General features: G+C 34.4%; 9 protein-coding genes, 1 long non-coding RNA gene and 1 other non-coding gene across 16 annotated transcripts in view; 6 read left to right on the top strand and 5 right to left on the bottom strand.

Annotated features, from left to right (window-relative positions):
- Positions 1-244: 244 nt before the first annotated feature.
- On the top strand, positions 245-5,844 carry LOC118036688 (QWRF motif-containing protein 2). Of its 2 annotated transcripts, XM_035042477.2 has the most exons (6): positions 246-2,047; positions 3,495-3,614; positions 4,073-4,189; positions 4,284-4,373; positions 5,217-5,324; positions 5,500-5,844. In XM_035042477.2, the coding sequence occupies exons 1-6, from the start codon at positions 566-568 to the stop codon at positions 5,542-5,544; spliced, it is 1,962 nt and encodes a 653-aa protein (XP_034898368.1). In that variant the 5' UTR covers positions 246-565; the 3' UTR covers positions 5,545-5,844. The 2 variants fall into 2 exon arrangements, with proteins under 2 accessions (XP_034898377.1, XP_034898368.1); XM_035042486.2 differs by lacking the exon at positions 3,495-3,614 and having other exon boundaries at positions 245-2,047.
- Positions 5,845-9,288: 3,444 nt separating this feature from the next.
- Positions 9,289-10,109, bottom strand: LOC118036701 (LOB domain-containing protein 38). The gene is made up of 2 exons (XM_035042497.2): positions 9,926-10,109; positions 9,289-9,835 (listed from the first exon to the last, which is right to left on the bottom strand). The coding sequence occupies exons 1-2, from the start codon at positions 10,107-10,109 to the stop codon at positions 9,393-9,395; spliced, it is 627 nt and encodes a 208-aa protein (XP_034898388.1). The 3' UTR covers positions 9,289-9,392.
- Positions 9,717-10,717, top strand: LOC140954513 (uncharacterized). Its single transcript, XR_012167857.1, has 2 exons — positions 9,717-9,850; positions 9,929-10,717. It is a non-coding gene; the product is annotated as an uncharacterized lncRNA (long non-coding RNA).
- Positions 10,718-17,259: 6,542 nt separating this feature from the next.
- On the bottom strand, positions 17,260-17,333 carry TRNAT-AGU (transfer RNA threonine (anticodon AGU)). The gene has a single exon. It is a non-coding gene; the product is annotated as a tRNA-Thr (tRNA).
- Positions 17,334-20,717: 3,384 nt separating this feature from the next.
- Positions 20,718-21,763, bottom strand: LOC118036705 (zinc finger protein ZAT10). Its single transcript, XM_035042505.2, has one exon. It carries the CDS (start codon positions 21,631-21,633, stop codon positions 20,887-20,889), a length of 747 nt encoding a protein of 248 aa, XP_034898396.1. The 5' UTR covers positions 21,634-21,763; the 3' UTR covers positions 20,718-20,886.
- Positions 21,764-28,847: 7,084 nt separating this feature from the next.
- Positions 28,848-29,971, bottom strand: LOC140954527 (uncharacterized). The gene is made up of 3 exons (XM_073404423.1): positions 29,853-29,971; positions 29,416-29,692; positions 28,848-29,351 (listed from the first exon to the last, which is right to left on the bottom strand). The coding sequence occupies exons 1-3, from the start codon at positions 29,969-29,971 to the stop codon at positions 28,848-28,850; spliced, it is 900 nt and encodes a 299-aa protein (XP_073260524.1).
- A 2,336-nt stretch (positions 29,972-32,307) lies between these two features.
- On the top strand, positions 32,308-36,327 carry LOC118036714 (adenine phosphoribosyltransferase 1). The gene is made up of 7 exons (XM_035042516.2): positions 32,308-32,605; positions 32,885-33,001; positions 33,113-33,223; positions 34,215-34,307; positions 34,567-34,716; positions 35,130-35,188; positions 35,886-36,327. The coding sequence occupies exons 1-7, from the start codon at positions 32,323-32,325 to the stop codon at positions 35,937-35,939; spliced, it is 867 nt and encodes a 288-aa protein (XP_034898407.1). The 5' UTR covers positions 32,308-32,322; the 3' UTR covers positions 35,940-36,327.
- A 6,602-nt stretch (positions 36,328-42,929) lies between these two features.
- LOC118035425 (uncharacterized) lies at positions 42,930-44,043 on the top strand. The gene is made up of 2 exons (XM_073404422.1): positions 42,930-43,686; positions 43,792-44,043. Exons 1-2 carry the CDS (start codon positions 43,063-43,065, stop codon positions 44,041-44,043), a joined length of 876 nt encoding a protein of 291 aa, XP_073260523.1. The 5' UTR covers positions 42,930-43,062.
- Positions 44,044-44,907: 864 nt separating this feature from the next.
- LOC118036722 (uncharacterized) lies at positions 44,908-51,664 on the top strand. 3 transcript variants are annotated; one of them, XM_035042522.2, is made up of 9 exons: positions 44,910-45,333; positions 45,487-46,217; positions 46,603-46,861; positions 46,979-48,356; positions 48,912-49,018; positions 49,133-49,766; positions 49,864-49,945; positions 50,806-50,853; positions 51,222-51,664. In XM_035042522.2, exons 1-9 carry the CDS (start codon positions 45,057-45,059, stop codon positions 51,423-51,425), a joined length of 3,720 nt encoding a protein of 1,239 aa, XP_034898413.1. In that variant the 5' UTR covers positions 44,910-45,056; the 3' UTR covers positions 51,426-51,664. The 3 variants fall into 3 exon arrangements, 2 of the variants coding, with proteins under 2 accessions (XP_034898413.1, XP_034898426.1); XM_035042535.2 differs by having other exon boundaries at positions 45,197-45,333; positions 45,479-46,217; XR_004685432.2 differs by lacking the exon at positions 51,222-51,664 and having other exon boundaries at positions 44,908-45,333; positions 49,133-49,784.
- Positions 51,665-52,950: 1,286 nt separating this feature from the next.
- On the top strand, positions 52,951-59,293 carry LOC118036745 (uncharacterized). 3 transcript variants are annotated; one of them, XM_035042545.2, is made up of 9 exons: positions 52,951-53,597; positions 53,785-53,944; positions 54,035-54,096; positions 54,213-54,307; positions 55,089-55,202; positions 55,996-56,061; positions 56,332-56,429; positions 56,700-57,118; positions 57,817-59,293. In XM_035042545.2, exons 1-9 carry the CDS (start codon positions 53,129-53,131, stop codon positions 59,028-59,030), a joined length of 2,697 nt encoding a protein of 898 aa, XP_034898436.1. In that variant the 5' UTR covers positions 52,951-53,128; the 3' UTR covers positions 59,031-59,293. The 3 variants fall into 3 exon arrangements, with proteins under 3 accessions (XP_034898436.1, XP_034898450.1, XP_034898440.1); XM_035042559.2 differs by lacking the exon at positions 52,951-53,597 and having other exon boundaries at positions 53,790-53,930; positions 54,224-54,307; XM_035042549.2 differs by lacking the exon at positions 52,951-53,597 and having other exon boundaries at positions 53,896-53,944; positions 54,224-54,307.
- Positions 59,294-60,576: 1,283 nt separating this feature from the next.
- The window catches only part of LOC118036760 (uncharacterized), a 4,141-nt gene continuing 3,769 nt past the window's right edge, over positions 60,577-60,948 (bottom strand). The window contains exon 13 of the mRNA XM_035042573.2: positions 60,577-60,909. Coding sequence (XP_034898464.1) covers positions 60,859-60,909 — 51 coding nt within the window. The 3' untranslated portion in view covers positions 60,577-60,858. The remainder of the gene's footprint in view (positions 60,910-60,948) is intronic.

Here is a 60,948-nt window from a genome sequence, read left to right as displayed (position 1 = left end):
TTAAATTCAGCGCAGTGTCATTTGCGTAGCGTCGCTCCAAAGATTCACACGCTGCCCCTTTCTTTTCACACACCTCCAGTATAGCGTACAAAACTAACCCTCAAACTCGCTTTCAAGTATAGCCACGTCATCACAACGCAACATTCTCCTTGCCCATCTCCCAAACTACCCCCGTTATTAACCACGTCACCTCCTTAACGCGCGAGTTTCCAACCCCATATATAACCAGCGAGTACATCAAATCTTCAAAACCGTGTCTATATTCACATTTATTAAAAAAAAAAATTGTAGGACGACAGTTATGCTCCAAAATCTCGCCTCCAGTTAAACGACACCACCCTCTCTACTATCACGCCGGGAAACGGTAACGGTCATAAAAAAACTCCCCGGTCAATTTTTGTTTCTCTCACACTCTCTCTAAATCCACTCTCACTCACTGATTTATCTCCTTAATTCCCTCTATAATTATTTTTTAATAAATTAATTGACTGGGTTTTAAACAGATATTAGGGTTTCGACGAAGAATGATATCTGAATTGAATTTTGAATTTATTTTCTCACGACAATGGTAACTGCAGTTTCACCACCGATAAACCCCAAAACGAGATCAACAGCAAGAACAACGCAAAACCTAAACCCTGCAAGACCTCCTTTATTACCATCAGACCCTGACAATGCTCTCGCTCCTCGCCGTCCCAAATCCCGGGAAGTCAGTTCTCGCTACTTGTCATCGGCATCGGCATCGGCATCGGCATCCTCTACTTCAACATTTAACAGGTGCGCATCACCGTCAATTTCACGACGAACGGCCATGATGACTCCAACTCCTTCCGCTGCTTCCGCAATCAAACGGTCACAGTCATTGGAGCGTAGGCGTCCGGCTACTCCGAGAACTAACTCTCTTGATTCGAGAATAGGAAATGCCAGTTGTGGTGGTGGTGGTGGTGGTGGTGAGATAACGAATGCTCAGAGAATGTTGATTACTTCAACGAGAAGATTATCGGTGTCGTTTCAAGGAGAGTCGTTTTCGTTTCAAGTGAGTAAAGCGAAGCCAACTTCGTCCCCCAGTGCTGTAAGAAAAGGAACACCGGAGAGGCGTAAAGCAACTACTCCAATACCTACCAGAGGAGCTGATCAGGCGGAGAATTCAAGGACTATGGAGCAACGTCGGTGGCCAGGGAGATTGAGGCAACAGAATTCCATGACTAGAAGCATGGATTGTTCTGATGATGGGCAGAAATTAGCTGGATCTGGAGTCAATTTGAATGTTGTTAGGGCATTGCAAAATTCAATGGTGGGCGGCAGCAGCAACAACAACAACAATATTATTAGGTCTTCAATTGAAAGCAGATTGAGCTCTGACTCTAGTGCAATTGAATCCGCAAAGCCGTTGGATGTTAACGGATCTGCTGTGCATAGTGAGCATCGTTTGGCTTCTGATACTGAGAGTGCATCATCTGGTACTACTTCAGAGAGTAGTAGTGGAAATGCTGTTGGTGTCGGAGGACAAGGGGAGCGTGGAGCTCGTGGATTAATTGTGCCGGCAAGGTTTTGGAAAGAGACTAATAATAGAATCAGGCGGCAACCAGAGCCTGGGTCACCAGGTTCTCGGAATGCTGGGTTAAAAGGACCTACACCTGCTAAACTTGTTGCACCAAAGAAGTTTGGAAGTGATAGTCCAGTATCTTCTCCAAAAGGAGTTGTTAATAGTCGGGGACAGCTGTCTCCTATACGTGGAGGAGCGTTACGGCCTGCATCACCTAGTAAGTTTGGGACATTATCAGGAGCTTCGTCGTCTCCTATGAGGGGAATCAGTCCTTCGAGAGTGAGGAATGCTGTGGGAGGTGTTGTCAGTAGTAATTTGAGCAATGTGAGTACTACTTTTTCAATTTTGAGCTTTGCGGCTGATATTAGGAGAGGGAGGATTGGGGAGAATCGGATTGTGGAGGTGCATTTGTTAAGGATTTTGCATAATCGGATGTTGCAATGGCGTTTTGTCAATGCCAGAGCTGATTACGCTTTGTCAGCCCAGAGGTTGAATGTAGAGGTATGATTTCTATTTTCTATGATTTAGTATATATTTTCTTTATTTTGTGTATTTTACTTGGTAACTACTACCAGTTGATGAATGACATAGAGTATTTTAGTGGAAAGGAAACCATAATAATATCTTTGCCGCTTCTTTCCATGTCGTCCTGCCATTGGTGTTCTACCATTGATATAATTGTCAGTGAGAAGTGCCGATTTTCATTTTTTTTAACTTAGGGATTTGATCTAATTTGGATGGTTAAGTAATGCCTAATAAAAACTGAAGAGCTGTCTTGAGGTTGATTGACCATCAAGAAGTAAATAGTCATGGTCATTCACAACAGAAGGGGATGAATTTTTTGCACAACTAGTTGGTCACAGTTGAAAATCCCTTTGAACATGCTGTTTTTTTCGTAGTTTCTGACATGGTTAAAAGGAAACTTACTGCCTGAAAAGCCTAACAAGAGGCTGAGCCATTGGAGATGGGGCAATGTCATTTGGCGCTCTGCCCTCTTATTTTGGTGTTGGAGTTTGAATGTCTGTTAAAAACAGGTAGTTTGGCATTAAATTCCCATCTAGGTACAGCCATCCATCGAGTCTAGTTTTGAGTTTCATGTATTCAAGGGTGAAGATGATCTGTTAATATGGTAATAAACATAGTAGGGGATCAGTTGAAAAAAAAAATATAATTGTCAAACCACGTGAGTTTAGCTTTTTAAAGTTTCGTGGAGGGTGCGATTACAAGGTGAATATAAATTTCTAGTATATTGCTTTTCATCTGTCATCCTAAGTTCTTAATAATGACAACTTATTGAGCGGCAATTTTTATATATGGGTCAAACCTTCTTAATTATGGGATTGAGGACTATTATTAACGAAGAATTTGTATTGTTAATGAATCCATACTGACAAGATGAATATTTTCTTGGCTTGAGATGAGATGGAGAAAAGATTGATTTTTAGTTTTTACTCTTGTATTTAATATGATAGGAAGCTGATTCTGCAGTTTGCATATTTTGATCATGTTGACAGGCCATGGGTGCTAGGTTTTCAAAATTTATTTTGATCGCATGTTTTAGTTCCCTTCTATTTTTTTTTTTATTAAGGCAATTCTATAACATGAAACTCACAATTATATTATTCATGTTGAGCTATTAATATTTTTCACTAAAGCCTGATCGACTGTAATAGCTTGTCCATGTGAGAAGACATGTGTTGTAGATGTGTCCATCTATCACTTCTAGCGTTTAGTAAGATTGTGGCCAAAGTCAAGCTATTTAAGGATATCTAAATAATAGTAATACCCAGCATTTCCACTTTTGGCCAATATGATGATGGATGTATTGATTTTTGTCATGCTTACCTTTCATTTTTATTTTTGGTGACTCGTTTATTATGCAATTTAACTTAACCAATCAAATTATCTAAGAGGAACTTTCTTGTCTAAATGTTCTTCTCTGTACCAGAAAAGCCTGTATAATGCACGTGTAACAACATCAAAACTGTATGAATCTGTTAGAGCAAAAAGAACAGAGTTACAGTGGCTAAGACATAATTTGAAGTTGATTTCCATCGTCAAGGGGCAAGTAAGATACGACTGCATCATACATACAAGCACTACGTTTTCCTATGTTGCTGTACTCGTTTTAGTATTTTATGCAAATTTTACTGGTGCACTTTTGAAGTGTTTCTAATAAATTGAATTTTAAAATGTGGCATTTGTCATTTTAAGCTAATATTCAAATCCCGTGATTGTAAGTGTTTAAATCCTCTTTGTTTGTAACATACATACACATGCTTTTTCATATAAACTTGACTCTCATTAGGCTGTGTTCTTGAACGGATTGTCAAAGATTTTCAAACCATATGACTTGATTTCAACCATGTCATTGCGAATGCTATTTGAGTTTTTTCTGTTTTATTAAAGAGCAATGGCCAAATCAAAGTTTTATTTTAATGGAGATGTATGCTTTATTGGAGAGCTTAAAGGTAGTTTATTTCAAGTGATTTTGTGTTTTAAACTAATGGTGCATGACTGCTGCAGATGCTATATTTAGAAGAACTGGCATTGATAGACCAGGATTACTCCCATTCTTTATCGGGAGCCATTGAAGCTTTGCAGGCTAGCACACTCCGTCTGCCTGTTGTTGGTGGGGCAAGGGTATGTGCCATTTTCCTTGTCGTGATTTTCATTTTGGGCATGTTGGTTTCAGTTGGGTTTCTGATAATTGCTTATTTGATTTGTAATTCTACAGGCAGACGTCCAGAACCTGAAGGATGCTATATGTTCAGCGGTTGATGTGATGCAGGCAATGGCATCCTCAATTTGCACGCTGTTATCCAAGGTCATTATTTTCCTCTTCCCACTCCTCTTTCATTTTCCTTTTTTAACCTTCATTCTTGCACTCATTCTTTTCTGGATTTTATTCAGTATCAATAAGTGAACATTTTGCCATGTTATGCTCTGTTTGTCACATGTGAAATAACCTGTTTTTGGATTTATGTAAAAAATATTTTCCTGGAAATATATCATTTTTCTTTGCTCGGCTATTTTAAGTAAAATTTCCTTGAAAATGATTGTTTGGTGTTTTGTATATCTTGAGAACAGTAAGTTGTCTTCCTTTGTTTCAAGCTTTTTTTCCCCTTTGATTGTAAATATTTTCTGTTGACCAAGTTTTTCCAATTGAACCAAACGTGAGAAAATGAGAAATATTTTATGGAAACATATTCTACAAGAAACAAACCTATATGTATCTGTGTTTAAGCCCTTTTCTTTCAAGTTTTAGATAGTCCAGTGTTTGTGCTTAGCTAGAGGTCTAAAGTTTAATTTTGATTTAGATGGAAGGGATTTCTAGGATGAGGGGTGGCTACTGCATATTTTGTTGCTCGGAGCTGGTCATGTTGGCCTCCCAGCGAATACCCCTTCAAAACCCTAACCCCCCAAAGAAGCTCCATAAATTTTATGGAATTGCCATTATAATACTTCTGCCTTGCCAGGAGCCTAATACTGGAAATGATCTACTACCTTCTCTTGGTTACTCACAAATGGAAATATAAACACTCTGTCGTGACTGATTTTTATTGTGCGCATACAACCCAAGTGTTGGCTGAATTATGAACCTTTCGAAGATGGCTTTGTGCGATCATTGTCAACGTGTTAACAGTTTTTTATCCTTGCATAACCATAGGTTGAGGAAGTAGACTCTTTGGTGGTGGAACTTGAAAAGGCAAGTCGGAAGGAGTGTAATAGGCTTTATCAGTGCAAGGATCTACTGTCAACCATTGCAGCCTTGCAGGTAATTGTGTTTGGTTTCCTCTTACAAAGAATTAAGAAGGTGGTATAGAAGTAAAATTCATTTTAGTGCTTTTGTTATACTTAGGAGAGGAGCCATCTATATCCTGATCTTGTAGCTCTTGGCATTTTACCTTTAATGCTGTTAGCTTTTTAACTAAAAGTGTTCATGTTGCCAGGTAAAAGAATGTAGCCTGAAAAGTCATATTTTACAGCTAAAATGAGTGCCTTCCAGCCTGACAACACAAGTGTAAAAAGCTCAAATCACTTAACTCCTTCCTTAATTCTAACAATATCAAATCAAACCCTTTTATCCTCCGATTCAAGGAACTGAGAGGAACTAAGAAAGTATTGAATGGACAAGCAAAAAGTAGCTATTTTGTACGCGTAGAAGGCACGAAGTTGTCAATCTCAAAGTCAGATTTAGATTGTATGTAGGTACTTCTCTATAGGGCAGAGTTCATCGTATGTAAATATATACAATGATATTTTCAATCTCCTTCTTTTCCTGGTTTCCTCTTCCAGTTTTTCTTTCCATTCTTCAGTTCTTGTGTGCACTGTTTTATTTATGTGCATTCGTGACTTGTGAGTTGCATTTGGTGTCCCAACGATGATTCTCTGCAGTTTATGTCTCTGTGCATCCATCTGTTGTGTATCCCCAACTTATTATCCTTGCTTGATCAGCAGTTAGTGACCTAAATCAAAATCGAAACAAAGAATGTTGTTATTCCAAGTTGTAAGAAATTTGATTATACCATCGGAAAAGAACTTACTCTGTATTGGGCCTCTTGCCTGAAAATGGATGTAATTGCTATGCTAGGCATTTTCCGGGCCTGCTCTGCAGTTATTCTCTTTCTATGAAAATGGAACCGTTGTTATTTGTCACGTTGTGCAGGTGCTTTAAAAATAAGCGTATGTTTGGATACTGTTTTTAAGATGGAAGATGACCGTGAGGGTTGAGGAGACACGTCTCTCTAGCATCGAAAGTCATTCCACACATATGTTAGTTACACGACTCTCTAGTCAAACACAATTTTATGCTACTGATTATAACATATATTTAGCTAGTACCTCATGCCTCAAGATTAATGAGTTTGATTTTGGGTTAAAACTTGTTTTTCAAAGTGTTTTTTATTTTAAATAACATTAAATTGATATTTTTTAAAATGATTTTAATGCATTGATATCAAAATTTAAAAAATTTTATTATTTTAACATATTTTTAATTAAAAAATCACTTTTAAAAAGCACTCCACGCCGCAATATTAAAAATACACAAGTCTCCTTTCCCATCATCCTATCTCGTAATTTTCTGCTTTTTTGGCTTTTATTTGGTTAGCTTCTAAAGAAGAATTTGTTTATCTACGAAGAGTTGCTTAATCGTGGAATCACAAAGCATGCTTCATTCACATGAAAGGCTCAATTACTCCATGCATGCTACACGAGCCATCTGTTTATAGCTATCAAATTACTTGAAAAAGACCATGGTAATAAAAATAATAGTAACTCCCTGCCATGGAAGGAACAGGAGGCGATCGACTTTTATAATGTTGGTTGTAAAAAATACAGTGATGTTGAAAGCAAGGAATTATGATGCCATCTCAATAAGATTCCTTAAGAGTCTCTTTCGGCTTCACGTCACTCCCTTCCTTTTCCATGAATTAATAATCACATTTCTCTCCAAGTACAAAGCATTTAGCCTGCTAACTTTACTCTTGCATCACCCAACTCCGATTGCTAGAGCAGAACGGTGAAGAGAAGAATGCTAAAATGGCGATCCAGTGGAGATGAGGTGGGATCCACAGCATATGCCATGAGACGCAGCGACTCGAAAGGATTGGAATAATAATGGCTTTCTCTTTTGCTATTTGTGTTCTCTTTTCATATATATGATATAACGCTGTCTTTTTGCCAAGGAAAAGTTTTTTTTGGTGTTAAAATGCCGTGGAACGCACTTCCAGTGGAGGAGGACTAGGGGGACGAAGCTGACGTGCACCGCACCATTTTTTTCTCCACAAAATCTCAACTGGGGCCCATCCTTTTCACCCCCATTTTCCGTCCCATGTCAAGAACGTAATTCTATGATGCTCCCTCCTCATCTACCAGCTGCTTGGCTAGTTTGAGACCATGGGTCAAAAATCATCTGCCTTCATGTGAAGAAGTCCATGCTCCTTTTGTGTTGTACTTGGCATCTAGCCTAGCTCCTGCCCAAAGCTTAATCAACGAGATACTCGAAATCTGTAAAGAGAGATAGATAATAAGCCAACATCAAATTTATATTAACAATTCTACGGAATAATAATATTAATAATAATACGTCATAAACTCATTTGTCATCGGTGAACCTTATCAGCATCAAATCATCCATGTGAACATTACATTATCTGCTAGCAGCGATAGGATAGCTGAACTAGACATATGATTGTTTACATATGCATCTATTTGGTTAGAACTTACCACTCCATCTCTCTCCGAAGACTGGGGAGGCAGCCTGGGGCGATCAATTTTGTCAAATTCGACCGGTACAATGAGTCAATCTTAATTTGATGATGCAAGATCTAGTTTGTGTTGGGTTTTATATTAAAATAAACTTGTTTAGATTTCATTGACTTGGTAGTTAATCTCTAATATGTGGCTTGAACAGACTATCAAAACTTGATTTTAGTTTTTTTTAATTATATTTTAATTTTAAAAAAATATTCTTGAAATAATATTATTTTGAATTAATATATAAATTTAAGTTAACTGGCATAACTCACCTAAAAATCCAATTAGTGAATCTAGTAATTAGATGATTTAAGAACTATTTTGTGTTGGGTTTTATATTAAAGTAAGTAAAAGTAAATTTATTTAAATTCAATTGACTTGGCTAGTCAATATATGACTTAATAAAATTTATTTCAAACCGTCAAAACTTGATTTTAAATTTTTTAAATAACACTACATTGAACAGAAATCAATTCAAATGAATTCATATGAGTATGATACATGATCAAAATGGGGTTTAATAACTTTATTGTCAAGTTGATTTGATAGCATACAACTCAATTTGTGGGCTATCTTTCAAAACACATGATATCTCAACTGATTAGAATTGACATTGTCTTCCATCATGTGTAAAATTCTCAACTCTTGATCTGCGTTTCAGCACTTTAGACTTCTGAATCGCATTTATCGTTATCCTTCAAGGAAAAGATAGCTTTGTAGAATCTAAGAACAACAGCCACACCAAACTCTTCAGAATCGAAAACCATGGTTCGTCTAGGTCTGTGGCCCTCTCCCTGTTAGGTGGTACCACCTCCGTCACGGGTCTCAGCAGCAGCAGCAGCAGCAGCAGCAGCTTATCTCTATCTCTGAGAAGCTCCCTCGCTTCTCCATATATACTGACCGGACCTTATCTCTATCTCTGAGAAGCTCCCTCGCTTCTCCATATATATACTGACCGGACCTACACCCCTTTCATGTACTGGCAAATTAATTAACAATAATATGTTATTTATTCTATTTTTTTTAATAATATCAATAAAAATCATATTTATTAAATCCTATATCTGAACCCATATCCTTACTCAAATCAAGCATATAAAATATTAACGTGATTAAATCCATTTAATTCAATTAATTTTTAATATTTTTATTTATTGATCAAGCCAAAATTAAAAAAAATAAAAACTATCATTTTAATAAAAAAAAAAATTTAATTTGAATTGAGCTGATTCAATAGCACAAATCTTTTTTATATTAGTTCTCAAATTGAATTTAATAGGCTTATTCTCAGTTGATTTTACAAATAATACAACCATGAATGATGGATTATACATAAAAAAAAAAAACATCAAATCGATAACTAAACACATGATGAACCATCATTATCATAAAAGAGAAAAGAGTATCCAATAATTTAACTAAAACAAAAATAATAATTAAAAAAAAAACTAAAACAAAGTTACACCGGAAAAATGTCCATATCCAGCCAAAAACGCACCGGATTAAAACTCCGGCATTATATTTATAGAGGAAAAAAAGAGGTTACAGCAAAACCTTTACTCTGTGTCTTAAATTTATTATTTATTCAAACAAACAGGTTCAAAAGTTTTTTCTTATCAGCTCCACTGCTTTCAAAGCTTGTGGTCTCCGATTCTCCTCCTGTATAAAACGACACCGCATCTCTTCCTCTCTTATCTCTTCCACCTCTTCCTCTAGCGAGACACAGATTCACATGATGATCAGGCACCACTTGATTATTATTCTCCTTATCAAACGGTTTTGATTGATTCCACGCCATGCTATGCACGGCGTACGCAGCCGCAGAGAAACTGTCAGATGATTCATCACAATTCGGCGCTGAGACTCCGGTGAGAATTCCAGGTAACGGCCGTAAGGTTTCACCGGAAAGCACTGACTCCACAGCCGCCTGACACACGTGCCAGTTACCGCTCCACAATAGCCCCACCGCTCCGTTCACCGGATTCACTGTTCTCCCGCACGCCTCAAATAACAGCGATTGAAACAAAACTACAAAAAGAAAAGGTAAAATTAATTCGTGCCCTTCTACATGTATAAATGTGTATATACGGTTTGGTGTGTTTATAAGTTTATACATACCAGGGCGTTGGGACTCGGGAACGGCGGAGATGAGAGAGATGAGATCACTGCGGCCAAAAAACTTAGCTAGAAACAGGGTAGCGTTACCTTGGGCTTCAGGGGTGGAGATCCAATGCAGGCACGACCTCAATACGCATGTCTCGCTGCACCCCTTTCGCAGCACTCGGCAACCATTGCAGCTCATATCCACCGTCTGATATAATTACTGACTGATCTTGATGCTTTTCGTGATGATCAATTAAAATGGTGATATTTTTCTTGGTGATAAAGCAAGAGAGGATTTGTTTTAAGTGAGGGGAAGGAGTGAGCTTTAGGGAGCGGTGAAGGTGTATAAGAGGGCAAAAGCAGGGGGTGTGGTTAAGTGGTTAAGTTAAAAAGGCAACTGTGGTTAAGTTAAGGGTTTTTGCGGATTGAACGGTGGGGATTTTTTAGTGATTTGTGGGGTCCAGGAGGGGTTTGTGGTTGTCGAGGCGAATATCTTCCAAACTCTGGGCACGAGCGGCTCCGTGTTTTCGCGTCTTTTGTTCTACAAGTCAAGGTACGCCATTGGATTTTATTTTTTTGAGTGTCTTGATCCGTCAGATTGAAGTGGGTCCGCTTCCTTTTGTTTTTTCTTTTAGTTGGTTTTTTTAAGGTACGGGTACGAAGTTAAAGTCCAGTCACCCCGTAGGTGGAAGCGTGGGATAGAGCTGGGAATTGATATCTTCTTTTGTGGCTTAGAGGTTTAGCTTGGTGGTCCTAAGTGGTTGTGCTTTTCGTATTATTATAATTTATTATTTGAATTTTAGAAGAGATTATAAGAATATATATATATATATATATATATATATATATATATATATTTCAAGTGTCAATTGGTATTTATTTAGAATCATTGAAAATATCTACTTATTAAATTTAGACGAGTTTGTGCCATCCAACTTGAAATTTGGAGTTATTTCAAATTTCATAAAAAAACATAGGAATTAATTGACTTTAAAAACTTAAATTAACCTGTGATTTAATTGATTTGGTTAAAAACTTATTTATGTTTTTTATAAAGAATTTGTTGATTTTAAAAAATATATATATAGATTTTTTAGTTAATTTAAACTAACTTATCCTATTTTGAATTGGATGTAATAACCGTGATTTTAATATATAAAAAACTAACATGAGAATATATTGAATTGCTAAAATTGAAAAGGAAAAAGAAAAAATCACTTTTATTACGGTATTACCCATGACCGTTGATTTTATCTAATCTTTGCCTTTATTTTCTTTTCTTTCTTATGCTGATGAGGCTAAATCTAAGCTCATGTCCCCGACAAAACTTGCCAGGCCTGAGAGGTAAGACAAAAAAAACATGATGTTTTTTTATATAGAATAAACACATGGTGTTTGAATATACGGAACACATTCATCTTCAAAACAAATGAGAAAAACGATTTTGAAAAATATTTACTATGTTTAATGCGATAAAAAATATATATAAGATAATTATCATAAAAAAAATTATAGAATAGATAAGATAATTCAGCAGATCAATAAAAAAATTAGTTGAGGGTTTTTAATGTAAAAGTTCATTTTATTAACTCACCGTTGACCGTTGACCCACAAAAACCCCACCGGCCACAAAAACTCCATGTAAGCCATCGCAATCAGGCCCTCAATTTTCTGGCCTAACGAAGCTCTGGCTTTGAGGAAAAATTGGCAGGCTCAAATATACCTTCTATCTATTATGGACGAACATACAAATACTCTCAATTCAGATGACTTTATGATATTAATAATTATTTTTTAAAATTATTTTTTATTTAAAAATATATTAATATAATATTTTTATTTTTTTTAATTTTAGAACATCAAATCAAATCACAAAATAAAAACAAAAATTAAACTAAAAATTTTCATTTATTTTTTAAATCAAGATTCAACCACAATCCCAGACATCTTTTTAGTTTATACAAAAAATTTCTCTTTATTTTTTGAACACCTTGAAGATCACAAGATGGAGAATAAAAAGATTGAGTTCATAGTAGATATATACTCAATCCTGTACACGTGAAACTTACCTTACAACTCCATTAATCTTTCCTCCAGTTCCTATGAGAGACATCAGCTCCTCTTCTAGACAAGGCGGAAAATGTATTAGGACAATTTGCTTCCTAAGAACAAGAACATGACCCTTGTTTTACCAAATCTTATTTTTCTTTTTTCCCTGATATAATTATTATTCTTGCTAATTAGCCTAATTAATATAAGCTCATACGGGACCCAAAAAACTTGTCAGGTATAGGAGGTAAGATAGTATACAGCATACCCTTTGCGAAGGAAAATTATGTTGCAGGTTTCTTAGTTAAGCTTGGTGCTTCCCAGATTTCTCCTGGTATGGTTTGGGATTCTCCACCTCCGAGTTCGATTGGACTCCTTTCGGGTGATGCTGCTAGCATTTTGTTCCTGAGACCCTAGTTTCTTTATGTTTTATCCTTCATGCACCGCACAGAAAAAGAAGATAATATACATGATATTTTTTCTTTTTCTTTTTTTTAATAGAATAAATACGGTGTTTAAATACATGGAACACATTTGTTTTCAGCACAGATGAGATAAACATAATCTGTTTTAGTAGGCCCACTAGGAAGATATCAACAGAGAGTTGGACAGACAACGTTATGGAAAGGGCATGACTCGGCTGAGAGTTCGAGTTGTGAGTTGAACTTCTATTACCCCAATTATTTCTTCCCTGTAGCGAGCACCACCTTCTACTCCCACAATTATTTTAGCACCGTGTTTTTTGGGATTAAATGCTTGACCTATCATCCATGATCCGTAGCTTCACTTGATGGTTCTTTGACGAGAAGAAAGAATCCATTGAATCAAGGCACAAACTCTCGACCTCTTTAACATGGTGTCCGGAAGTGTTAGTTACAATGTAGTCTACTTGATTTAGTAAAATTAGAGTTAATCAGTTCTCGTGATTTAAATTTTTTTTGTTTTTTGTTTTTGTGTTTTAAACCCATTTATAATTCAATCCTCTTTGTCTAGTTGATATTTTGTTAATCGATTTTAAAAAATAAAAAAGTGAAAAAAAAGTAGATAATGTGAGAAGATAGCTAGATGATATTGTGAGTTGATTATTGTTTTTGAAATATCATATAGAATTATATGACTTGAGAATATTTTTTATCAATAATAAATTATTTTATGTTGATTATTTTCTTATAAAATATTTTACACCAAACAAAATCTCTCTTGACTCTAGCATCCAAGGGAAAAAACAAAACCAACTTAATTTTCTTTTAATTACTCTCATTAATTTCCATTCCCTTTCCTCAAAAGAGAGTAAATCGAAGTTACTGCATTCTCAGACCCATTTGGCTAGATTTGCGTAGGCACATCTCTTACATGAAGACAGGAGAAACGAGTCCTTTCATCCCAGACACCATTCATGCTATATTGGCATCTTGCATCTAAGCTTCAGTTTCGGCTCGTAGCACTCATGCATCTTTCTGTCCTCGATTTTGTCTCTTTTTTTGGATGCATGCTGGGAGTAATTACAAGACGAATCGAACGAGGTCGTCTCTGCCGACAGCAACATCAAGTGATTTGGAGCTTTCCATGTTGTGTCATTGCCTTATGCTCTGAGCAGGCCATCTTGTTTGCTCGGGAGGAAAACTGTGGATCGGTTATCGAGGATGTTTAATTGATAATTTAGCCAGGTAGGAAAAACAGAATTTGTTCTTGGTCCTTAGTTTAAATGTTTTGTGCCACTAGCAAGGTAATAGAATTTGATGTTTTTTTCAAAAGTATTTTTAGATAATTTTGATGTAAAAAATTAAAAAATATATTATTATTTTGATATATTTTTAATTAAAAATACTTTTAAAAAATATTATATACTAACCTACCAAAAACACCAAATGCATGCTGCTGATTGTTATATACTTTTAGCACAAGTTTGATTCCAGAATAATCATTAATATTTGATTCATACCTGATATCAAAGTACTGGAAGTTATTTTAAAAAGAAAAAGAAAAGAAACACTTTACTGAAAGCTTTCTACATGAGCTCAATTGCTACTATTGACTTTCAACTGAACCGTCGAGCTTCAGTATTCCGGAGACTATTATTCCACAAATCGCAGATATGTAAAGTGGTATAGTTATTAAACTCGATGCAGTAGCAGGTTGGTGACCTGGAGTTGGCTCAGGTGAGATTTATTTTTTAACTATTTTGGATATTGATTGACTTAATCCTATATGATCCTATGCATTAATTCATGATTGATTGAGTATGACAGACCTGTGTAAGCCTCGTCCATATAAAATTTACATTTAAAAAAAATTATATCCAAATCAACTTTGTTTTAATTTTTTTCTATTTATTTTATTAAAATATTATCAATTTAAAATGACTTGAATTGATCTAGTTATCTAATAACCTAGACCTTATAAGTTTTAGAGAATAATATAAATCATATTTTTGAATTTCGGCTAAAAGTTGAAGCTATTAAGTTGATTGGTTCTTTAACATGGTATTGAAGCTTTTATAATCAAGTGGTCATAAGTTTGAATCTTACCATCCCTATTTATTTGATCAAAATCAAGCACAAGATAATGTGGACCTATACAAATTGCAAGCTCGAACAACTTTCATTCAAGAAAGTATATTAGAGAATAATATAAATCATATCTTAAAACTTCACATAACAACTTAAGTTATTGAATTAATTGGTCCTTTAATAATAAGTTATATATAAAGCAGGTCTGATAATAATATAAAATATAATAAAAATGTCTAATAATAAACACCATAAAGTTTTTTATGTCCGTGATTATATGGTGTTTAAAGTAATTATTAGTATTTTATTAGTTATTTTTTTGAATTTTTTAAAAATAAAATATACAATTATAAGAGAAAAATTCTAAATAGAAATATTCTTATAATTTATGGATCATGAATTTTATATCCTCTCTCCTCTCCTTTTTTATATCAGGTTTTTTTTTACGTAAAATTAAAAAATAAATAATAAAATAACACTAATCATCCACTAAAAGCCAAGTTTTTTAAAAAAAATGTATGTGAAGCGAACTTTTGATTTAAAATTTCGTGGATTCGCAATTTTATTGATTTGTGGCCTCGGTTAACAGCAACATGTATGAATTTATGGACTCTGTGTCTCTGGGAACAAGCCCAAATGAAAAGGGCCTTTTTAAGTTTTTGTTGAAAATGTAAATTGATTTGTTGTATTTCCATTAAGGCCTCATTAGCTGTATCATCAACCTCGTTAGTTTTAATACATGAAGTTGTTTAAGATCTGCTTTCAATAAAATTAAAAGATTTTATCAGATTTATTACGTGATTGAAAGTATAGTTATGGTTTTTTTAAGTATTTTTTATTCATAAATATTTTAAAATAATATTTTTTTTATTTTTTAAAAATTATTTTTGATACTATCACTTTAAAATGATCTAAAAACATCAAAAAAATATTAATTTAAAACAAAAAAAATTCAATTTTTTTCAAAACCTTTTTTAAAATGCAAAAACAAACATTCTAGACTGCTATGCTTTTTTTTTAAAAAAAAAATTTGTTTGAATCTTCTGCTTGTTTATATTGATAGAGTCCCTCTTTTCTTTTCTTTTCTTTTTTTAACATAATGTAAAGGTTCTTTTTATCATAATATCACTAGTTCATATGCTTAGGTGAATTTATATAATTAAATAAATAAGAAAAAAAAATTAAACGCATAAAAAATAATTTATTTTTAATAACTAGGTTTGTTTAGTTATTTTTCATTGAATTTACTTTCTTTTAATCGCCTAAATTCCATCTCAATTTAAATTCAGTACATATATTCTTTCATCATGCATTACCTACAAGGAAGGAATTGAATTCTTTTTTTTTTTTTCACATGACCACAAAAATATCTCAATTTATATTCTCTGTTTTTTTTTATTGAATTGAAAGAATATATGTACTGAATTCCAGGTAAAAAAAAAAAATCAAAGTTATGATCAATAAAGCTTTTCCATGCAAGTTGCAGCAGCAAGGGTGGAAGAAGAAGATTTTTCCCATGCAGCTAGTTGTTAAACAAAGACCAGTTTATAATTAGAGCCATGAATTGCCATGGAGTAAAATTCCAAGCCAAAAAAGTCAATGGTTGACTTAATCTCCCTCTTTTATCGTGTGTGATTATTTTACTTTACTTCTCTCTGCCTACCAGTCTGGAACGCGTTCTGTTGATTCGTTCAGTACAGTCAATTGATGCATTTTTAATTGCTTCTCAGTCTGTACTTGTATTGTTTAAAAAACCCCTCGAAAACCTTCCTCAACTCAACCAAGCGAATAACCGTTTTTCTTTGGACTCGGTTAAGGAAAATATCTTTTTTTTTTTTGTCATATTTATATTTTGAATTTTACCTTTCATCCATTAAATATTTATAATTTTTTTTATAAATCATTATATTTTTATCAATATTAATATAAAAAATATTACCACCAATATTAATAAATGTATTAAAGATATTTTTTTTCATACTATCATACTATCATAGTAATATTACATTTTAGCCTTTCATCTTTATAAAAAAATTCATGGGTTATAAATAAATTATGAATCATTTAAACAAAACATTTAGAATTTTTAATTTTTACTTTATATTTATTTTCAAAGTATTTCTATGTAATATTATTATATTTTCTCTTAAAAAATCACTAACTTAACAATTAAAGAGTTCTCAACTTGCACTTGAGGTCTTGTCCTAGTGGTGGAAAGGGCTTGTTCCCTTCCTCTGCATCAAGGTTCAAACTTCATTATGCACGCCTGTCACCCCCGCGGTGCCTTACATGCTCATTGGGTTTGCAGGATGTTCAGTGAGCCGTGGGATTAGTCATGGTGCGCGCAAGCTGGCCCGGACACCCACGTAAATAAATAAATAAATAAATAAAAGAGTCCCCAACTTCATTAAGGATATTTTTGTGTCTACTAGTCACAGCCATCTCAAGGAAGAATGAATCAATTTTTTAAAATCAAAAGATTAACCAATAATTTAAGATAAAAACAAGAAAAAAAATATTATTATTTTAATAAAATTAATTAATTGAATGGTTCATCAATTGATATAATAAACTAATAACATAAATATCTTTCCAGATCAGATTTTAAATAAAAATCTAGAAGGTGCCTAGTATTTACTTTTATGCATAATTTTTTTTGTTTACATGTAAAATAATAATAAAAAAAAGACAATTCTGTTCACTAGAATTTTATTTGGATCCAACGAAGGTGCGAATACTTAGTTTGAGAACGTGACAAAAATGAGTTACCGCGTAAAATCTAACAAATTATGCTCTCGTTGAGAGTCGAACTCAAGACCTCCCGCTTACTAAACGGGTGCTCTAACCAACTGAGCTACGAGAGCTGTTGGTGGACTCGAAAAGTTACATTCAATATATACCATGTAATGTAAGTCATCAAGTCATTTGCCAATACCTCTTAATCCTCTTGACTCTGTCTGCCGACCAAATAACTATTAACTAGTTAATTTAATTTATTACAAGATGACTGGAGTGGACCACGATAGTACATAGCTCATGCATGCACTGGAATCCCAAAGCTACAGATTCAACGAATAGAAACCACAGGAAGTGCTATCAGAAGTGGGGCATATGAAGCAAGTTGATGGAAACTGGGATTAGAATTACAGAATAATTAATTAACAAGTAGCTGGGAATACTTAAACGTTAAACCCCCCTTGAAGAATGCTTCCTTAGTGCTGTGAAATAATCCCGTATAGTTGACTTCTTCACATTTTTATCTTCCATTGAATGTTCAATTAGTGTGTATTTCACATTGTATAAACTTGAAAAGTTAAAAATTAAATTTCAAAAATATAAATTATAGTTTTTTAATTAAAATTTCAAAATAATTATAAGTGGATTCCATGCAAAACTATGAACTATGATGTGCTTGTTAATTAATCAAATATTTTCAAATATGTAAGTAATCAACAAAACATTTCCTTAACTTTAATCTTGTGCCAAATAACTTGGATTCTCACTAAATTATTGAATACATGTTTGTATCTATTTTCAATCTCTTTGTTTTATATATTCAACATGTTATGACACAAACTCTAGATCCGTGATCACTAGTAATGTGAAAACGATACCATGAGACATCCTCCATCTACACCAAGTCTTATAACATACTTATCATTTATACAAAATACACACCATTTTGTAAACTTTTAAATGTTTCTTAAAAAAAAACAAATAACACTTCATAATACTTATTACAATATAAAATCCAAACTTTAAATATAAAAATACAGTAGTGAAGTGTCTAAAATATTAAAAAAATACTAAATGAAAAGCCTTGCAAAAGCAAGTAAGGCATACCAACAAAGGAAATAGTAAAAACTTTCAACAAAATCAACCTGCTAATAGAAATTAAAAACCTAAAAATAATATCAATAAGAAAGGGTGAGTTCAACCAATGCGGTGAGAGAATAACATTTAATATATATCTTGGATATTATAAAATGTAAGTTATGGATATATTAATATAAATATATATCCTAAGAATATTAGCATATATATGGTAGTGGAATACATGCTAGATCATATAACAAATAACAGATGAAACCCCAAGATTTGCATAACATAGTACTGTGGGATGATTAGTTGCCACAAGCCGATATCTCTCTTATCAATGTGCACAAAAACTAACTACTCTATATTATTATGGAGTTTATGACAAGACCAATATCAATACATGATAGATATTTGTATAATTATCAAAACATTTGAATGTCATATCAAATAAAATTTAATTCTACAAAATGCAAATATATTCAAGAAACTAATGAGTACTTGGAAGTGAATAAGCATAAATGGATATTCAATAATGTCATATGTCTCATCATATAATTAACACATTTTATTTATATCATATGCATATTAAAAATTATCACCCTCACACAGAAAATAGAACACAAGACAAACAAATGCAAAATTGGAGACTACTAAGGATCATTAGTAGAAACATTAACATATACAAAAAAAAAAAAAAAAACACACTAAAAAACAACTCAAAACATGTAACATAAAATATTAGAACTCTAAACCAAAAAACCAAAACATAATTAAAAAGATGAACTTTCAAACATATCTCAAACTAAACGAACTTAAAAAATTTAATCAAACCCCACTGATCAGTAGACCGATACCATCAGGCCAACCAGTTGATTAAGATTTTAGAATATTGATATGCTAGTAGTTTCTAAATTACAAATCCCAAAAAGAATCGATAATTCTTGAAAAAACCATAATTCCAGCTTTCATATCAATTTGTTTTAAGTCAAACCAACACTCTAAAACATCACTCAAACTCTAAAATCACTTAAACTCTAAAATCAAACTTAACCAATATTTTTTAGTATGAAAAGAAAATCAATATCTTGCCTGAGAAACCTTAACTCTAAATTTCACTTTTTTTTCTCTTTTCTTCTTCCTCATCTCTCCTCCTTTTACCTTCTTCCCCTCTTCCTCTCTTATTGTTCTATCTCAAAGAATTGTATTCTTCTCTTTTCTTTTTTTTTAACCTCTTATTTATATTTATCAAAACATAAAAAAATACTCAAAATATCCTTTAATTATTTATACCCTTAACCGATGAGGTTATAAAAAAATTTAAGAAGAAAAATTAGGGACACTTTCAATGGGCTGATAAAACTGGACTTCGAGGACTTGGTAAGCCCAACAAAACTTGCTAGAAAAATACTTGGATGTTTAAGTTAGTATAATGTTTGTATAGGTGATGAGAATTATAAATATTCTCTAGATTTAAGTGGTTTTTAAGCCTTGTTTAAATCTTGTATTAGACTTGTGTTGAATCTTGTGTTTTTTTTTTTTTTTTATAGAGATAAGCCCTCTCTTATGCTTTGAAAAAAAATTGTCTATATAATTTTTTTAAAGATAATTATCTTAAAAAATATTTAAGTTTTAATATATTTTATATAAATATCTTATAAATATCTAATTTATAAGATATTTAATATAAATATTATACAAATATCCTAAATATTTATTGAGATATTTACAAAGATGTATATATTATATAAAATATTATGTAGGCTTTAATTGGACTCGCATAAAAATTAATATTCCCGTGTAATTTTTTCTTATATTATCACAACTAGAAGACCAACGTGTTTCAACAGTGCAAACCACCGCGTTTTGTCTTGTTTCTAGCTGCTTCATGAATTGCGCCGAGTACCGTGTGTTTTTTAGATTGCAAGCTTGGCGTGGAAAATGTTTTCCCATGACACGTAATACGCGGACCTCAAAACCATGGTTGTTAAATTTGCTTTGCGTTGAAAAATGTATGATTTAAAATTTAATTTAAATAGATTTTCAATTGAATTAAAAAATATATTAATATGATAGAACTTTATTAATCCATTTAAATACAATCGATTCAATATTAAAGATTTTTTTTAAAATGGTATAACTTGTTTTAATTAAGATATTCAACTAAAGATCTTTAAATTGACTAATAACACAGTAATATAGATTTTTTTTCGAGTTAATCATCAAAACCACGCTCAATTTTCAAAGAACTCGCCACCACTACTTGCTCCGCTGGTCACGCGGCTGTGCAGCTCATCATGAGGAGGTCAAGCTATGCGCACGCATCAAAGCTGATGCGAGCACGCTAGGGTAGTGAATGCCAAAAGGTATGAAACAACCCAACACGTTGCAACTTGAAAAGAAAATTAAATTAAACTAACAGAACCAACAAGTTAAGTTAAGATAAGAAGATACTTATTAATTGAATTTCAAGTATTACAACTGAAATATCCAACTTCTATGCACAAAAAAATTAATTAAATAAATAAAAAAGTCAAAACAATGGAATAAATCTCCAAAATTGATATCACCTAACACGGCCTAACAGAGGTTCTAATTTTTCTACAGAGCCTGGGAGACTTCAATTCTGGGTGGCATCGAAATACGAAGCTTTTTCGCTGCCGGTGGAGGGCTCATAACTTCATCTTCACCAGATACAGAGAAAAATGAAGAGAACTCTGGCAAGGCAGGAACATTGAGGTCAAATTCGTTGTGGCTATGAGTGCGAGTGTTAGTAGATCCAGCACTTTCAGAAGTTGAAGTGACACCACTCTTTTCGCCGCCTCCTATGATGCCTTCATAGTGACACCTCTTGTGACCCCCCAAGGCCTGTCCGGTGGGAAAAGTCTTGTGGCAGATGGAGCACTCGTGAGCCTTACCGCTTCCGTTAGATACGGTTTTTGTTGCTGTTATGACAGAAGTAGTTGTACTGGAAGTAGTTTGGTCTTCGCCGCCTCCAGCGAGTTTTCTGTGACTCGCCTTGTGTCCGCCTAGGGCTTGGTATGAAGGAAACTCCTTGTTGCATACGGAACACTTGTAACTATTTTTCAGCTCTGAAGATGTGAATACTGTTGATGGGGTGAGGGACTTCTGGTGGCCTGCGGTGGAGAATTGGAGATTGGTGGAGCCTCGAGCTAGCATGATAAGACAGAGAGCGAGATATTCTTCTTCAGTAGGCTGGTGGTCGAGTCGTGGACGCTTAGAGCGCTTGCGCTTTACCCATGGCTCTCCCGCGCAGGGGAGGCTTAAATCCTCAAATTGAAACGATGGGGGGGCTGTAGTTGGAGAGTTTAAAGCTTCTGTTGCCATCTGATTCGTTTTTTTAATACAGAAAGCAAGAAGAGTGATGAATTGCTGATTGCTCTAGAGGAAGAGAGGGAGAGAGCTTGTTTTTGTGATAGAAGAAGAGTGAATTGTGTGGATTTTATGAGTTAGAGTGAGGGGGTGATGTGGGTTATATACAAGGGGCAAGTACTCGATAAGGAAGTTGCGTGACAAGTGGTTGGAAAGTAGGAGGTGTGAGCTAACAAAAAAAGAGATTCGAAGGGTCAGTAGGAATCTAAAACAAAAATCCAGTGGAGCACGTTTAGTAAAAGGAAAGGCCAAGAAGGCGTCTTTCTTGGTGGGCAATTTTGAGTCTCTTGGTGGCCAAGGGTGACTTGCTGACCTGACCAAATTCGGTCAAAGTAAGAGAACAGTACAAGGACACGCCAGGAGTGAGGTGAACTTGTGAAACCGATGATGTAAGTTTTGGTGTGGGCTCGGCCTTAGGGAGGGAGTAGCCGAGGGAAGACTGCTTCCAAGTCAAATACAAAGAACCTCTACTTTTCCAAGCAAAGGTGATCTTATATCAATTTGCCTCTTTCTAGTAGACGGCAGCCGACGTCCGTGCATGCACACTTGAATATTCAAAGGCAACAAGCAACCAACTAGAGTAAATAGTCAATTGGTAGTGATTAGGAAGGCGAATTGAAGGGAGAATTTTCTAAGTTAGGTGGACAACATGTGCATGTGTTAACCAAGTGATGGAGGTGTAGTGGGGACGCTTAAACTTTCATTTTAACCCAAAAAAAATAAAAATCAAAGGTGTCAAATATATGCAAGGGGTTGGTATCTTCCAACAATAATTGACTAGCTATGTAGTTCTTGCTCAACGGCGGGCTGGTTAAAAATATTTTTAGCATAAAAAAATAATATTCATTCTATGCTACATATATTATATTAATTTTAATGAAATGATTAGAAAAAGAACAATAGTAAAAAGAAAAAAAAAGAGCCAACAACAAAAATGTGAGAATAATCTAAAAAAAAAGAAAGAAATGATGTAGCTAAATTCTAAGCAAGCTAAGCACAAACGGAAGCGATTGTAGAGGGTTAAAGAGGAAAAAAAATCAAAACAAAATAAGCTAGGTATGCTCTAGTCCTCAACGCTTGGCCCATTCAAAAAGAGGTTTGTTCGCAAGCTACTCTTCTTTTGGACAAAGATGGAAAAAAAATTAATGTAAAAAGAATGGTGAAAAAAATAAAGCTCAAGTAAATACATGTTAATGCATATATAAAACTTGCAACTTTAAATATGAGATCTTGATAACCCCTGCATAAAAAAAATAATCAAGTTGAATTCTCTAACAACATAATGATGAACGATGAAACAAACAAAAAAATAACTAAAAAAAATACATAAAAAAATTTAGAATCAACTTATGCTAATTTTTAAAACGTGTCACCTAGTTTATAAGGTCAGGATTAGCCCATAGAGAGCAAGCATGAAAAAATAATGAAGTCAAATCCCCACTATAAAAAATGTCAAGGGATAAAATTGAAAATGAAATAAAAGCAAAAATGATAAAAAAAAAAAACAAATAGAAATAAAAAGGAATGGGGTTACAAATTATAACACAAATTAAATGAAATAAAATGTTGAGGGATTAAATTGTAAAAGAAATAATAAAAAATTATTGAGGATATAATAAAAAGAAACCAAAACAACGAGAACCAAAATAAAATAAATAAATAAATTGAATCAAATATAAGGGATGCAATTAATAAAAAAATGATTCAAAACAAAACAAAATAATTAGCAATTAAGAAAATAAGGACCACATTAAGAGATAAGATAGACTTAAAGGATCAAATTGAAAAACAAATAATCAGAGAAACATTAAGGATAAAATTAAAAAAAATCAAAATAATAAGGATCAAATTCTAAAAAAAATTAATTGAATCAAATATGAGTGATGCAATTGAAAAAAATGATTCAAAATAAAATAAAATAATTAGCAATCAAGAGAATAGGGACCAAAATGAAAGATAAAATAGATTCAACGGATAAAATTAAAGTTTGGCAAAAAAAAAAGAGAAAAAAAGAAAGACAAGAAGAAAGTCCAATTGGAGGTCAACCATAGCTCCATTGACAACATGCATTGGACTACCATGAAGATGATGATTGGACCTTTCTAAAGCCGTCATGGAAGGTGGGGTGCGATCACCGTAACGCGCCTCACGCACCGATCAAATGGTACAAATGGAGATGATGCACCTTCGCGTTGATCCAATGTGCTTGACAACTTCTAATTTTTATAGTATTAGATTTGTGTTAAAAGAAAAAAAAAAAAACCCTAACTCAGTGCAAATATAACAAAAAAAACCTATATGAAAATATAAAAATACCCTTAAAACAAAGCTAACAAAATTTGGTGCGAAGGGCAATCAAGTATTTTTATTGTGCATTAGAAAAAAAAAAACCACATTAGGAGATAAGATAGGCTTAAAGGATCAAATTGAAAAACAAATAATCAAAAAAACATTAAGGATAAAATTAAAAAAATAATCAAAATAATGAGGATCAAATTCTAAAAAAAATTAATTGAATCAAATATGAGTGATGCAATTGAAAAAAATGATTCAAAATAAAATAAAACAATTAGCAATCAAGAGAATAGGGACCAAAATGAAAGATAAAATAGATTCAACGGATAAAATTAAAGTTTGGCAAAAAAAAGAAGAAAAAAAAGGAAGACAAGAAGAAAGTCCAATTAGAGGTCAACCATAGCTTCATTGACAACATGTGTTGGACTACCATGAAGATGATGATCGGACCTTTCTAAAGTCATCATGGAAGGTTGGGTGCGATCACCGTAACGCGCCTCACACATCGATCAAATGGTACAGATGGAGATGATGCACCTTCGTGTTGATCCAATGCGCTTGACAACTTTTAATTTTTATAGTATTAGATTTGTGTTAAAAGAAAAAAAAAACCATAACTCAGTGCAAATATAACAAAAAAAACCTATATGAAAATATAAAAATACCCTTAAAACAAAGCTAACAAAATCTGGTGCAAAGGGCAATCAAGTATTTTTATTGTGCATTAGAAAAAAAAAACTCGTCCAGAAAGCCCTTAGAGTGGTTATATTAAAACTTTGCTTTTAAAGATAATTTAGTCATTACACTCTATCAAAAAAAAAAGAAACACATCAAAATATCCCCAATAAATCTTATAAAGATTATTTTGTCACATGAAAGATGTTATTCTACTCTCAAGCAAAGCTTTAGAAATAAAAGAGTGAAGGGTAAAATAATAATTTCATTACAGCAATTCATAATAAATTATATCTATTACTACTGTGAAAAACCCACACCCTATTTATTTTTGTTAAATACGCTATGCTTCCACTCAATTGTTCTCGGGAATTGTATTATAGACATTTTACATTTGTAATTATAAAACATGATCTAGGGATTCAATTGGTATAAGATATGGCTTATGGGTTACCTAGTTATTTTTGTTAACAATTGCCTAGTTTTAGTTTTTTATTTAAAAAAAACAAATCTTTAATTTTAATCTAGTTAGGTTTGGTCAAGTTAACTAGATCATAAATTAATCACCTCGATTACTCGAGTTTAATTAGATAATATTAAAAAAGATTTAAAATGAAACTCATTTTATTTTAGACTCTAAGTCATTGTTGTCAAAATCATAAATTGACTAGTAAAATCGTATACTCATATGATTTTACAACTCAACATGTATCAAACATGTAAAATCAGGCTAAAAACTTAAAAATTAGTAAAATTAGACTTGACTCGTGCAAACTAGATAAAAATGGTAAAATTGGTAAACTTGGTCTGATTTTATAATTTTACTAAATTTATAATATGTACCAAGTCAGGTTCGAATCTGGCATTAAAACTTCAACTGATCAGTTTTTCGAGATCAAACATATTTATCAAAGCGTACATTAAGTTGGGAGGGAGTGTTTGAAATTAGAACTCAAATCCTGTCGAGAATATGTGAAAATTAGAGATTCAGGTTATATGGAGGAATTTAAGCATGAAGACTTTGGTTTTATTATCCTATTTTATTTATCTATTTACTTAATGTTGAGTAATTATTTTTAATATGGGTTTATTATAGGGCCTTAGACACTGTCTAGGAGTTTATTTCATTATTTAACTTATGTAATTAATTATTAGTTTAAACTCATTAAGTTGCAATTCAGAAGGGTTTCATTAGAACTTGTTGTGATGGAAACAACCAGATTCTTGTATACTTTCTACCATTCAATGATTCCCCTCTTGTATTAGAAAGTTTTGTTCTAAGATATATATCATTAGTTTATTGATTCATATTATTTATGTATTTTATTTTATTTAGATTATCTATTGATTATAATATTGCCGACTTTTTTTTATCATATTTTAATGTAATTTAATTTTTTGTATGAAATTATTAATATATAATTAATTAAAAATTTTATGGTTAGATGATAAAATTTTACGATTTGATTTTACACTATATATATGGTTTGGATGATATGGTTGCCGACCGGACCGGCTTCCTAACTAATGGATCAAATCATCCAAAGCTATGTCTATCGGTACAAATGTCAAAGAATCATTAATTATTTCAAACTTTATTTTCATAAATAATCTACAGTAGCTAAGCTAGTCATCTTGTTATACACTTCACATTCACTCACAAGATATACATTCCACCATCTGTCCAAGAATCATTTTTTACACGTATTACTATCTCGAAATTTGGGTTTTTTTTGAATATAGTACGAGAAAAGGCACGGGAACTAGATTCGCGAAGCATCCAGATAACTCCACGCGCCACCGACCTAAAGCTTTTGGGCCCTTATAGCCACATCTTCCCTAAATAATTTCCGTCCAATGAAAGCCCAATACAGATGGTCCACGTAATTAGACCAGGGCAAAGCAAAGCTGACGGCATTTTTGATCGGTTTGTCCGGTTAAATCCGGATTCATTTCAAACGTTGATTTGGTGTTTTTTTAAAGTATTTTTTTAAAAAATATATATATTAAATTAAAAAAAAAATAATTTAAAAAAATTATTTGTAATAGCTAAACATTAAAATAATAAAAAATTATAAAAAAATCCAAAATTTAATGAAACATAAATTGGAACGCAGTTTCAATGGGATTTGTACAGAGAGCCTTTCTAAAAAAAATATTTGGAATGTTTTTTTTGTCTAAAAATATTTTAGGTTTGGTTATTATCTTGAGATTTGGCCGAGTACAATTTTTTTTTAATAGTGTAAATATCTATCCGGTTAGATGATATTATTTTATTAATTTTATTAAGTTGACCGACCTATCAAGGTCTTGAGTCAGATCATAACTAAGTAAAAAATTGTTTTTTTTTAAAATTTATTTTTGTTAAAATAATTCCCATTTGCCAGTGATGCTGCACTTGTGTAAAACCTCCATCTACAAATTGACAATAAAAAAAATGATTTCTGCTTTCATTGGCTTGTTTGCAGAGGACACAATAGCTGTTATCCTTCCTCTTCTTGCATGTCTATCTTTGAAAGACAACCTGTTCAGGACTATAAGCCAAGCTATAAAACTATGCTTTGGAATATAGAGGGAGCTCCATATCATTTTGAACCAATCCACCCTACACCCTTTAGCTCTTAAATCTTCCCAAGAACTTTTAACAGTGAACCTGCCATTGAAAGTTAATTTCCAAGTCTCCGAATCGTCCTCAGTTCCATTAGGACAGAGTATCCCACAAATTTGTTTTTAATAACAGATGGGACTTTAGCATCGGAAGGGAGACCTGTTTCGTGTATGATGATCCTTCTATTGTGTTTCTCCATGAGTGGACCTTCTGGATGCCAAGAATCCCACCATAGATATGTTGATTTTCCATTTCTGATTGTATGGGAGATCCATTCCCAGATTAGAGGTGGGAATTTCAGAATTTTCCTCCAAGACCAGTTGCAATCACAAGGCACTCTTACTTCCCAAATTCTTTTATCTTTAAGCAGGTCGGCATTAGACCGGGCAACCTATAGTGAGCCTGATTTTAGTAATAGGCTCCATGTAGATCTCATAATGTATGCAATGTTCCATTCTTCTGTTTCCATCAACCCCGGACCTCCTTCCTGATTAGGAAAAGGTAGTTTATCCCAAGCTACCTCAGAACCATGAGCAGGTTCGTCTTTCCCACTCCATATGAGCTGCATTTTCGCTCAATTATCTTCATTACTTTGCTGGTAAAAGATAGAACAACGAAGTTTTTCTAAGCTGAAGATCAATGAGGAGATTAGTTGGTGTCTGCCAGCAAAGGTTAGGCATCTTAAGGCCCAACTCTGCGTTCTTCGCTATATTTTATCTATAAGAGACTTGCAGTCGGATAAAGATAACTTTCCAGTGATTAATGGCACACCATGATACTTTACAAGCAATTATCCAAATTTGAATCCTGTTGACAATTGCAAGTTCTGAATTAGTGTGGCTGATACACCAGAGCCATATAATTCACGTTTCGTAGGATTGAGCTTCATCCCAGAAGTAATATAGAATTGATCAAGAAGAGATGTGACTCCTTGCATAGCTGCCAGATCTCCTATAACAAAGATCAATAGATCATCTGGAAAACATAGACGAAGGAGATGAGTCTGTTTGCATCTAGGGGGGGAACGTTATGGGGTAAAGGTCAGTTGCTTCATTGAGCATGCATGAAAACACTTCCACAGCAATGACAAACAGGTAAGGTGATAAAGGATCACCTTGCCTTAACCCCCTCTTTGCTTGAAAATAGCCAACAAGACCCCCATTCATGCTAACAGAGAAGCTGGCAGTAGTGACACAAGTCTTGAACCGGTTGATAAATTTTTCAAGGAAGCCCATTACTCCTAAAGCATCCTAAAGAAATTCCTAACCGAGTCAAAAGCCTTCATAAGGTCTATCTTCACAGCAATCCTCGGAGAGAGGTTTGCTCTTTGATAATCCTTTACCAATTCTTGTGCAAGAAGTAGGTTGTCTGCGAGTCTTCTTCAGGGGATAAAGGCACATTGATTCTGACTTATAAGAGATGGTAAGCATACCTTTAACCAGTCGGCCAAGATTGTTGACATGCACATGTAAAGTGTTGAGCAACAAGAGATCGGTCTGAAGGATATTATTTTTTAAGCATTTGGTATTTTTGGTATCAACGAGATTGCAGTGGCAATTACTTCTCTCAGTAGTTTACCATTAACAAAGAATTATGATATGGCTGAAGTAATATCCTCTCCCACAATCTGCCAAGTAGATTGGAAGAAAGTTGCAGTAAAGCTATCCGGGCCAGGAGATTTCTGCCCATTAAGTGAGAATACTATTTTCTTCATATCTTCTCGGGAAAGTGGGGAAATGAGATAAGATTCTAATGCCTCTGAAAAGTTTACGCTCGAAGAGTTTACTGAAATATTGAAATGATTCTCCATGAACTTCTCTGTTTTCAGATCCAGAGAGATTCTTGAAAAAAGAGACAGAATCATTTTGGATATTGTCAGGCTTGGTGAGTTTGTCTCCATTATTATATAAACTGCAGTTCCTTGCGTGCTTCGCTTTTGTGACTCTGTGGAAATAGGCAGTGTCAGATCGCCTACATTCAGCCATGCGAGTCTTGATTTCTGTTCGAAAAATGCTTCCTCCACAGCTTCCTTTTCCTTCTGAATCAATATGTCAGCTTGAATATCATCAAGGAGAGCTCTCGCATCCAGTACCCTCTTGGTAAATCGCATAGAAAGTGTTCAAGTCCCCGAGACGGCTTTAGAAGTCTCAGCTTTGAACAGGGTATTCCCTCTGTGCGCTCCAGATAACATCAACAACATGTAGAAATTTAGGATGAGATGCCCTGAGGTTGTAGAATTTGAAAGGCTTGGGTAGAGACGGAATTTTGGAGGAGACTGGGACAATGATCAGATTCCCCTGGATGTAGAAATTCCACAGAGCTATGTTGGAAATGTGAAAAGCTAGGGTAAAGATAGGGTTTGCATGCTGCTTGTTGCACCATGTGTGGACAGGTCCAGTAAAAGGATTGTCGTCTAATTCACATGCATCCAGACAACTATTGAAAGCATTAACAACACACAGATTCTTTTCAGAGTTTCCAGTAGATTTAGTAAAGGTTAGGGTTTTCTGGTGATGTTAAAGTCACCAGCAACGTACCCAGGCAGGTCATTCAATATATGAACCGTGTATGAAAGTAGCATAACACAGGTAGGAACCATCTTGCAGCTGCTTGTCTGGTTTTCCTTGGTGAAGTTTTAAGAGTCGGAGCTTTAATGCTTGTCTCATCGTCAAGAACCTTGGCCGCCACAGCGGTAGCTAGTTGACTAATTTCCATGTTGATATCCCCAGTAGCATCGGCTTGCTCATTTAAGTCAGGTTCGTCAACAGAGTTTTTTAAACACAGGTTTTAGAAGTATTTAAGAAACTGTTTATTTTTAAATATAACTTAAGATAATTCAAGGATTTATGGCAATGATGGCTTTTCAAATTGTTTTTTTATTGAAAATACATTGAAATATTTTTTAAAAAATTTATTTTTGATATCAACACATCAAAATAATCTAAAATCACTAAAAAAAATTAATTTAAAATAAAAAAATAATTTTTTTAAAACTTTTAAAATAAAAAAAATATGTTTGTAAAATAAAAAAGACAAGGTGTAATCTAAAAAGACAACAATTATTGTTATACTAGATATTGTAGTCACTTTATTATTTCAAGTATCAATCAAATTACTTTTTCTATAAAAAAACAATACAGTTTTTAATGTAAGTATAAACATTCGAATGAAAAAAAATACAGGCATTTAATTTAAAAATAATAAAAGTATATGCACTTAATTGGAGACAAATTAAGAAGCTCATTGATATGCTATGTGTTCATTTAACGACTATATCAATATAAAATAGACAGAACTTAACACGACCATTTATTATTAAAAGCAATTCGCATACTTTAATAGTAAAAATGAAAATAAAGATACTCAGATATTTTTCTTATAAAAAAATCTCATGTTATTAAGCCCCGATTGGTGTCATCAAAGAATAGGAATTTATTTAGTTAGAATAATATTTGTAAAATATGTCTCGTGTCAAGGCTTGAATTACAAATGACTGAATTACAGGCTGGAAGGTTAACTCTTTATTTTATTTTTTTAAAATACTAAAACAAAACATCATCGTTTTGATTATTTTTTTTAAAGTCAATGAATTGAGGTCTGGTTTTTTACCAGGTTAGGCCCGGAGCACTAATCAACTTGAGTTTTTTTTATTATATTAGACATGTTTTTTTTTCCCGACCTGAACTGTCCAAACCTAACTTAATTGAATCTAAAATTATCCTGTTCAGCCGCCGGTCGACCTTTTATAATGACAGTACAAGTTGAGCCGGTACAGATTTTATAACAAAAGTAAGAGTTGAGCATCGGTCGACAAATTAAAGCAAGTTGTAAATTTCTTTCGTTTTCACTCGCTAATTTCTTTTCATTTTCTCCACACATAAAGTAAGACTTTTTTGGCCGGAAAGTTGCCCGAAGAGCCAGGGGGGGTGCTGCGCAAGGCAAAAGAGGTGTATTGGGATATCTATTAAAGATATTCACTTGCCTAAAGTTGCACCAAGATTCTTACTGTCTTCTTCTGGCCTTGAGGGGCTGGGTTAAGGTTCAATGAATCCATAATTTCTCGCCGGCGATTCTCATGGTGTCATGATGTGTCCACTAGGAATTATTATTATTATTATTATTATTATTATTTCAATCTTCTTTTGGATCGATTAGCACTCGGAATAAGCCAAGCACTCATCATTATTTTATTGACATTCCGGTAACTCAATAGGTTAAAGTGAGGTTGAAAGACAGAAATCAATTATTTAAAAACTGACGTGGGGGTGTCACAATAATACTACTACTAGACTAGCAATCAGCATGATCCCTGCTTTGTTCTTTTGGTGCGGGACATTCCCTTCTCTGTTTTTGATTTGTTTGTTTTTTTTATTCAAGCCTTTTGTTAATTGTATTTTCGTCTGATAAATTAATAATTTTATGTGTTTTTTTATAAGTTTAATAAGCTAATATTAAAACAAAATTATAATTTGATCTGAATTTCAATTTCCCAGTTTACATAACAGTTTGCATTCTCAATAATACAATTTGTTTGATTTATGATGTAAAGTGAGGGAGTTTTTGTAATTATTAAAAAAATTGCTTTTATAAAAAGCACTACGTTACAAAACACAGCATTAAAATGATAGTCATTGAACATGTTCCTGATCATGTGAGGGCACGAAGTCAGATTTTTTATTTTTTTGAATTAGTCCGGACTTTAACTCGATCAAATTTATGGCTTAGCATGTGATTTGATTAATCCAATTAAATTCATGTAAGGCTGGACTGTTAACTTCAATAATTTTATTTTTAATCTGTCAAAAATAATCACGTTTTATTTTTTAAAAAATATATATTTTAAATGATATTATTTTATTAAAAAAGCCACTCAACCAATTTGTTTTGAATTTAATTAATAATTTGAGATTTTTCCGTCAAATGCCGGATCGAATCTTATTTCGAAGAGATACATCCAACATGATAAATACTGTCTGGACCAAATTACCCTCGTTCAAAGCAATATTTACTTAATAATTTGAGATTTTAGCCAGGTAACATCCCGGATCGGAAGAGATACATCCAACATGACAAATACTGTCTGGACCAAATTACCCTCGTTCAAAGCAAAACCCATATATTTAGCTACACGCTCTACGGCAGCATTTTTGGGAGTCAAAAGAATCATGCAAAGAAGTCTTCTGCTCCGTTGTTCAAATTCCATCTTTCTTCCTCCACCAAACTCTCATCGACTTCGACCACCGTCTCTGAAACGTCAGTCGGCTCCGATTGCAGCCTCCTCCGGTGCCCAATTACCTTTAACTTTCTCCCAGAATTACAGAACTGCCCCCAATCGCCTTCACTGCTCTGGTAATTTCTTTTCTTTTAACAAGGGCTGCCCTAGTAATTTCAAAGTCGAACATGCTTTTCCAATAATAGTAATTAATGTCTGTAAAGTATTTTGTTATATATATAAATATATAAAAAATTAAAGGATTAATTTTTATTGGTGTAAAAAGCCACAAGGCTAGATATTTAAAGCAGAGGACAATTTGGTAAAGAAAAAAGAATGCAAGAAAGACCTACTCGTAAACAGCTTATTTCTCTTCGAAGCTAGCCAAAAAATCTGAGTTTGTTCTTGTTGAGTAGTGAGCGAGTCACAGTGGAAGCAAGATAGAGAAATGGCCACTGCAGATGAGCAGCAAGATCCTCGTATAGCCAGAATCTCCTCTGCTATAAGGGTCATCCCTGACTTCCCCAAACCAGGTAACTATAAAGTATGCCTTTACTGCTACCCTGTCCTTTGTTTATTTGTGTTTTATCCATTGTTGATCGATTTGTGTTTGGTCTTTATTGTTTTTTTCCGGGGGGCGACAGGGATTATGTTTCAGGATATAACAACGTTGCTTCTTGATACAAAAGCGTTTAAGGATACTATAGATTTGTTTGTTGAGAGGTACAGAGATAAAAACATCTCTGTCGTTGCAGGTACTTATTTTTTACAACTGATTACTATCTACTGCTGATCTAGTTTTGCCCATGATCATGATTGAGCTCCACTGTGAGTTTATGATTTTTACTTGAATCCGAAAGGTCCCTTTCTTACATTCATCTTTTCTTTTTCTTTTTTTAAATCTGCCACAAGTTGGATAAGGGCTTGCGAAATATTCAAGGCATCAAATGTGAGTGATAAAGGGATTCTTGAAGAATAGTGAAGTGTACTTTAGCATACATAGTTGTAGAAGGAATTAAACTATTTGATCAAATAAATTTACTCTAGTGAATTGGTATTGCTTATTATTAACAGTAATTTTGAGGAATGCTGAAAAAACAAGGCTCGAGAAAAAAGGGAAAAGTGTTAAACTAAAACCCTTGGGCAATGCTTTTAGATTTCCATGATCGATGCTTGGCTGATACAAGTGTGCCGGAGATTTAGCTGCTACCCATCTGCTAATAGATGGTTTTCAATAGGCATATTTCCCTTGAATAAAGATCACATGTCCTTTAAATTTTGCAAGGACTTGCTCTCTACGGGAAAGAGGATACTGATTTTGGTGAGACTTCACCGATAGTTACAATGTTTTCCAGTATATAATTTCACTGGGGATATCAACATGTGTTTCTCTAGGAACAGAGTGGTAGCTTGTTCCTGACATGAAGATATGAAAGCCATGCTGCAAATACTTTTCAAATGTGGTATATCTTTGGTTAATGCTCTAAAAGCAATAAAACCTGGCAAGGGAACTTGACTCCTCTGAGAAAACTGGTGTTATTTTAGATCATGCATATCTGGAGTGCTCAGCAGTAAACGTGTTTATGCAGTATCAAATAAATTAGCTACTAATAACTATGAAAATTTGCATGATTGTTATGAAAACTCATTTTTTTAGTTGATTCATCATACTAATTACTGATTTTCTTTTATTCTTGGTAAAGTGGTCGCAATATTTATGTATTCTTACCATCATGCATATTGCAGGTGTTGAAGCTAGGGGTTTTATATTTGGCCCTCCCATTGCACTGGCAATCGGAGCAAAATTTGTACCCATGAGGAAACCCAATAAGTTGCCTGGTAAAATTGTTTTGCATTGAATTTTTCCACTTCCATACAAACTGCATGCTTTTATGGTTTCGTAGATCCTGAACATATTCTTGATTGATTAGTGCAGAAGCATTATTGATGATTATTTTTAGTTTATATTCCAACTGTGAGAATTGAATTCCTAGATCACTTACAATCATTACCTAATATCCGGTGCAATGGAATCAGTCTCAATTAGTCAACACAAGTTGAAGTTCTCTGAATGGTTTGTGTTTCATGGTCTTATCAGGGGAGGTTATTTCGGAAGAGTACTCTTTGGAATATGGAACAGACAAAATGGAGATGCATGTGGGTGCAGTAGAAGCAGGAGAACATGCATTGGTAATTGATGATCTCATTGCAACTGGTGGGACCTTATGTGCTGCAGTGAAACTACTCGGTAGTGCTTCATAACTTAAGATAACTTGATGAATTGCCAATCTTGCATGCTAGTTGGTTCACCATCGCAGTCTCCCCACCATCCATTCTTTGTTGGGGATGGGGATGAATATCACAAAGCATAACTTGGGTGATTGGATGCTTTGCATTAACGGTTCGGCTCACTTGGTAAAGTAGGCTGTAGGTGTTTTCTGTTTTATTGAGAAACATGGGTGTTCCTACATGGAGATCATCGGAATTGTTTTCTTAAATTTAATAATACATGTCGGTGATTTTGGTCTAGTCTACCCACATGGGTATAGTTTGTCTTGCATGCAAAGTCTGTTGCTGGTTAGGAAATACTCTTTTGCTCACTCATCATTTACTTGATGTCACATTGATGCATTTTCAAATAATTTTACTTCTTTATTGCAGAGCGTGTTGGGGTACATGTTGTCGAGTGTGCCTGTGTTATTGAATTGTTAGGGCTGAAGGTATGTTGTATAAATCACACAGCATTTTCATCCATAGTATGAACTATTTCCATTGAGTTTGATATGCGTTGATTTTTTCTCTGATTTCAGTTTTGTTTCCAATAAGACACTGGTATTTTCCACCCTTAGCAATTTGACAACTAATGATCCTCTACTTGTACATGTAATTTGAACCATTTCAATATTTTTGAAAGTGCAATCTAGCCTTGCCCAGAAAAATAATGCCAAGGGAAAAAAGCATGCATATTGAACCCGGACTTTAGCGGTCATGTATTCTACTATGCACCCTTTCCTTCTTTTTCTCCTAGAAGCTTTTATTTTCTTGCAATTTGGTATGGTTTTCGTTACCTCATCATAGAAGGAAAATTTTTGAAGAATAAGTTTTGTAATCTTAAGTCCAATGATTTTATTATGCTGGCCAATTCTTATATCATTATTAGAAAATAAGTTCTGGTCAATGCTACTAGAAGTCAACTTGCTTGAAGCTTTTGATGCAAGTAGAATTGAAGCTACTTCAGAAGCAACTTGTATTCACTTAATTTGAATTTACAACCATAAAACCTGAGGTTTCAGCTGTTGAGTTCTGTATAGACTCCACAGCCTCATTGCCTGTCTCTTACGTTTTGTCATTAGGTAAACGCAAGGATGCATTCTTGCTCATTAATGCACTACTGGTGTGCTTTTTCTCTGTTTTCAGGGACGGGAACGCCTAGGAGACAGACCATTATTTGTCCTTGTAAACTCAACTTAGTCTCGCTGTTTTTATGGTAGAAAAGCTCCTTTTCGACCCTATATTTGTTCCTGATTGCTGGAGCTCTCCTCAAATCCATGTAAGACTGGTTAAATAACGAACTTGATGGTTGAAGTGTTGGAAACGGTAGACCAACTTGCTTCCTCCCAGTGTTTATTTTGGACTGATTTAAGCAGTAATAAGTTAGTGGCTGTTTGACTTGCTGGCCGTGTGGGTTTTAGTAAGGTGATGTCCATTCTTGATGTCTGATGTTTGAGGATGTTAAAAAAAAATGTCAAGATGTGAAGTAACCTTCCTTTTTGGCCTGCGTGCTTGAATGCCTTGTCATACAATTGTGGATGCAAGAGACTCTGTATTGATTCTTCTAATACATTTGAGTTTGAATTCAGGACTTCTGTGTTTTTATTTGTGGTGTGGTCTGTGTTTGCTTTTTAATTACAGATTTAAAAGTTCTTGGTTAATTAACACTTATTAAAATTTTGTATAGATTTCGTATAAAACTCTCTTTAAATCCTGGTTTTTTTTTTAAAAAAAAAAAACTATAATTTATAATTTATTTTAAATTTATTTTTTTTAATAGCCTGTTTGGAAGTCTGGTTGTAGTTATTTTTTAAAGTGTTTTTTATGTTAAAATGTATTAAAATAATATTTTTTTTATTTTTGAGATTAATATATAAAAAATGATTCAAAACATATAAAATTTTTTAATTTTTAATTATTTTAATAAAAAAAAACATGAGGTGGCATGCATTTCTAAACACATATTAATATGTGCTTTGTCTCTTCGCTGCAGCATGGTGGAAAGGAATTAAGTAGCTGCAGAATACAACTGCAAGATGCTATGTTCTCTTCATTACTTGAGTGTTTTTTTTTTTCTTTTTATTCCTCTCCAAAAAGCCAAACCATAATTTTAGTGGTTTGGTCTTCATTTTGTATTAGGGTTTATTTAAAAGTATAATTATAGTTATTTTTTAAAATATTTTTTATTCAGAAATAAATTAAAATAATATTTTTTTTATTTTTAAAAAATTATTTTTGATAAAAAATATTAATTTTTTTTAAAAAAAAATTTAACTTTTTTTTAAAACATAAATACAAACAAAAGTTTAGTGCAACCAGATAACAATGATGATTTTAAAGATGGAAGGCTCAATGTACTAGAAATCCAACAGTGACTTGCAAAACCTGGAGTTTGTTTGGGCTAGGTTTTTTTTTTTAACCAAATTTTTTAATAAAACAAGGTTGTTTTAGCTTTTTAATTGTGGACTTTTAACAGGCTTTAAAGAAAATCTAAGGTTTAACTTGGTAATCTATGACTTAAGTTTTGGATGGAATCAACCTTTAGATAGAATTAGCCTCACTTTGGTTATGATAGTTATAGCGTAGTTATAGTGGTTGTTAGAAAAAAATAGTAATTAAAAAGGTTTTTAGAACAAAAAAAATATAGTTTATTCGAAGAAAAAACTAGAAAAACTCCAAAATGAAACTTCCAAAAATTTAAAAGCTCCAAATTAGCTTTTGAAATTTTGACATGGGATAAATGTCAATTTGCATTTTACCAAAAATAATCAATTGATAGTTTTTTTTGAAAAAAATTAATATACTATTCAGAATTCTTTGAACTAAATTCAATTTAAAGGTTATGTTTGGTGTCATTTTTTAGATTAATTTAAGTTTTTTTTTCTTTTTATTTAAATAAAAAATCATAAATATATTTGATAAAAAATAATTTTAACTTGAATAAAAAATTCATTATAAAACCGATTCAAGATTTTGAGTCCGTTTGGAAATGTAGGTCAATTCTTGTATTTTTTTTTAAAAAAAAATTTACTAAAAATTATTTTTTTATATGTTTTGAATCATTTTAATGTATTAATTTTAAAAATAATTTTTTTAAAAAAATTAATGCATTTCAATATAAAAAATATTTTAAAAAATAATCATAACCACATTTCAAAACTGACCTTAATCTCAATCAAAAGTTCAAATTTTAAACCTTGAACTTATCAAAGGTTATAATTCATTCTTAAATAAAGTAATTTCAAATCATTCTTAATTATGAGATGCATTTCTAACTTGAAGTCATTTCAAGTTATTTTTATCATAGTTTATTTATAAAAAAACAATTTCTTTGTCTCGTTGACTTGGGAGTTGTCAGTGGTCCCTTTTATTTCTTTTTATTTGATTTTCGCTTTTAAATATTGTTTTTCTCCTACCATGAATATAACACGCAATTTTGATCGCACAGCCTTTTTTTAATTTTTTATCAACGTTCACGTTATTATATATGTTATGTATACCTAACGACTTCGTACTGATTTTATATATCTTCCTAATTATTTTCTCTCTTTTTTTTTTAAATTTTATTTTTTAGGTAATGCAAGGACTCTAAGTTTTGCCAAGTGTTGTTGCTTTTATTGAACTGCGCGGAGCCGCGGACTACTAATTCTATAGCTTTTGAATGATTTTAACGAGGAAATTCTTGTTTTTAGATGATTTTTAAAGATATTTTTTAAAAATATTAAATTAATAATTTTTAATAGTTTCAAAGTGCTGTGTCAAAAATTAAAAAAATTAAAAAATATTTTTTAAAAAATATCATACACTATATTATAAAACACATTATTCTATGATGCAGTTACAAATTAAGGTGAGGCTCAAATTAATAGCCTAATATTAGTTACAGGAGCTTACCTGTGAATGTGCATTTTGTGTGAAAAATATGAAGAAATCCCCAAGGAAATTTAATTTTTTTTTCGAGACATAGAAACACCACTTCCTAGCAAGTAATTAAATCTAATTCTCTCATGAAAAATTAGCCCTCGTTAGCCCTGCCTCGTATTATCATAAAAAACTTCTCCAACATATATAGTATGTCAGTGCAATTCTTAACACCTGTATTAAGAAATTTTAATAATTTATTGCATGCTTTGTTAAAATATAGTTTTAGAACACGAATAAAAAAAACAGATATGCATTTTCAAGCATAGCTATGAAATTTAATATAACTTGTATTTTTTAAAAAGTTAACCCGAGATTAATTTGATTTGACCTGAATACTAAATAATTTAACTTATAATTTAGTTAAATTTTAATTTGATTTTTATAAAACAAATTTAAAAATAATATTGTTTTAATTTATTTTTTTTAAAAAAATTAAAATTATGTTGTTAATTTTAGCGGGCTAGAATCAATCCGTTCAGCCTAAAAATCAAATCAAGAACTAAACCGGTTTTAATCACTTTGATTTGAAGCATATTCACATTGAATTTAATATATATACGTCTCTTTCTCTATATATCTATTATTCTATTATGAAAGCAGTACTGTTCATGTATACCGACCTCTTCTCATCGCATGCTCGTTCTGCAGTATTTTGATACCAACTTTTTCTAGAAGTTGAAATGTGCCAAGGAAAAAAAGAAATAATAATTAAAAAAAGGATAAAGAAATATTATCTCTTAAGCAAATAAATATTTGTTTATGGATTACAGTAGCAGATTATATAAATACACGTATACACCATGAAAATATAATTCGGTGCGTACACTATATTAATGCCGACAGTTTTTGTTTATCGTTAATGCGAAGACTTCAAAAATTTGGAGAAACCAGCCATAATTAATGTTAGTTAATGTGATTAAGATAATCAACCAACAAAGTAACGATTAATTAATGCTACAGTGGCTGACTTAATGACTGGGAAGTTGGAAGTGTCCAGTACCTTAATTAATTAATTATTTAAATTAATTAACAAGTATAAATTGTTTCAAAAAATTTGAGATCGAGTTTTAACTGTTTTTCATTAATATTTAATTTACTTCAATTTTTTTTTAGTGTTTTAGAATAGTAATGAATTTTTTTTAAAATATTATTTTAATTCTTTTTTAAGTAAACAATATTTAAAAAAAAAACCATTATTACACTCTCAAACATCTATATAATTATAAAAACAATTTCATATTTATTTTTTCCCCCTTGGTTAATAAGTTTGACATTTCTCTACCATTGAAAAAAAAAATTGGCATTCACAGCTATAAGAAAAATGTTTGACAATATTGATAAATTAGTTAAATTTGATATTTCTCTACCATTGAAAAAAAAAGTTTGACGTTCACTACCATTAAAAAAAAAAAAAATGTGTGACGCCTCACTGATTTATCAATATCCTCTACATAATAAAATTTTAAAATGCAAAAAATATATATTTTAATTGACTTCAAACTTTATAACAATTAATTAATTAAGTTTGACATTCACTACCATAAAAAAAATGTTTGACACCTCACTAATTTATCAATATCCTCTATATAATATTTTTTTTAAAATGCAAAAAATATATTTTTTAATTGACTTCAAACTTTATAACAATTAATTAATTAAGTTTGACATTCACTACCATAAAAAAAATGTTTGACACCTCACTAATTTATCAATATCCTCTATATAATAAATTTTTTAAAATGAATTTTTTTAACTGACTTAAAAAATATATATATTAGACTTTTGACAAGCAAAATACCCCCCCCCCGTATGATAATTAAGCATTAGTGGTATATATGCTTTCCAAAATAGATCATATATACGTGACTCCATGTTTGCCATGATAGCTAAGCTTCTAATTAAATGCTTAAATGAAGATGCGTGATGGAATTTGAAAAGAAAATGCTTAAATTTTGATGTATTTTATCATCTTGATTTCAAATTCAAGAGAATGTAAGAGTCTAATTAATGGGGATGACCCATCTAAAATAATTGAGGGATTTAATCTTGACACGTAAAATTAAGCTAACCCCATGAGATTTAAAATCACACTATAATCATATATCGTAAAAAAGAGAGACAAGTGCCTCAACATTCAAGGCTCTCGTGGTTCCTCAGTAGTGATCAAGACTAAGGGATGTCAATTTAATTTAAATAATAAATAAAATACAAATATAAAAAAATTCAACTCATAAATAACCATATTATCATCTCTAATCAGGACAGAATAATATTGCGGTAGCAGTTTGATCGATAAACAATGAAACAGCTGTCGATTTAGGCATATTGTTAAATGGTTGGTAACATTTTTTATTTTCTTAATGAAAAAATGGTTGGTAACTTTAATGTTTGACAAGAGCATGAGCTGAAAACACTAACCCTAATCGTGCAAGCCGGCTATACAGCATTAACCAGGACTTCATTGGAGGAATACAAGATCAGATCTCTGTGGTTTTTATTCCTCCACAATGTCCTGTCATCTGTGGATTTTATTCCCTTCATCGTTATCGCTTGAAAATCCCTTTTTTCCCGGGATTTTTAGGGTTTTGGCTTTTACAAAGGTTCGTGCAATGGCCGGTGTTAAGTTTGAAAAGTACAACGATACCTTTTATATGTATGGACCTAGGTTTAACAGAAGAGCATTAGAAAAGAAATGTACGTGAGAAACTGTACGTCCCTGTCTGACAAGTGGAAGTAATGTGCGTATCAATCGCCGGAATCAAAGGGGGTTAGAGGGTGTGTTCATGGCTCTGTTCGGGTAATCTAAATGGATTACTATGAGGCTTTGTGGCAAATCTAGGGCTTCAGTTTTCAAGGCGGTGGTGACGATGTTAATTACAGCTGTGTATTTTTGGGTTTCCATAGAGATATTGTTCTTTTTTTTACTTGGAGCCATTGCATTGTAATCTGCTTAATTTTATTCCCTAAGTTGAGAGACATTGCTACGTACTTATTCTCTTTCTCCTTTTCTTTCTTTTGAGATGCTTCTGATCTTCTATTTTATTTCACCATAATTCTCATCTATATATTTTCAAATGCACGAGAAGAGCACTAGCATGTGTAGTAAATATAGCATTTTAAAACAATTGCACTACCCATGATGTATTAACAAGGTTAATATAAAGAATCTGCTGAAAGAGTAAGAAGAAATTCTATGAACAACATGGTTGTTGGTTGACGCAGAAAGAAAATCACAGGCAACAAGGCAGATCAATTCATCACCCATTGTTAGCTAGCTTAAGATAAACGCATGGTGGTTCTGCGATTTATGATGATGACAGCTGCTAAGATCTGTAAATGTTGCACTGTGTATTCCCATTAATGTTTTCGGTAAAAAGCGGTGTAATTAAACCTGGTTAGACCAATCTGACTTTGCCAAGTCGAGTTTAAATGGAAAATTAACCCGGTTAAACATGAACAACCTAATCAATCAACTTGCTATCCAGATCAAAATTTAATTTTTTTAAAAAAATAAATTAGATTGTTGTAATTGACCTGAGTTATCAAAGCCAATGAATGTATGACCTGGCCTTGGAGCAGGCAGGCCAGGTTTAATAATTTTGGTAAATGTGTTATTAACGTCAAGATAGCAATGAATTGTGTAGTGAGAGGAACTGTAAACTGATAAATTGCAAAAAAACTTCAACTGAGGAACATGGATTAGGTTCAAGCAGCAATTGAGGGGACCAGGAACTAGTTCAAAGGTTAACGTGTCGGGTTTGCGTGTTTTTATTGCAATGTCACTATCATCTCCACGATCAAGCCGTCCTTCGGCCGCGTTTTGTTTATTCTCCGCCAGAATTCTCCCTCTTTATTATATTCAAGATGAGTAGAAGACAGCCCCACGTTCTGACATTTTCAAGAACTCAAAACGCATGCTCTCATTCTCATTTTCATTAATTCTCTGCTTAATTACACTTGTCATTCAGTGAGTAATTAATGACAGTTTAGTATCACCCTCTCAATGATTGTCCTTAGACCCTCTTTGTCATCCTAATCTCAGTTTATCAGATATAAGATGCTTGAAAGTCCATTGAATCCTCTCTGTTATTTTAATCTATCATTGCATGAACTTGGTCCCATCTTAGTTGTACTTTGCCTGGTATTGGCCCCACAACGGACTCCTGAGTTAAGTTAACAGAGTTAGGACCTACACCAGAGTAATCATTAGGAATTTTGAAGTTTTATATACAAGATGAAGTCAATCCTTGCTAGTGACGTTCTTTGAAGGTGCACTGGTATAAATATGTCTCTAACGTTTTGGTTGTCTCAAGCGAAATCAAGGTTCAATTAATTAGAAGCATCACCAAAGAAAGATAAGAGCCTCTCTCTTAATTTCTCCACAGCTTCCAAGTGAAAAATGAATATGCAGACCATGGGAGATTTTCTTGATGGTGAATGGGACTTCAGCAGATTAATGTTCTCCATGGAAGAGCCTGATTTCACCCCAGAATTACTTGGTCAGTGTTCTTTTCCTCAGGAGAATGACGAAGGATTGCAATTTACAATCCCACCAGCTTTCTTCCCTCCTCCTGAAGCCAACGTGAGCATGGCTGGGAATGAGAGTTTGTTTTATTCTTGGAACGCTCTCAGCCCCAATTTGCATTTTGATTCTCAAGAAAGTGGTAATAACAGTAATTGTAGCAGTGGTGTATTTCTTCCTTCTTCCAGACATGAATCCTACTTCTTCAATGATTCTAACCGCATTCAGGCTACTAACGATAACTCCATGTCCATGGATATTTCGCTCATGGATGAGAAAACTATTGGCTTGTTTATGCCATTTGTTCCTGAAATTGCAATGGGAGAAACTACCTGCATGAATGGAGATATGAGCAGTGACAAGATAGGAGATTTAGACGATAATCTGCAGCCAGCTGCTAATACTGTTCTGGCCAAGGGATTGCAGCTCAAAAGGAAGCTTGATGTTCCAGAATCAAATACATTGGACGACATGAAGAAGAAACCTCGGATTACAAGAAATGTAAGTACACTAATTCAAGTCTACGACAATTCTTTCTATGGTGGAGTTTGTCTCATTGAAAAAGTAGTTTCTAATGTGCTCTGTCAATTGTGATTTGCATTGCAGGTGCAAAAGAGTAAGAAGAGTGTACAGTCAAAGAAAAACCAAAGGTCCACTCCAAATATTAGCAATGATGAAGAAGAGAGTAATGCGGGACCAGATGGACAAAGCTCCAGCAGTTGCAGTTCAGAAGATGATAATGCCTCTAAGGATTCTGATTCCAAAGTTTCTGAAGCTGTCAGTTCCAGTGGCAAAACAAGAGCTAGTAGGGGAGCTGCTACAGATCCCCAGAGCCTTTATGCAAGGGTAAGATACTAGAGATTATTAATTAATTATACTAGCACATAAGGCAATCTCTTGAGCATTATATTCACACATCTTTGAACAATCCTGCAGAAAAGGAGGGAGAGGATAAACGAGAGACTGAAAATCCTTCAGAAAATTGTCCCTAATGGAACCAAGGTTGATATCAGCACAATGCTAGAAGAGGCAGTCCATTACGTAAAGTTTTTGCAGCTTCAAATCAAGGTAAAGGCTCTTGTGAATCTCTTACTGCATGCTGCCAAATAAATCATTTTTCCTCTTTATCTAACTACACTTGCTAAAATCCGATTATATTTATTTGCAGCTTTTGAGCTCGGATGATCTATGGATGTACGCACCTCTGGCTTACAGTGGAATAGATATTGGCCTCGACCAGAAGCTCTCTATGCTTCTATGAGCATGAAAGAATTAAGCTACTGAATTTTTTTAATTTTAATTCATCAATTTATATAGAAATGAGAAAATAATATGTATATTTACTCCTAATTAATAAATTTCTGCCTTTAATATATTATTCTGAGTAAACAAATCACTGTATCTATATTATTAATCCCATCTGATCTGCTTCTTGCTTTTTGGTCATACCAATGACTTGCCCCTTCACATGCTTGAAGAAGCAGGCATCTTTTGCTTCTGCTCGTTAATGAGCATTTATGGGAAATTAAAAAAAACTCCTTTTTACAGAAACTTGTAATTTTGAATTTAATCTCTTTTGAAATGGAAAATAAAAAATATTATGATACTCAAACTAAAACTATTCATACTTACATAAGAGAAACATAAGAAGGGAAATTAAAAATAATAAATTAAAACAAGTTCATTTAAATATCCGGCCCACGAAAGTGTGCTAGCCCAAATAATACAAGCAGGATTTTCGACGGACAGCCTTCAGGGCTACATGAGTAATTTCATTTTACCGATGCGCTCCGTCCACAATCGAACCCCCGAAACTACCCCTCAACCACAGAGATCGCGGCCGCGCCATCTTTCTCCGCTCCGCTCGACCCATGGACGCTGCAGAGCAGCCACTCAAGAAGCGGAAGCTCTACGAGCAACAACCAGAAGAACCTCCACCAAAAACTCTGGACGAGTCACCTACCACTTTAGCACCACCACCACCACCACCACTTTCTCAAGAAGAAATTAACGCGAGACGGAGAAACAGAGATGAGATTAAGAGCGTCTACGAAACTTACAAGCGTCTCAAGGTTTTTGTTTCTCAGAAAGGACGTCACATGCCTGACCTCGAACAATCTTATCTCGCACTCATTACTGCCTCAAGAGGTTAGCAATTTTGAATCAGTCACTTGGAATTATATTCTTTTTTGTGGAATTAGGGTTTAGTGTTTGATTTTCCAAGTTAATTGCATCACTAATGTTTTTTTGGTTTTTTTTTTGCTTAAAAACCTAAAAATATATTTGCTGCTAGCATTGCAGGTTGTACTAGTGTGCAACGAATTGTAGCTGATCTTATTCCTCGATATGCTTCACACTGCCCGACTGCTCTTGAAGCAGCGACTAAAGTTGTAATCAACATGCATAACTGGAGCTTGGCAGTGATAAATAGAGGAGAGGATTTTGATGGTGTTGCAATGGGGACAGCTAAAGCATGTATTTTTGGTTTAGTTGATATCTGTCGAACTGCTTCTTTGGAAGCTCCAACATCAGCAGTTATTAGAGGCATTTGCTCTGCGGTTTTTCAGAATGTGTTGTCATTCTTTGTGTCATCGTTCGAGGGTAAGGATATCTTTCAGATTGTTGATAAGGAAACTTTGAAGATACAAGATGATCTCAAGCTCTTTTCGGAGTTGAAGCAAAAGTTTGATGATGAGGATGGAATTTCGTTGGTTAAATTGTCCAAGTTGTGTGCCTTAAGTATGCTCTGGATTTTCTTTTCTTGCCCTAAAGATTTGCTTGCTGCCTGTTTTGAGCTCTTTAAATCAACTGTTCCAGAAAGAGTCCAAGAAAGACACTATTTTCTTAGTCAGGTGACCAGCATTATAGCTGATGATGCTGTGCCTCTGGCTAATGCAAGTGATGGAACTACCTCTCGTGAAGGATCTGTTGGACCAAGTGCCAAAAGCTATGATGTTAGTGGCGAGTTGCCTTTAGATGGTAACCATGTTTCAGAAGATGCATCTTCACCAAAGAACTGCTTGTTGAGACTGGTTATACTCCTAATTTCTACTTTCTTTCCTGATTTTATACACCGTGCATGAATTCAAAAAAATACTATGTATTTTTCTGATGCTGGTTGTTCAGTTCTGGTTCAAACTCAGTACCAACTAGGTGTCTTCTTTGTTAGTAACAATATGATATGCTTTATATAATATTTATGATACATTGCACAAGTTTTTCAAGTACATATAGATCTTGGTTAGTTGGATGTAAAGATGAGAGAACTGGAGTTATTTCCCACCAGTTGAAGATAACTAATTGAAATATAATTCACAAAGATATCCATCTCCTTGTTTAAGCCTAGGCACGGATGCGATGAAATCAATCTATTGCTCCCCATTGTCAATTTCTTGTACTGAGGCTTCTTTCATGTAGGTCCTTGGCAATAACGCATCTTTGAGAAGCTGGATGTTCTCAAAGTACAAGAAGTTGTGCAACATGACATCTTTTATAGCTGCATCAGACATTAGATCTGCTCTAGAAGGAATCTGTAAATCATTTGCAGAATTCAATAAAGTAGATGACAGTCAAATTGACAGTGACGGGGATGATTCTGATCCATCAAAATTTGTAAATCGACAATTTCCGGTTCCTAGGATGTCTAATGAACATGAAGTCTCTGGTGAAACAGCTGGTATGTTAAGTGCTCATGATTGAACCCTTAATGATGGTTTTTCTGGAAAATTTCTGGTCAGTATCTTAAAGACAGCCCAATAGTTTCCATTGAAACTGATTTATGCCTTTAATGCAGGTACTGGTCATCATAAAGGAGGGTCAAGGTCCATGGATTTCGAGATGAATCACCTTGGAGACTGTTCACATGGCAGGTCTTCCATGCCTAGAGATCTATTAAACCAATCTGTGCTTTCACCTGCTACAAGAACTCCATTAGACTTCAGGAGCAATTCATTTGATGGTAGAAACTTTAATGCCCATGTGGGCAAAAATCCAGCTTCAAATATGGAGTTTAGTTTACCTGCCTTGAGATCTCCCAGTGGAGGCATAAGTAATTCTTTTTCTCCTAAACATCATTTGGCAGCACCATATGGTTCCATAGCTGAAATTGTTTGGTTCTGCGACGGGGACCCATCTGCAATGGATGTTTTTTCTGCTTCTAGACAGCTTTGGTTGGGTTCTTTAGGTCCAGATGCATCTGAAGCTCATATGAGGTATGAGCTTGAGAGGTTTGGTCCTATAGAACAATTTTTCTTCTTTCCAGTGAAAGGATTTGCCTTGATTGAGTATAGGAACATATTTGATGCCATTAGGGCTCGGGAGTATTTGCGTACCCATTTCCCTTGGTGGATCAAATTCATGGATATAGGACTGGGAGCCAGGGGTGCTATGAATGGTGTTGCGGTTGGTTCCAGTTGTCATGTTTATGTTGGACATATTTCAAGCCAATGGGCTAGGGATGAAATTCTGCATGAATCAAGGAAAGTGATTTACAAGGGGCCACGCATGGTCACTGATCTCACCAATGAAGGAGCAGTACTGATGGAGTTCGAAACTCCTGAAGAAGCTACTGCTGTGATGGTACATCTCAGGCTGCATCGTAAAGGACATCTCCACCACGTGCCTGCTTTGAACGATGGATCAGCTAATGCTGTGTTGCCTCAGTTAGATGGTTCAAGATCAGCATCAGCTGCTATCCATGCTGACATTAGAACCAATCACTCAGTTAGTATGTTCAATAGTGCAACAGAATCGCCACGTACCCAAAATGTACCCCAGAGTCCTGCTGACAGCTCTAGGACAAGGATGTCTAATTTATCTTCCTTGCTTGCTTCATTGCGTACAAAATATAATATTAATCAAAACCCAAATTATTTTGACAACTATGTATCTGGGAGCAACATGGCTCCTTCTTCGAGGGATGCTGATCGAGAGCCATCAAGCACACTTTGGATTTGTCTTCCAAATGTCAACTCCCCTTCCCTTAATGATGATGAGCTGATGGCTGTTTGCAATCTTGCTATTGCCAATGTAGGGTCTATAGTCAAGTTGACACGAGCAAATATGCATATAGGGTGTGGTTGGTTCCTTGAATGCACCAATGTTGATGCTGCAATCACTGTTTTGAAAAATCTCCACAGTTGTCATGGGACATTCTTTCAGATTGAGTTCAGGTTTGAATTCTCAAATGTTTTGTTTATGGCTCTTACATTCTCTAAAATTTTCTAACAAAATATAATTGAATGTTTATTTTTTAATTGTCATTTACGCCATACTGCTGCAGTATGTAAGCTTGAGAAATATGTTTAGGATATCTTCCATTGCTAGCGAAGGGCGACAAGTTTTTGAATTGATCACTTTGCGCATGGGTCATTTTTTTAAGTTCAAATACAAAGTAAAAACTAAAATATTCAGTGTCAAACATAGGACTTTGACTGGAAGTGGTTGATTTGATTGGAACTGTTATGGTTTGTATGGCCTGAAGGCCCGTTTCCTCCCCAACCTCCCGTCATCCCTCTAAAACATGTATATCACCCAGCAGGGGCCATTCACATGTTTACAAAATCTTTTTGACACAATGTATCAAGTTTTATTGTTTGAGCTAATATTGTTGTGCATGTTTAGGTTTTAGATCCTTTCAACTTTTTTCCTTGCACGAGATAACAATATCTTTGCTTAGCATGGGTGTCTTTGAACCTTATGAGAAAATTTCCCTTTCGTTTGAACAGTCAGCCAGAAAAGAATGCTGCCACATTCTCAATCAAGCCTGAAGGTGGCTCTACAGAGCTTGTATCCCCACAAATAAAATCAGAGAATCACGCGACTCCTGTACAAGGTGTACATTCATTTGGGGTGGTGGATCCTTCATCAGGAGTTGAAATTTCTTGTTTTAATGTTCTTACTCGTTCTTTGTTCCTGCCTTCGCTGAAATATTAACACTTCCATATAGGTGGTCATGCTGTTCCTGCTGCACCTGAACCGATGTGGATGTACAAGAACAATGAAATTGAGCTGCTCCAGCCACCTGTAAGCATTTCATGTGCTCCTACAGGAACACACGGACCACCAATACCGCCACCACAGCAATTCCAGCCACCTACATTTATGCGACCTGTTTACCTTCCTCCAAACAATTCATGGGATCCACGAGGCTTAAATCATGTTGCACTGAACCCAATCTCGCCAGCAACAATGCCAAATAGCTTTCAAGGAAGCTCTGTTGCATCTCCTTTTATACCTGCTTCTGTTACTCCGTTAGCACAGGTACAGCGGGCTCCAGTGCAGCACTTGGACCAAATGTTTCCCAGATCTGCTGTACCACCAACTTTATCATCTATGCCACTTCAGCCTGAAATACCCCCACCATTGCCTCCATCTCCACCACCTGCCCCCCCTCCACCTAGTTCCCCCCCTCCACCTCCACCCATTGCAGAATCAACTGATGCAGAAAGTTGTGGAAACTCTATGTTATATCAGTGGCAGGGCACATTATGCAAAAGTGGGGTTCATTACTGTAAAATTTTTGCGCAAAGAGTGGATTCAGATATTTGCAAGTATTCGGATGCCATGTCTGAACCTGCTGGGTAGAACTTCAATTTCCAGTATACTCTTTCTCTTCTGATTATGTTTTGTAAAATAAGATGAATATATTGTGATCTTTCCGACTTATTCCTGTTGCAGATGGCCTGCTAAACTAGACATGACGAAACGCACAGTTTTTCGGCATGTAAAATCAACATTTACAAGTACCCCACCACACAAAGTGAGTCTGTGAATCTGTGCTTAAATTCTCTCTTATATGTTGATTTTCATTCATGGATTGAATTTTTTTTTTTTTTTTTCTCTGAAATTTAGCATGTGACTTTCATATTATAAAACCAGCATTGCTGCTTGACCATTTGATATTACTCAGCTTGCCACAGCTATCTGCCTTAAGGACCTGTGATTGATGTGCTGAATGAATGCCTCTCAAAACAGGGTTCATTTGAACTTTTTTGTTTTTTAATATAGTTTTGCTGTTCCTGATATTCTCATCACTTTCAGGGGCAAGCTTCCTTTGATCCTTAAAACAATATGAACTGACCCCCCCCTCTAGTCCACTGTTCACCTCCAAATGATCCGATCTCTATCAGGTGTTTCAAGGATTTCTTAAGAGACCTTGAGGTGAAGAGATTTCGAGTTCAAGGCAGTTGAGTTAGAAAATGTTAGGAAGTGCAGGCCATTAGTCAAAGGAATTACCCTCTGGAATTCTTATGAGTACAAGACTTAAAAACAACATGAGATAGAGTTTAGAATTTTAAAAGTATGCTACCAAAATAAATAATTATCTTTAGAGTCATGTCTGATTATCCAATGGCATTCTACAGTCGCACATTGTTCTTGAGCACACACTATATAGTTCACAAGAATGAAAATGATTTATTCTTGCTGTTTTTAATGGATAAAGTATTAAAATATCAATAGACTAATGTTAATTAAACAAGGAGAGGGCTACCAGTGATCATTGAGATTATTTTACATGACTTATCCTCTATTGTATTCTGTTCTCCAGTTGATGCTTTCCATCATGATTCTTCTTTTCGTCTGTGCTATGATTTTTATGGGTTTTAATGTTTGATGCAGAGGGAAGTATGCCGATTGATCCCCTTGTCTGCAAACGACCAAAAGGGCGTAAGTTATACCACTTGTTTGTATTCATTTTGCACTTGTATGTTTCATCTTGGTAATTGATAATTTATCCAGTATTGCTCCGATTTTGCATTGACATTATGCACAGGCTTGCATTTACTATATGCACCTAAAGCTCCATTTTTATTTTTGAGTTACAGAATGTGTACTTTTTATTCAGTGCTAATTAAGGCCCACGCATTATCACCAGCCGGGTCTTAATCTAGGATGGTGTGGTGTATTCTTCTGCACGCATTCTAGGATCAGTGTCTCTATATAACTCATACACTGTCTCTGATAATTAACTTGTGATGTTCATGATTAGGATCCATTGCTTCGTACTCTGTTGTGCTAAACTTTCAATTCTACAGTTTCAGGATTTCATATCATATTTGAAGCAGAGGGAATGTGCAGGTGTAATTAAAATCCCATCTGGGAAATCCATTTGGACAAGGATTCTCTTCATCCTTCCCTACTCACAGGATACTTGTTCCATGCTCTCAATTGCTCCCGATACATCTAACTGCCTGATTGGTTTAGTTTTGCCAAAAGAAACAAACTTCGACTGGGTTTAAAGATTTTGATCAGGAAGCTTGTAACATAGTCTCAATTCCACCATTGAAATGTTTTTTGAGCTTTGAAACAGTAAATTGGTTTTTTTGATCAGCAGGCATCGTGATAGATGTAAAACAGAAGTATCCATGATTGATCTGCTTATCAACCCAGGGTTCATTGCAAGACAGTAATCAAGATCCAATGCTTCTGGTGTGCTGAGAAATCAAAGTATCTGCTTGGTACATAGCATTTTCCCTTCGAGTTAATTATAAAGTCAGGATGAATTAATCAGTCACTCTAGGATGAGAAATTATTAGATAATCCTTATGGTTTTGCATCTGTAAATGTCCTGACCCTGTCTGTCCTTTTCCCGTTAATTTCTTGCTGGCCAAATTGTTTTTCCAGAAATATCCAGCTTTTCTAAGAAAAATTGGTGACTGTATTGAATGATCTGAAAAATGTAAGTACTGTAATGTAACTTCCGCTGCCCGAAATTTTTCGGCAATTCAACGCAAATCTGTTAGCTGCAACAAAGCCTCTAAAAATCATTTCCCACAAAATCCAAACTTCAGCTTGGTCCCTAATCCTCCCTCCAATCAACAACTCAGCCCAATAGGCTCAAAACAAATTCTTATACAAGTTTTAGAAACCCGAGTCGTGATGGTGCATTGGACTTGTCGCAACCTGAGCTCTACGCTTTCATTTGGCGGCAGGCTCAGGGGCGATGACGGCACCATGAGATTGGAGTCCAATGATATTGGTTTAAAGAGAGAACTGATTTTTGTTTTTTCCGCTAGCTTTATTCAACTCGTGTTCAATAAGTTAGGATTTCTTTTGCTGAGGCCCCAATTAGGGTCTTTTTATCGTAGAGATAATATCTTGAATTAGATATTTAATAATTAATAATTTTTAAATAGATTTTGCTTGGATGGATCGCTTCTTTTCTTGATCGAGAATACTGTAATAATTGGAAGCTGTTGTTTGTTTTTAGGGATTTTTTCTTTTCAAAAGACCATTAAATTATTTTTTATTATGTAAGGATTGATTAATTATTTCAGTTAACTACAAGGACTAAAAAATCTAAGCTAGTAAATTAGAAAAAAAATACTTAACATATTCTTATATTTTAAAGTGTGTATAATTGGAAAATTTTATGGTGCTTGGAATGTGACTAAACCTAAGAAGAGATGATGATATATCAAAAAAATTAAAAGAATATTTTTATTTAAAATTTATTTTTTATATTTGTATTTATTTTTTCTCTTTAAATTAGGTCCATGAGGTATTGCATTTCTCATACTAATAGGATGTTATATGTTTAATTATTTTTAATTCATTTTAGGATAATTATTGTGCCAAAAACTAAAATAAATATACTATATAATTTACATTATATGTTAAATTTCCTTTTAGTAAAAAAAACTTACATGCAATACACTGAGATTAAATATTTACATCAAAATATTTTTTTACTATGCAAATTTTTAAAAGAAAAGGAAAAGAAACACGTGGTATGCAAGCAAAACCCTGGAACGCGCGAGCGCGACTATACACGCCCTTCACTCATCAATCATCGCATCGCATCGCAACCGGGAACCTTATAAGTTTTAACCGAGAGATAGAGAGCCAAGCCTCCCATCCATCCATCCATCCTTCCTCTCCACTCTGACATCTCTGCTTCTCTCCTTAGTGCATTGCATCTGTTAACTGGATAAAGAAGATCATGTCACGCCGTTACTCTCAAAACAACGAAAGGCAGCAACAACAAGAATGGAGAAGCAATAACAGCAGAAATTTCTCCAAACCACAAACCAAATTCGTCCCCAAAAATCAAAACCCTAACTCCAACCCTACTCTATCCGATTCTCTAAGGCAATCTCTCTCAAGTCAATCCGATGCCGCCGCCGCCGCCGCCGCCGCTCCAGCATCGAGCGGTAATATTGGCTCAGGGGAGTCGTCGGGTAGGATTCAAATGAGAGATGACGGGGCGTGGATGTCTAGAAAAGCTGTAGCTGGTGTTCAGGGCGGTGGAAAATTTGTAACTTACTTGCCGCAGGATGAGGCTGTGGCTGCGGGACTCGGTGCCGATGAAGGAGGATTGGATCCAGTAGAATCACAGAGAGTTGTTGATCTTTTGAGTAGAGAATTGTCTCGGTTACTCAAGTTGAAACCTAAAGAATTTTGGAAAGAAGGTAGCTCTATTATTTGCAACTCTCTCTTGCTTTTTCCCCGCTGAAAAAAATTATTATTATTTGTAGTATTAAGGTTTCTAATTATTTTTGGTATAGCTGGAATTATTTCTGGAGCAGTTTAATATATAATTTTTGCTTGTAAAGGACAATTTTCTCTGATTATCTTTATTATTTTCTGTTTTCTCAGTGGCCAGTGATGTGTCGTTGCATGATTTTCTGGATAGCTTCTTGAAATTTAGGAGCAGGTGGTATGATTTCCCACATCGTGGAGTCAAAGGAATTGTTGCAGGGGTAATTGTTGGAGAGCTTGACTTATGTCGCCGTGTTTTCATGGTATTGTATCGCATGTAAGTTCTTATTTTCTGTATTGACAACCGGTGTCCCTCCTTTTGATTTGTTGTTCTGACTTTGAGTCTGCTGCTGCTGCTGCACTGCAGATCTTCCAATAGGGCTCCGGGTGTCGAGGCCGCCGAAAGCTTGAACTCGAAGGATCATGCTGGTGGGTTGTGTAAACTTAGATTCTGATATATCAAGTGCCACATGATTGGACTTCATATTGACATAAATGTGGTTGCAATTTTTCGTGTGCATTTTTCTCACAAATTATGAATGTAGTCCTCTTGCAGGAAAAGAAGTTACTGGACTTGCCTAAGTTGTTGGATATATGTTCCATTTACGGTCATGAAAATGAAGAACTGACCGGATTGCTGGTAAGTGTGAAAAAAAGACTTCCAACTTCTTTGTGTTTCTTCTGCAATGGATGCGAAACTTTTTCAACTTAAAGCTACAGCATTCTTTACTAAGGCTATACTATCTAGAGAAACTTAATTCTGTCCTCTTTTTGGTTTATACTCATGAAGTTAAGGACACCTTATTTGACCCTTGCTTTTAGTGAATTTTAACTTGATTTTTGGTTTCCAGCTTTAGACCTGGTGCAGGATAAAGTTAATGCATGTCAGAAAAGGAAATGTAATATTTTGCGTGGGATGCCAGAAAATTATTTTTTCAATCATGAGACACAATGCATAGCTTTTTACTGGGGGTTCAAATACCAAGGGAATGCATTTGTTTCTACAAGATGTGGGTGTTCCTTGTTGATTGCAATGTATTTTAGTAACAGATCATCAAGACACCAATTACTTTATTTTTGTCTACAATATTGGCCTTCAAGGACCTGAATGTTTCACTTCGATTCAATTTGAATGGCCCTAAAAAAGGATGTATATCTATTAGCAACAAAGGCCACAAAAAGGATGATGTTGCAGACAGAACTAGAATTTTCACTCCTTAAGTTGCCTCATCCTGTCAAAGTGGAAATTTTTTGAAATAGTTTCTGTTAAAAAGTATTTGGAGTTCATCCTTTGATGGATGCTTATGGAAGCTGACATTTACAGGGTTGGCATTGTATGTGGACACTGCTTGTTCGTGTGATGCCTTCAATGGAGTTTTAGTCAAATTCTCTCTCTCACACACATTTTTTTCCCCTCTCAGGTCAAGAATGCCTTGAAAGCCCAGCCTTGGCTCCATGATGATCTGACCACTTTAATGACCCATTTCCTGGGCATCATTCACACAATGCATCAACGTTGCATCTCATCTTTGGAGGTGCTTTTCTAGACTTTCCATATTAGGTTACTCAAATGATTTGTAGTTATGTGTGAGGGAGTATTTCTATATTTCATGCATGGAAAGATGTCTGGGCACGGATTCCCAGCATTTGTTTCTTGGGACCCCCAGTTGACCTTGGTTACTTTAACTTATTTTCTTTGCACCACTTTTATCAGTTACTATTTAAGAATTTATGGCATTCCATGACTTTGTGTACAATGTTGCATGAAGTACTGAGGCATTGAATCAATGAATCACTCAGGAAATAAGTGTAGAAAGTGATTGAACATGGATAGAGGTATAATACCACATGGATATGATTTTGATACATGAAGTCAGAAACTCTGCAGGAATACTTTATAAAAAATAGAACACACATCAGAAACTAAGCAAAGGCCTAGGACAAGGTGGTTTTGGCATAAATGGGTAGAATTGCTACAGTGACCATTTTTAGAACCTACGTTCTATCACACAAAAGGTGGTGAAATTTATGGGGGAAGTATCTGGAATCAAATCGGGGTTATCAGTTGGAGGTAAATTTTTATGAAGTTGCAATTAGATCAGCAATATTCTATGATTGTCAATTGGGCAGTGGAAAAGTAGCATGTTTTTCAAATGAGTAATAGAGTATAGCTAAGGTGAGAATGTGAAATAGATATGCCGAAACAAAATAAATAACAGGGTTAGAAATGAAATCATCCATGGAGCTTTCTAATAGTTTAATCATGAAGTGGAAGTATGCTTTCTTTCTATGATACACATGATAAACTTTTCTACTGATATTTTATAGGTATTATTTTCCGCTGGAAGCCATGAAGACCATCGATCCAGCCCGCTTCTAACTGATTACTTGGAAGTGAGTTCTTTTCTGTTCTTTTGTCGGTAAATTAATGAAAAGTGTTTTTTGCTTCAAATTACAGGGTCTTGTCCCCTTCCAACTTGAAAGATTTCCATGGAAGAAGACTTAAATTGACGTTGTATAAGATAATTGGCTGAAACATTAATTCCATACTGTCACAAATTGATTCCTACTGTGATGGAGAGTCATAATGTAATTGCATTTCTGTCCTTTTCTGGTGTTAAGGTGGATCAAGTGCTATATTATCATTTTCGGTTCCCTTTTCAGGTGATGGACTTTATAAATGATGCAATTGTCTCCATGGATGCTTTTGTTACAGCATATGAATCAGCAGCTGTGTTCTTTTCGTGCCCTGTTGAAATGAGGTACCTATTTAAACCTTGCATTGTTCAGTTTATTTATTAGAAGAGCCAGGAGTTTCTTTCATCACAAAGAGTTGTGGTTGTATATCTCACGGGGCTTGGTTTTTCCTTTTTTATTCATGTAATGTTTTTAATATGCCAACAATAATCTGCTGGTGGATCACAAGTGTAGTAGTACTCTTGCTGGTACTTTATTAGATCCGTAGCTTCTCTTCTCATCATGATAGCAAGAAATTCTTTCTTCTCTCATACTAAATTCCTGTCTCCAAGCAGTCATGGGAATGAGGAAATGCTGATCACCCTTGCAAGATTGCATGATACTTTAATTCCAGCTTTGCAACGAGGCTTTCGAGTCATCTTGACAGGAGGGGATGATAGAATGATATTGAATGTTGCGGTTAGTTTAAAGATGTTATCAATGAGGCTGTCCAAATTTGGATGGAAATTGTTGGACACTTGCTATTTAAGTGATCGAGTTTTTGAAGATCACCTTCCCATTCCCCATGTAACAAAGATGTTTCCTGCAAAAGTAGAAGATCCCGTCATAAGGGCAGACATATTGATTCAGACTTTTAGGGAGATCAATGGAGTTCTCCTTGGTGCTCAGGAAAACCAGAGCAAGGTTTCATTCCTTCAGAATCTTGATAGGAATCATCATATAATGAGTAGGCTTCAGAGTTTACAAAATGCCGGTAAGGGATTTGCTTAAGTGCTAGTGCTTCCTATTTATACTTGTACATTTGCTTGGTTTTTTATGCTCACACGTAGATATGTCTGTTATTTGTCTTTTCCCAGGATAGAATTACTTGGTGTCTAGTTTTTTTTGGAAATGAATAGAAAAATACATGAAGAAAGAAAAAAATAGGACTCTCAATATGTTGAATATTTGGGGGAGAATCATGAAAAATTTTGGGAGTCCATGTATTGAATTATTAGTGATGAAAAAAACTACATTAAAGAACGGAAACAAGCTAGAGGGATTTGGCTCCTTCTCATTAATGATGTAGTGCATTTCTTACTACTCCTTGGTGTCCCACTCAAGACTTTGGATGGCATTGGCTCTATAATGGAAGCGAATGTTACAATTGCCACCTTCTGTGAATGGGCTGCAGTTAAGGATCTCAAGGGTCCTGAAACCATGAATAAATGTGGTGCAGCCTTTACATCTTACCAAGCTACACATCCTTGTGAGTGTACTTTGCCGATTTCATGGCATGGTAGGATAAATGGGTTGCTATCAACATGACTATACCTAAATTAGATGTCATGTCCTGAACCGTCTGCTTAGATTTTGTACTCATCATAACCATGAATGGTTCTTGATGGTACCTGCTTATGGTAGAGGAACTCACTATTGTTTAGGTTTTGATATTTAACTTGCTTACTGCAGGGTGGATTTTCATGGATGATGAGCAGCTCCAGTATTTATCTGGGATAATGGCTTCTAATCTGAAAGGCACCATTAAGGAGTCACCTGCTCTTCCAACTGCCACTGCGAGCAACAAAGTACAGATGGGTGAAGATGCTGCCATCATGGAGTCCAAAATCAGTCAAATAAAGGACCTTTTTCCTGACTATGGTAAAGGGTTCCTAGCTGCTTGTCTTGAAGCTTATAATCATAATCCAGAGGAGGTCATTCAGAGGATACTAGAGGGGACCCTCCATGAAGATCTAAGGTGTTTGGATACTTCATCGGAGACAATGCCACTGCCCAAAACTGCTTCAACTGTGGGCAAGAAAGATAAAGGAAAAGGAAAGTTGGTTGAATCTACACTTCCTTCAACAAAATCACTGCACTCTGTTAATCCAGTGGTCCCAGTGGAGCAGCGACAAGTCGAGGGTCCCTCTGTTTCGTCATCATCTACAACTGGAAGGTTTGTCAGGAAGCCTAATGACATGCCTGGTCACTACACCACTGACACCAGAGATCACAAGGATACTGCAAGGATGGCTGCTCTAATTTCACAGTATGAATACGAAGATGAGTATGACGACTCCTTTGATGATCTGGGTTTCAGTGTTGCCGAGTCCGGGGTGGAGGAGAATGAACTATTAGGTAACAGGATAAACTCTAATTCAGGGATATCATCAGGGACCAAAACTGAAACCTCTGCTCAAAACTCTCCCAATACTAAATGGGGCTCCAGGAAAAAGCCACAATATTATGTGAAGGATGGAAAGAACTATAGTTACAAGGTTGCAGGTTCAGTCGCAGTGGCAAATGCCAATGAAGCTTCTCTTATTAATCAAGTACACGGAGAACAAATTCATGGTCTTGGACGTGGTGGTAATATTCCCCTAGGTGCAACTAAAAAGTTGGTCGAGTATCAAGAGAAGGATCGGGACCAGTCTGATGAACCCGAGACGGAAGGGAGAGGGAATACAGGGAATTACAGGGGTCGGTCCTGGGGCAGAGGAAGTAAGGGAGGAGGAAGGCTGAGGGAGTCAAATGATGTCCAAGACAACCAGTCTGATGGCTCTGAGATTCAAGGTAGAGAAAGTACTCCTAACCATAGAGGTAGAGGTCGGGGAAGAGCAAGTAATCATAACTACAGGAAGGATAGAGCCATGAATAAGCACTTCTCTGGATTGTCTGGTTTCTAAGTGCTCGTGGGATGTTCATGCTTGCACAAAATGTATAAAAAAAAATGAATTTATGGTGAGATATACAATGTTTGAGAGCTTCATACAGCTGTATAGTCGGGCTGCTGTTTGCATGGCCTGGACTGTGGTCAACATTTTTGTGGCCTGGACTGTGGTCAAACATTTTTGTGGCATTTTATATCAGGGACACTCTTTACTGGTGCCTGTTTTCTATGGTTTTACGGTCCAGTTTGAATAAAAAACTCGAGACAGAGTTGAAGCAATTGACATGAATGAGTGAAATCTTTGTACCTCTTTTTTGTAGGGAAAACTCGAGACAGAGACTTGGAAAATATAATAGAAATATTTTAAACTTTCATCATGAATATTTTAAAATTTCAAACCATGACTTGATTTAACAATCCTGGTCAATGATTGCCTGAATATTTCTAACCTTTACTTTTGCTAAACAAAAAAAAAAGTCAACTATAAATTTAAAATTATAAATAATCAAGAAAATAAAAGGGTAGAGGAAATTTGGCCTTAATTCCAATTGCTAAAACCATCACCTTTGGAAATAAAGAAGATACGTCAATTTCCGGCCTGATTTTAGTTACAGGCGCCCTAGGAACGACTCCAAGAGTCTCAGCGTTCTCTTTCTATATTTTTCTCATTTGTTATATTTTAATAATTTCCTTACTAAATTTATCATTTTTATTTTTATTTTTATCCCATACATACAATAAAATAAAATTTACATTTTTGTACATTTTTTTATAAAAAAAAAAAAAATAAGAGTCAATAGTTTACATTTTTGCGACCTTTTACTTTGTATCTCTATACTATCATGTTATTAAAAAAATTATTTAATTAAAATAAGAAATAGTTTTTATATATATAATTTAATTCAATGAAAAAAACTTGGGATGGTAAGAAGATACAAGTGAAGAAAAAAGAACAATTTTCAAATTCGTATTTTAAATATAGTTGACAAATTTGGTTCGGCTCGAGCTGGATTTGATATTGGACTTGAAAAAGAAGATAGGCTATGCATAATATATTATACATAAAACTTTAATGTCCCGTCATAAGAAAATGTCAAAACTGTTACACATGCATTGTAAGTAAAACAGTTTTAATATATTTATATTATATTTTTCAAAATAGATCATGCTCATTAACTCAATCAATGTATATCAACCCTAAGACCTTGCTCAGGTCAAATTCCAGTATAACGAGTTAACGACTATGAGCACACATTTAATATATATTTTTTGTTTTGTTTTATTCTCCACAACCAAACAGAAAGGGAGAGAAATTTAGGTGCCCTTCCTTTTTGTATACCAAAAGCTACTACCTCCGACCAAATGCTTGAGACTCCGTCACTACCAAAAGATTAAAAGATTATGGTCCATCTTGACCACTAGATGCAGAATGCTATGAAAATCATACTGTTGAGATACATTCGAGTTTCATGCTTGCCTTCGTGCTCTCTCTAAATCTATGGAATATCTTTTGTTGCCCACTCGAGGAATACGAGTTCAACTTAGTTCTATCACATCAAACCTTTCTTAAAATCTTGATCTTCCGAATCATTAAACTCGGTATTCAAATCACATTCAGTAACTACAACCAGTTATTACACAGTACTACAAATAAAATGAATGATCTGATCAGTTGACTTGGGATACCAATAATCTGTGTATATCGTCAATAGCATAGCCTTCCCACAAAATCCATTTCCCTGTTCCCAAATTCATAAAAAATGACGGTAATATTAACCCTACAATCTGCTAAATTATTCCAGAGGATGTTCATCCTACAACCTCTAACAGCTAGACTGGATTCCTCACATATCTTCATCGCCCATGCCAACAGCAAAGTGCCCAACGTTTCTATCCTGGATAATCCAGGTAAGTGTACAGGTCAACAACTTTGA

Source organism: Populus alba, chromosome 14 (assembly GCF_005239225.2).
Source record: "Populus alba chromosome 14, ASM523922v2, whole genome shotgun sequence".
Classification (NCBI taxonomy): Eukaryota; Viridiplantae; Streptophyta; class Magnoliopsida; order Malpighiales; family Salicaceae; genus Populus; species Populus alba.
Note: the sequence above shows the minus strand (reverse complement) of the source record. Positions and strands in the feature narration are given on the sequence as shown.

Coding starts and splice junctions, on each gene's coding strand:
- LOC118036745 (XM_035042545.2), top strand. CDS start 53,129: ATGTCACGCCGTTACTCTCAAAACAACGAAAGGCAGCAACAACAAGAA. Junction 55,203..55,995: donor GTTGCATCTCATCTTTGGAG/GTGCTTTTCTAG, acceptor GATATTTTATAG/GTATTATTTTCCGCTGGAAG. Junction 56,430..56,699: donor TCGTGCCCTGTTGAAATGAG/GTACCTATTTAA, acceptor GTCTCCAAGCAG/TCATGGGAATGAGGAAATGC.
- LOC118035425 (XM_073404422.1), top strand. CDS start 43,063: ATGAATATGCAGACCATGGGAGATTTTCTTGATGGTGAATGGGACTTC. Junction 43,687..43,791: donor AACCTCGGATTACAAGAAAT/GTAAGTACACTA, acceptor TTTGCATTGCAG/GTGCAAAAGAGTAAGAAGAG.
- LOC118036714 (XM_035042516.2), top strand. CDS start 32,323: ATGACAAATACTGTCTGGACCAAATTACCCTCGTTCAAAGCAAAACCC. Junction 33,002..33,112: donor CCCTGACTTCCCCAAACCAG/GTAACTATAAAG, acceptor GGGGGGCGACAG/GGATTATGTTTCAGGATATA. Junction 33,224..34,214: donor AAACATCTCTGTCGTTGCAG/GTACTTATTTTT, acceptor TGCATATTGCAG/GTGTTGAAGCTAGGGGTTTT.
- LOC118036688 (XM_035042477.2), top strand. CDS start 566: ATGGTAACTGCAGTTTCACCACCGATAAACCCCAAAACGAGATCAACA. Junction 3,615..4,072: donor TTTCCATCGTCAAGGGGCAA/GTAAGATACGAC, acceptor TGACTGCTGCAG/ATGCTATATTTAGAAGAACT. Junction 4,374..5,216: donor TTTGCACGCTGTTATCCAAG/GTCATTATTTTC, acceptor GCATAACCATAG/GTTGAGGAAGTAGACTCTTT.
- LOC118036701 (XM_035042497.2), bottom strand. CDS start 10,109: ATGAGCTGCAATGGTTGCCGAGTGCTGCGAAAGGGGTGCAGCGAGACA. Junction 9,836..9,925: donor TCCCGAGTCCCAACGCCCTG/GTATGTATAAAC, acceptor TTCTTTTTGTAG/TTTTGTTTCAATCGCTGTTA.
- LOC118036705 (XM_035042505.2), bottom strand. CDS start 21,633: ATGGCAACAGAAGCTTTAAACTCTCCAACTACAGCCCCCCCATCGTTT.
- LOC118036722 (XM_035042522.2), top strand. CDS start 45,057: ATGGACGCTGCAGAGCAGCCACTCAAGAAGCGGAAGCTCTACGAGCAA. Junction 46,862..46,978: donor AGTCTCTGGTGAAACAGCTG/GTATGTTAAGTG, acceptor CCTTTAATGCAG/GTACTGGTCATCATAAAGGA. Junction 49,946..50,805: donor CAAGTACCCCACCACACAAA/GTGAGTCTGTGA, acceptor TGTTTGATGCAG/AGGGAAGTATGCCGATTGAT.
- LOC140954527 (XM_073404423.1), bottom strand. CDS start 29,971: ATGGAAATTAGTCAACTAGCTACCGCTGTGGCGGCCAAGGTTCTTGAC. Junction 29,693..29,852: donor AGACAAGCAGCTGCAAGATG/GTTCCTACCTGT, acceptor TGCTTTCAATAG/TTGTCTGGATGCATGTGAAT. Junction 29,352..29,415: donor GCGCACAGAGGGAATACCCT/GTTCAAAGCTGA, acceptor CGATTTACCAAG/AGGGTACTGGATGCGAGAGC.